This window comes from Lactuca serriola, chromosome 3 (assembly GCF_051521515.1).
Source record: "Lactuca serriola cultivar US96UC23 chromosome 3, Lser_US96UC23_V15, whole genome shotgun sequence".
In the NCBI taxonomy this organism is placed as follows: Eukaryota; Viridiplantae; Streptophyta; class Magnoliopsida; order Asterales; family Asteraceae; genus Lactuca; species Lactuca serriola.
This window is the reverse complement of record NC_136410.1, coordinates 42,190,498-42,262,586: the sequence shown is the minus strand read 5'-3', so window position 1 is coordinate 42,262,586 and position 72,089 is coordinate 42,190,498. Positions and strand designations below refer to the sequence as shown.

Genomic DNA, 72,089 nt, shown 5'->3' with positions numbered 1-72,089 from the left:
AGAAGCTTCCTAAGAAGTAGTAGGAGTACCTCTCGAAGAAAGAAAAAGAGAATTAGCTTTTGTTTCTGGTGTTTGTAATGCAAAACAAAACCTTTCTTTTATAAATTGTACAACTTTGGCAATGGATTGGAATTGAATATGTGGTTTTGCTTTGCTCACTTTTTGAGTTCTAAATTAGTGTTCAAGCAATGCTAACTGGAAAACTCCTTCAGATAATTATATTCTTTAAAAGTGTGTAAATGATAAGGATATGTTTGGTTTCACAATTTACAGTTTTCTATTAAAATTTTCAACTGATAATGCGTTCGGTTGATTGAATTTGAGTTTTCAAAAAAATCCAAGAAAATGAACTTTTTTTGTTTTCCACATTGTATATAAATTAGAAATTAGAAAAGTAATTTTTATAGTTTTCTAAATTTCTAAAACTGAAAATGAGCAAATGTTTTTTTTTTGACAAAACTGCACAAATGGTCCCTGTGGTTAGCTGAAAATTGCCACTTTGGTCCAAAAAGATTTGGACTAGCACCAGAGGTCCAAACTTTTCATTTTTTTGCGAGTTTGGTTCAGTTTTCTATAAATTTTTTCATAATGACTATTTTGCCTTTATCTTTTTTCTTTTTAGTTTTTTTATTATTTAAATACTTTTTTTATTAAAAGAAAAAAAGAAAAAAGAAAATTTTTATTTTCTATTTTATTTTTATAATTTTTTTATTACAAAATAAAAAAAATAAAAATGAAATCTCTCTCTCTCTCTCTCTCTCTTATTTCCAACCTGCTGCCTTACCTCTTCCCTCTTCCCCTCCGATAACCACTGTCGACATAAGCAAAAGGAAGCAGCCGCTAGGCTGCCGGGCAGCCTCCTGCCACCATAGAGCTGCTCTTGGTCACCACCATCGACCACCTCTGTTATGCTGCTTCTGCTACTACGTAAGTCCCCGTTGCTAATTTTTTGTGTGAATCGCAAAGGGCCAAACTGAGGAATCAAATGACCCATCATTTTTTTTCTTTCATCATCTTCACTAGAGAGGGTGTTCAGTGGCAATGATAGCGAAGAAGGGCATGTTGCAAGAAGGGCATGTTGCAGGTACGCTATCATTGTTGCTCCAATTGAGGGTTTTCGAGCCCTAATCACACCTAAATCAAAGTGTTTGGGGGCCAAGCTTCAATATCTGGTAAAATCACACCATAGAGAGAGGGTAATTTGAACCCTAGAATGTATAATTGGAGAAAATCAAAAGAACAAAAGCTGGAGATGGTGGCTGTAACTGGTGATGGCGGAGTGGGTGACGAAGGCAGGCGCTGCAACGACAACTTGCTGTCTGGTTTTTTCTTGTGTCCGACCGTTTACGACGAGAGGGAAGGCAACAGATCAATACAAGTTTCATTTAATAGAAGAAGAGGGAGAACGAGGGTGGTGACAGAGTTATGGTGGTTGCACAGTGGCCACACATTCAGTGGTTTTTAGTGGAGGGTGATGGCAGGTGAATTCTGGAACGGAGGCAACAGGTGGAAGGCAGCAACCACGTTGGGGTGTTTGATGGCAATGGGTCATGAAAGGGGGAAGGCGGAGTGGGCTGAGAACTACGGTGGCAGCCGATGGTGCTCGTTTCGGCGACTCCCGCTGCTTCTGTTTATTTCTTCCGGCGAGGTCGACACGTGAGAGATGAGGGGAGGAAGGACTAAGGGTCGAGGATGTTTGGGGCTATTGTATTAAGAGAGAGAGAGAGAGAGAGAGAGAGAGAGAGAGATGGACATATATATTCTTTTTTATTTTTTTTAATCAGAAAAAAATTAAATAAATAAATAAATAGAAAAAGAAAGTACCAAGGGTAAATTCGTCATTTTAAATATTTCTAAATTAAATTGGACTAAAATCGCAACAAAATGAAAACTTTGGACCTGTGGTGCTAGTTAAAACCTTTTTGGATCAAAGTGGCAATTTTGAGCAAAGCATAGGGACCATTTGTGCAGTTTAGTCTTTTTTTTTTTTTCTTTTTTAAATTTCATTAAAAACTCAACTATGTTTTCTAGAAAAATGAAGACAATCATCAACAACCAAACACACCCTTAGGTTAGAGATGGCAACGGGGGCGGGGAACACAGGGGACCCCAATCCCCATCCCCATCCCCGAATCCTCATTCCAATCATCATCCCCACCCCCATCCCCATCGGGGAATATAAATAAACCTTCATCCCCACCCCTAACGGGGACTGGGGATCCCGAACGGGGAAACGGAGATTTCTTTTTCTCTTTTAACATGCAAACTTTTACGTAAGAAAAAACTCTATATTTCAATTTTACTAGCATAAGCTTACAGATTTTATAAAATATATAAGTACCCATAAATTGCAGAAAAAATATAAATAAAATTTCTACCAAATTTAAATACATCCATGAAAAATCAAGTAGAAAAAAATTATCAGATTGATATTTAAGGTAAAATAGATCAACCAAAGAGAAAAAAATATATATACATGAGTTTAAATTAAATAAAAGAAAAAGCAAAAGTATAATTTCAACCAAGTAATTACTAATGAGTTAGGTTACTTAGATCAAATTTTATGTATTATAAACTATACTATAAATATATGTTATGTATTATTTTTATATATTAATATATGTCGGGGGCGGGTCCAGAGTCGGGGATTAAGGGTATCCCCATCCCCATCCCCGTCCCCACTTTTTTATTCGGGTATTCCCCATCCCCATCCCCGGTCAACCTGGGGATTCCCCAGTCAAAACGGGTGCGGGTTTCGGGTTCCCCATTGGGTATGGGGCTTTTTGCCATCCTTACCTTAGGTAGTGTTTAGTTGTGGAAAATTCTTTAGTTTTTTCAAAAAAATTATCTAAAAAAATTGAAAATTTTGAAAATGTGTTTTTTTGACGACTTTTCCAAAAATTTATTGAAAAATGAAAATTGTTTGTTTTCTAAAATTACAAAAAATTGATACTTATCGTCTTCCATATTTTTTCGTTTTCAAAAATATATAAACACACACATCCAACACCACCCACACCCCATCAATCCGCTTCTACTCCATCCATATTCACACCTTATACCACACACATAACCTATCGTACCCACCCTAACTTTTGTAAAATCCTCTTTTGGGACGTTTCTTAATTTAAGGTTTGTGGACAGTATTTTGATTATGTAAAGACTTTGGGTTTTGACAAAGTAAAGTTAGACCTTATTTAAGGTTAATAATAGTAGTTATAAATATAGTTGTCAAAATCGCGATCCTGATCGTAGGATCGTACGACCCTACGATCCTAGGTATGAAAAACGATACGGATAGTAAAAGTATCGTATTTGGGGTAGGATCGAGATCCGATCTGATCCTTGTTTTTTTTTTTTTTTTTTTTTTTTTTTTTTTTTTTTTTTGCAAATGAATTTTTTTTACCACTTTATGTCTTTTACCCTTTACCAATATACCATTTATCATTTTGTATTGTGGCTTATGACTAATATTTTGAAGTTTTTATATCTTTTGAATGAAAAATTGAATGTTTGAAATATTTTTCATGATTAAAAATTATAAATTAAAATTATATTTTATTTTGTGGGATCTTAGGATCTCGATTTTGTAAACCCAAAAACGATCCTAGGTAGGATCCCGATCTTGACAACCTTGGTTATAAGATCTAAGCCCTTGATTTGTGTGTTGGAACCAAAGGGTAAAAATGGAAAAGTTATATGTTGGGCTTCTTGCATGAATTGTGGTTTTTAGTTCGACACGTGTTAAGCCAAAAGTAACTAGATAGAATTGTAGAACTCTTAAATATATTTCCTTGCATATGAAGAAGACCGAAATTAGAGTTGAAATGAAAAAGTTATGTATGTTTGAAGTTGAAATGGAAGTTGGGTGTTTTGCTCTACGCAGGGCGTAGATGCTGAATTTTTGGATGTGATTTTAATGACCTACGCATAGCATAGGTTATGCTACACATGGTGTAATCACTGCAGATCAAAACCCTAATTCTTTGGTTTTGAGCCTTATTGAAACGACCCGAAAATACGACCCAAAAATTTTTGTTTTTAATATATTCCAAACTGTAATCAGAGCATCATATAATAAAACCAAGCGTGATGTATTCCAAACCATAATAAAATACTGTGCGGAAAACTGTATCATACTACATCAAATCAAAGCAACTAAATCAATCCCAGGCTAGAGCTAAGGCGGTGGTGTGTGCGATGCCATCATCCCGAGCTCTTCCCTTTGCTTGCGGAAGTACCTGAAACCAAAACTGAAACTGTAAGCACGAAGCTTAGTGAGCTCCCCCAAATTACCACATACCATACAATAATATATCAAGCACATACGGGGCCTTGCCCCCTCCATCGGACCGAAGTCCGAAGCTGACTGACTGGGACCTTATCCCCTACATCGGACCAAAGTCCGGAGCTGACATCGGACCGAAGTCCGAAGCTAACTGGGACCTTGTCCCCTACATCGAACCGAAGTCCGAAGCTGACATCGGACCGAAGTCCGAAGCTAACTCGGACCCTGTCCCCTACATCGAACCGAAGTCCGAAGCTGACATCGGACCGGAGCCCGAAGCTGACTGATCATAGCATAACATATCACTAACATGAACACACATAATCTTGTCTGAGCCACGAAGGCATCAAACGTGCTAACTACTGCATCGGATAACATCCAGATACTACTGCTAGCTAAACGGGCCGGCATTGTGGCCTTAGACCCGTCCTACTGAAAGGAAACTCACCTCGTGAACTGGCTGCTGAGTGAATAGCTCTGAGGGCTAACTGCTGCTGCTCCGGTATCTCCCCGGCTACAAGTCCATAAAAACACTCAATCAAATACTAAACACTGCATTGGGTAAAATGACTCTTTTACCCTTGGTCAAAGTCAACCCTCGGACCAAGTCAACTCTCGGACAAAGTCAACCCATAGTTGACCTGACTCGCCGAGTTGGGCCGCCAACTCGCCGAGTCCCTATTCTCACTCCTCGACCCTACCCGCTGCTACTCGTCGAGCATGGCATCGCCTCGACGAGCACTCATTCGATCCACAAACTCAGACAATCTTCATCCGACTCGCCGAGTCATATGAACAACTCGACGAGTTGTTCTTGATCCTAAGAAGATTGCCTTGGACTCGCCGAGTTGTATGAACAACTCGCCGAGTCCCTCCATCACTGAGTCTACCCTCAACTCGCTGAGTCCACTCTCTAACTCACTGGATTCACTCGACAATGATCAAAATGAAGGACTCGGGAACTCGCGACCCAACTCGCCGAGTCGTTCTTCCCGACTCGCCGAGTTGCCGCCATGCAACTGATTTTTACTCGATTTTGTTTGAATCCAACACATACAATTGATAGATCTGAGTCCAATAAGCTGATTTACCACGTAAAGTTTCCAACTTTACGTGCACAACCTCATGAATAAGGGAAATAAGGCTAAAAGATGCATAAAATGGGTAGATCTACGATTAATATGCAAAGTAACTCCAAAAAGACAGAAGATATAGGCTCTACAACACCCCAACATTCAGATCCAAAGGTATTTCGACTTATTAAGACATTCATGCAAACATAAGGCTTGGAACAAACATCAAATAGCTCTTAGGAGGGCTCTAATGGAAGATTAAAGCATATAACAAGAAGGGAACTCCGAAAATACCTCAATAAACTCAGATTTGCCCTTGGATCTTTGCACTACAACTCGATTCCTTGCTTCTTTCTTCTTCTCCTTCTTCCCACCTTCACAAAATGGCACCAAATCACTTATAAGCTCTCAAGGGAGGATTAGGGTTTTCTCACTGTGTTCTCAGGGTGAGGGAGGCGAGAATGGGGCTATAAGGTGGTTTAAATAGTGGGCAACCCGGGGATTTAGGGTTTCATCCAGACGGATGGACTCGCCGAGTCCAGGATATGGACTCGCCGAGTCCCTGGCTCACGCGTGCTCTCAGCCGCGACCCCACTCGGCGAGTCAGGCTATGAACTCGCCGAGTTCCTCTTGCAAAACTCACAACAATTACCAATAAATTAACATACCGGGAACGGGTCGTTACAATTCTCCCCCACTTGACTCAGACTTCGTCCTCGAAGTCTGCTACGGCTGGATCTGCAAATAACTCTGGGTAGTGCTCTCTCATCTCCTCCTCAGCCTCCCATGTCCACTCAGACCCCTTCCGGTGCTGCCACTGCACCTTTACTAACTGAATTTCCTTGTTCCTCAAGGTCTTGGTCTTCCGGTCCAGAATCGCGACCGGTCTCTCAATATAATTCAGGCTACTATCAACCTGAATATCCTCTAGGGGAACGACTGCTGATTCATCCACCAAACACTTCCTCAACTGAGACACATGGAAAGTGTTGTGGATCTGATTAAGCTCTTCAGGAAGATCTAACCGATAAGCAACCCGACCCACCCGGGCCAAAACCCTGAAAGGACCAATAAATCTGGGGCCCAACTTGCCCCTCTTCCGGAACCTGATGACACCCTTCCAAGGTGAGACTTTTAGAAGGACCATATCTCCCACTTGGAACTCCAAGTCCGAACGCCTCCTATCGGCGTAGCTCTTCTGTCGACTCTGAGCAGTTTGTAGTCTACTACGGACCTGCTGGATCAACTCAGTCGTCTTGAGCACCACCTCTGTGCTCCCAATGACTCGCTGACCGACCTCGCCCCAACAAATCGGGGTCCTACACTTCCTCCCATACAGCATCTCAAAGGGAGGTCAGTCAATGCTCGCATGGTAACTGTTGTTATACGAGAATTCCGCTAACGGAAGATACGTATCCCAACTGCCACCGAAATCTAGGACACATGCCCTGAGCATATCTTCTAGAGTCTGAATCGTCCTCTCGCTCTGCCCGTCTGTCTGAGGGTGGAAAGCGGTGCTGAAATGGAGACGAGTACCCATCTCGTCGTGGAACCGCTTCCAAAATCTGGATGTGAAACGGACATCTCGGTCAGACACCACTGATACCGGCACTCCATGACGTGCCACGATCTCACGCACATAGATATCGGCTAACTTCTCCGCCGATATACTCTCCTGGATCGGGATAAAATGGGCACTCTTCGTCAACCGATCCACTACTACCCATATCGAGTCCACTCCACGTGCGGTCCGGGGAAGCTTGGTGACAAAATCCATGGTAATGTCCTCCCATTTCCACACGGGAATGTCTAACGGCTGCATCCTGCCGTGAGGTCTCTGGTGCTCCGCCTTGACCTTCCGGCAGGTCAGGCATCTCTCGACGTACCAGGCGACGTCCCGCTTCATGCAGGGCCACCAATAATCGGGTCGAAGATCTCGATACATCTTTGTCGCTCCTGGGTGGATAGAAAATCGAGACTTATGAGCCTCGTCCATCAATACCTGCCGTACCCCACCCCAGTACGGTACCCATACCCTACCATGAAGCGTCAACAAACCCCGACCGTCGTACTCAAATGAAGCTACTCGGCCTACTATCCTTTCACACTTCTGCCTCTCCTCCTTGAGGCCCTCCATCTGAGCCTCCTTGATCCGCTCCAACAGTGGAGTGATCACTGTCATCCTCATACACAGATCCCTGATAGGGGCCGCCGACACCTTGCGGCTTAGGGCGTCGGCCACCACGTTGGCCTTCCCTGGATGATAAAGGATCTCACAGTCATAGTCCTTCAGCACGTCCAACCACCTCCTTTGCCTCATATTCAAACTCGGCTGATCCATAAGATACCTCAAACTCTTATGATCCGTGTATATAGTACAACGAACCCCATAAAGGTAATGCCTCCAAATCTTGAGGGCAAACACAACTGCCCCCAGCTCCAAATCATGGGTAGGATAATTAGCCTCGTGAGGCTTCAACTGTCTCGAGGCATAAGCTATCACATGGCCTCGCTGCATCAGAACTGCTCCCAAACCTGTGATCGAGGCATCACAATAGACTACAAAATCCTCTACTCCCTCTGGCAAGGTAAGGATCGGAGCCTCGCACAATCTCTGCCTGAGGGTCTCGAATGCTGTCTGCTGCTCCGGACCCCAACGAAATACCACTGATTTCTTGGTCAGTCGGGTGAGCGGCACTGCTATCTTGGAGAAATCCTGAATAAATCTCCGATAATACCCTGCCAATCCTAGGAAGCTCCGAATCTCAGATGGAGACTTCGGGACCTCCCACTGCATCACGGCCTCTATCTTGGCCGGATCTACCAGAATACCCTTCTGGTTGACGAGGTGACCAAGGAACTGCACCTCGCGCAACCAGAACTCACATTTGGAGAACTTTGCGAAAAGTCGCTCCCTCCTCAAAACCTCTAGCACCTCCCGCAGGTGCTCCTCGTGCTGCTCCTGCGTCTTGGAATACACCAAGATGTCATCTATGAACACTATCACTGACCGATCCAGCATCGGCCTACACACGCGGTTCATGAGATCCATGAACGCGGCTGGAGCATTGGTGAGCCCAAATGGCATCACCACAAACTCGTAATGACCATACCTGGTCCTGAAAGCAGTCTTCTGTACATCCTCATCTCTAACCCGCATCTGATGATATCCGGAGCGTAGATCGATCTTGGAGAACCAAGACGCTCCCTGAAGCTGATCAAACAAATCATCTATCCTCGGGAGTGGGTAACGGTTCTTCACCGTTACCTTATTCAACTCCCGGTAATCTATACACATACGATGCGACCCATCCTTCTTTCTCACAAACAGGATCGGCGCTCCCCAAGGCGAACTGCTCGGTCGAATGAAACCCTTGTCTAACAGCTCCTGCAGCTGTGTAGACAACTCCTGCATCTCAGGGGGAGCTAGTCGATACGGTGCCTTGGCTATCGGAGCCGCACCAGGAATGAGGTCGATCCTGAACTCAACCTGTCTCTCAGGAGGTATCCTCGACAAATCCTCGGGAAACACGTCCGGGTAGTCTCGAACAATAGGAACATCATCAACTGTCGACTTGCCCTTCTCCCGGGCATCCAAAACGTAAGCTACAAAACCAGCGCAACCCTGCTGAACATAGCGCCTCGCCCTTGCGGCGGAACAAAAGGTCGGTCCTCGCTGTGGCCTCTCGCCCTGAATCACCAACTCTCCCCCACTGGGAGTGCGAACCCTCACTAGCTGAAGCTCACAATCAATCACCGCCCCATTGGGGCTTAGCCAATCCATACCCACTATAACCTTATTCCCTCGCAGGGGAATAGGTACCAGATCCACTGAAAACTGCTCATCAAATAACTGAAGAGAACACCCTCTATGCACTCTGCCGACCCTCACGGTCCTATCATCCGCTATCTCAACCTCTAATGGACAATCCAGCTCCCCTGGGGCTCTACTGAATCTCTTGCTAAGAGCAAGTGATACGAATGACCGGGTAGCCCCCGAATCGAATAATACCATAGCAGAAATGCCGTTCACAGAGAACGACCCTGAATAAAACATACAATCATAAGCAATATACAATCAATAATAATAAGAGATAAAGGGAAGATACATACCCGTCACCACATCAGGAGTCGCTCGCGCCTCCTCTGCTGTCATCTGAAACGCCCTACTCTTCGCCACTGGCGCATCAGCTCGACCCTGCCGGCCGTCTGTAATCCTCAAGGTAGCAGGGGCAGGTGCAGCCACCTTCCCTGCTGCAGCTAAACTCGGACACTGGGACTTTTTATGTCCCCTCTGATTGCACTGAAAGCAAATCAGATCTGACGCTGCAACGGCAGTAGCAGGAGCCGTACAATCCCTACTCAAATGTCCAACCCGACCGCACTTGAAGCAGCCGGAACTCCCTGCCTTGCACGCTCCCTCGTGCATCTTCCCACACCTACCACATCGACCGTAGCTCGGCTGTCCCCTGGACCTATGATCTGAAACCCTGGGCTTTTTGCCCGAACCGCCCGAACCCGAAACCGCCTCCGGTTTCCTCTTCTTCTCCATCTCGAGATCAATCTCCCTCTCCCGAGCTCTAGCAATCATATCTTCCAGCGTTTTACAGCTGGACCGGCTCACAAACTGGCGGATATCGCTCCGCAACATCTCATGATAACGGGCCTTCTTCATTTCCTCATCAGCTACATACTGAGGAACGAGAAGAGCCCTCTCCCTGAACTTGGCGGTGATCTCCGCCACTGTCTCTGTAGTCTGGGTGAGGTCCTGAAACTCCCTAGCTAGCTGTTGCACCTCAATGACTGGTGCAAACTCCGCCCTGAACCTGGTAGAGAAATCAGCCCAGGTCATGGCGTCCAATGCCGCATCATCCCCAATGGCATGCCCGACCTCCTCCCACCAATCTCGTGCCCTGTCCTTCAGAAGACAGGACGCCAATCTGACCTTGTCCCCCTCGGGACATCTGCTAGTACGGAAAGCGTTGGCCACATCTGCCAACCATCTGGTGCTCGCTATGGGGTCCCGCGCCCCATGATAGTCTGGAGCTCCACATGCCCTAAACTCCCTGAAGGTAAGGGTGCGCGACCCCATCATGGCCGCCACCTCGGCACGGAAGGTGCCCAGTCTCTTATCCATCAGCTCTAGAATCCCCTCCTTGATCGAACCGAAGATCACAGGAGTCTGCTCTATAATGATGCGCGTAATCTCCGAAGAAAGAAACTCTCGGGTCTGCTCATCCATGCGCTCATCCCCCGAGCCTGAACCTGATCCCTCCCCGGCACCTCCGCTGCCGGCTGCTGGTCTCGAACGCAAAACCACCATTCTGAAACACATCACAACTACATCAGAAAACAGAAATATCTTGAGGGATCATTGCTACTACAACTAGCTTCCTGGTCTTGTCTCAGCCTTTCTTGATTCGAGTACGGATCCTCTGCTTCCAGTAGTACGGGCCCATACTACCTTCCACATCTATCCGTACTTTCTTCAAGAACTGCCCTGACTCCACCAAGTCACTTCTACTACTACAGATCTCTGCTACTCTCATCCTAGGCTTGCCCCAGGGAAACCTCAGACTTAACTCAACTAGTCCTCAGCTGCTGCAGGTCTCCTTATAATGCTAATTAACCATCACCTGAACACCATCACATGTGACGAAGATCAGATAATCCTTCAAGTAAGAGACCCGTCCCTATAACGGTTGGACTCAAACAAGAGCTGCGCAATAGGGTCAGTTCCAGCACTCTGGGATTATTCAACCCTGATCACATGTGGTGTAACGTGTTCACCTAATGGCCAACTTCCATCACTCAGAACTCCCACAAAGCACGAAGCAGGCAGCATTCGGATAAAGGAAACATACTCAGGCAAAACTATTCTCAAAATGAGAAACTGATCTAGCATACAATGCTAAGCTCATACTATCTGGCATAACCTAAACAGGCTATCCTACTGCTGTCTACTCAATACTAGCATGCAATACCCATAAAGCTGTAACACATAAAGCAGGCACATAAGGCATCCTCCTAGATCCTTAGTCCTATACTAGCATGCTATTCAACTGAAACTGAAACTGAACAAATAACTTGTATGGATAATTTGGGAGTACTTACTTGAGCTCGGCTGACCGCATGCACACACCTTTATCTTGTTGAAAATTCTTCCTTTCTAAGTATTTTCAAAGTTCTTTTTATAAAACGTTTTTCATTTCCCTTAGTTTGAGTTCAGATACACCCGGAAGTGTATCCAAATCCCTCAAACCAGGGCTCTGATACCAACTTGAAACGACCCGAAAATACGACCCAAAAATTTTTGTTTTTAATATATTCCAAACTGTAATCAGAGCATCATATAATAAAACCAAGCGTGATGTATTCCAAACCATAATAAAATACTGTGCGGAAAACTGTATCATACTACATCAAATCAAAGCAACTAAATCAATCCCAGGCTAGAGCTAAGGCGGTGGTGTGTGCGATGCCATCATCCCGAGCTCTTCCCTTTGCTTGCGGAAGTACCTGAAACCAAAACTGAAACTGTAAGCACGAAGCTTAGTGAGCTCCCCCAAATTACCACATACCATACAATAATATATCAAGCACATACGGGGCCTTGCCCCCTCCATCGGACCGAAGTCCGAAGCTGACTGACTGGGACCTTATCCCCTACATCGGACCAAAGTCCGGAGCTGACATCGGACCGAAGTCCGAAGCTAACTGGGACCTTGTCCCCTACATCGAACCGAAGTCCGAAGCTGACATCGGACCGAAGTCCGAAGCTAACTGGGACCCTGTCCCCTACATCGAACTGAAGTCCGAAGCTGACATCGGACCGGAGCCCGAAGCTGACTGATCATAGCATAACATATCACTAACATGAACACACATAATCTTGTCTGAGCCACGAAGGCATCAAACGTGCTAACTACTGCATCGGATAACATCCAGATACTACTGCTAGCTAAACGGGCAGGCATTGTGGCCTTAGACCCGTCCTACTGAAAGGAAACTCACCTCGTGAACTGGCTGCTGAGTGAATAGCTCTGAGGGCTAACTGCTGCTGCTCCGGTATCTCCCCGGCTACAAGTCCATAAACACACTCAATCAAATACTAAACACTGCATTGGGTAAAATGACTCTTTTACCCTTGGTCAAAGTCAACCCTCGGACCAAGTCAACTCTCGGACAAAGTCAACCCATAGTTGACCTGACTCGCCGAGTTGGGCCGCCAACTCGCCGAGTCCCTATTCTCACTCCTCGACCCTACCCGCTGCTACTCGTCGAGCATGGCATCGCCTCGACGAGCACTCATTCGATCCACAAACTCAGACAATCTTCATCCGACTCGCCGAGTCATATGAACAACTCGACGAGTTGTTCTTGATCCTAAGAAGATTGCCTTGGACTCGCCGAGTTGTATGAACAACTCGCCGAGTCCCTCCATCACTGAGTCTACCCTCAACTCGCTGAGTCCACTCTCTAACTCACTGGATTCACTCGACAATGATCAAAATGAAGGACTCGGGAACTCGCGACCCAACTCGCCGAGTCGTTCTTCCCGACTCGCCGAGTTGCCGCCATGCAACTGATTTTTACTCGATTTTGTTTGAATCCAACACATACAATTGATAGATCTGAGTCTAATAAGCTGATTTACCTCCAACTTTACGTGCACAACCTCATGAATAAGGGAAATAAGGCTAAAAGATGCATAAAATGGGTAGATCTACGATTAATATGCAAAGTAACTCCAAAAAGACAGAAGATATGGGCTCTACAACACCCCAACATTTAGATCCAAAGGTATTTCGACTTATTAAGACATTCATGCAAACATAAGGCTTGGAACAAACATCAAATAGCTCTTAGGAGGGCTCTAATGGAAGATTAAAGCATATAACAAGAAGGGAACTCCGAAAATACCTCAATAAACTCAGATTTGCCCTTGGATCTTTGCACTACAACTCAATTCCTTGCTTCTTTCTTCTTCTCCTTCTTCCCACCTTCACAAAATGGCACCAAATCACTTATAAGCTCTCAAGGGAGGATTAGGGTTTTCTCACTGTGTTCTCAGGGTGAGGGAGGCGAGAATGGGGCTATAAGGTGGTTTAAATAGTGGGCAACCCGGGGATTTAGGGTTTCATCCAGACGGATGGACTCGCCGAGTCCAGGATATGGACTCGCCGAGTCCCCGGCTCACGCGTGCTCTCAGCCGCGACCCCACTCGGCGAGTCAGGCTATGAACTCGCCGAGTTCCTCTTGCAAAACTCACAACAATTACCAATAAATTAACATACCGGGAACGGGTCGTTACACTTATTTAAGGGCTCTAACTTCTGGGAAACCCTCTCATGACCAGCCTTCGTCACCTAAGATCATTCCTTGAGAAACCCTGACATACTCTTACTTGTTTTAAGCATTGACGTCATTTATGTGCTTATTTCTCCATTAGAAGGTTGAATCTTGAAGATAACTCCTAGAATGTTGTGAGTCCATGGGATTGTTGGTAGTCCCCATGGTTGCTAATAACCCGTGAGATGTGTTGTTAATCCACAAGGCGTGTTGTTAGCCCACTAAAAGTGTTGATAGTCCTCAAGGTTGTTGATAACTCATAACTGATTATTATGTTGTGTTGTAGTAGATATTTTTGGAAACTCACTAAGTTTTGTGTTTACGATTGTGGATTAAATATTTGTAGGTACTTATCGGATTGCAAAAGCGACTGTACACACACATTATGATTTGAATTTCCACATTATCTTCTTTAACTCTGATTTCTGAATAATGATAGATGAACAAACGGTTGCACTGGATGTAATTTCGTTAAAATGGATGTTTTTATAATTTTCAAAATGAAAAATTTAGTCGGCATTTTTGAGATGTTACAACTTTGCACATCGACCACTAGTTACCTGTGACATCCCCAAATTTCTCGGCCAAAAAAGACCGATTTAATTTATGCTTTTTAAAATCAAATCAGAAAAATCTTTATAAAAGATGTTGCGGAATTGGTCCCCAAAACAAAATATGATAAAAGTTTGTCAAAACCTTTCTTTAAGAAATATATCATTTCCTTTTATATCAAAACCTCGGGATGTCATGTTCCGATACAGATCAAAAGCATAAACAAGACATTATAAGCCTTACGACAGTCATTTGTAACTACTGGCCTATAATCCAAAATTCACTCATCATCATCATCCGACTATGTTCGGGGTCCTCTACCTGTAATATAAACAGCTGAGTGGGTCAGGCTTGGAAGCCTGGTGAGCATATAAGGTTTTCAACCCACAATACATAAATTTATTATGTTTAAACATCAATCAATCAACCTAATTACCCCAAACCCCATTATTTTATTTATTTCTTAAGGGTTTACCCTAAGAATCAACTATCCCTCCTTCCTAAGGATTCATCCTAAGGAATAGACACAAAGTCACCCCGTGACCGGGGTTTATACAACGGACACTAATTCCATAGCTGCCAAAGTTTACTCAACATGTGCTAAGTCCATAGCTCTCATTTATCGACAATATTATTTACAGGTGTTCTCTCCTGCAATACATGTCAATGGGTTTTAGAGTACAACAAATGAACATATAGTTCATTACACCTACAGGTTGCGGGCCTGCTAGTGTTCCATAGACTGTCTAGAATAGTCCATGGTTGTCATCCATACTCTGCTGAATGACTACAACAACAACAACAACAACAACAACAACATCGAGGCCTCTCACCTTTCTAACACACATTAATTATTTCATCTACCCATGTTCTACCCAACATATTTTGTAGATAAAAAGCATATACAGTTTAAAACTTATATAAAACATCAATTCAACAGTTACTTCAATTAAACAATTAATATATTTACACATAACACGTATTTCAAGGTAAATATTTCATATCTATGTGTAAATTGAAAGTAACTACACACTCACATGATTTAATGAAAACCGGGCAGCAATTCGTTTCCTAAAACGATCGTTTCTAATAAAACCGGAAGTTTTATTGAGAAACCGGGCTCTGCGAAAGGTTGGGCTTCAAAACCGAAAAGATAAATTTTCCGGGCTTCACGGGCACTTCGTAGCGTATTCCGGGGCTTATAATCGATATCGGGGCTTCGGGGGATGATAATATGAAAGAAATATGGAGAAAGGGGCTAAAAATGACAAGTTTTCAAAATACCCCCGGGAGGTCTCGCACCCTTCTATTTATAGGGTGGAGCTTCTGATCGGACGGCTGAGAAGGAACTACACGTCGCAGATCCGAGGGCTCGCAGGCGAAGGCTCGCACGAGGGCTGCACGTGCGAAGGGCTGCTAGCTTCTTGTGATTGGTCCGAGGCGTGTGTCCGATGCGCAGGTGGTCAGCATGTGAGAGGGTCTCGGTGGCACTCGCTGATTGGACCGTGGAGTCGTCTTACACGTGCGAGGCTCGGAACACGCGGCAGGCATTGCGAGGCTCGAACTAGGCTGCACACGCGTCGCTCCTCGGATGTACCACGGCTTCGGATGACTCAGCAGCTCGGTGACCCAGCAGCTTGGTGACTCAGCATCCTGGTGACTCAGCAGGACATGTGGCACTTTTTCAGCGAGGATGACGTGGCAACTCGTGACTATGCGAATTTTCTCGATTTTCGCGCCAAAACTTCTAAAATCCATAACTTTCGCATACGAGCTCCATTTTTTACGTTCTTTATATTCACGCGTAGCTAAAATTACGCTCTACAACTTCCGTTTAGACTTCGTCGGCTAATTTTGACTTTAAATTTTATATTATTATTTTTAACAGACCGGGACAGGAAATCCGTTAAAAATTCATAACTTCTTCATCCGACGTCCGTTTTCGTCAGACTTTTTACCGTTGTGCTCCTAATGACGAGACCTTCAATTCTCGTTTAGGTTGTGTTGGCTAAAAATCGCTCGATCTAAAATTCGAGTTTTTTAGTTGTCTACTGCTAAGCTGAAACTTCGAAAAATCATAACTTCCTCATACGAAGTCAGATTTGGGCGTTCTTTTTATCGAGCTTCTCGGTTTAACGAATACTACGACTTTCGTTTAGATTACTAAGGCTAAAAAGTAGTTTATCAAAAACTCACTTTTTACGACATTCGGCACCGTGCCGGTTTTGTCGCGAAACTTCGACAGGTCATAACTTCTTCGTTATAACTCGGATTTCGCCATTCTTTATATCCCCGAAATCCTTGTTTCGACCACTACAAATTTATGTAAAGATATCGGGCTTATCTCATACTTTAATTTTGACGCTTATTTTTATTTTTAATTAATTAAACCCTAATAATTAAGCATAAAACACATAATTCACATAAAATTCACATAATTCCTTTTCATTTCTTCTAAATGAGTTACAAAGGTTAACCTAGACCATTATGTCAATATTAATGCATAGCCTAGAAACACGAGCGTTACATTACCCTACACCTTTCTTACCTAACAGAAGCACCTACCATACCTACCCAACCCTTACCCTTACCCACTTACTCTAGCATATCCCACCGACCTAACTAACCCCAACCATATCATCCACCACCACCCACTCACCCAGACCTCCACCCCAACACCATACAACTCAAAACCAATTTTTTTATTAAATAATTATAATTATGATTATGTTTTATTCAAGATTATTAGAAAAATTATTTTAGATATAAAAATTAAATTATGTATGTTAAATATAAATCTAATAAAAATAATAAAAAATATTTTTTATTTATCAAACATACTTAACAAGATAAATAAACAAACTTATTATAGTAGGATGAAATATAAATATACAATTATGAAGTTTTTATAGTCTTGATAGTTTGGATAATCTTAAAAGCTAATCAAGATTTAAAACGAAATTTGTATAGGAATGAACCATTGTAGCAAATAAAAAAAAGTGGATTAGAAAAGAAGAGTTGATATTAAATATGAAATATCGATATTATACTTTTATTTATAAATGAATTGTTTTACAAATTTTAGTATTTTTTTATTGAGATAATATTACGATTTTTAAAATAATAAGACAGAAAAGAAAAAAATTAAAAAAAACAAAATTAAAATAGCGGTGGGCGGATCGTTTATGCGGCCTAGGTCATATATTTCAACTAATTCTCAATTTCTTTTAAATGTTTTGTTGGTGCGCTCAGGGTTTTACTCATGGTTGTCAAAATCGCGATCCTGATCGTAGGATTTTACGATCTTACGATCATAGGTATGAAAAACGAATCGGATCGTATTTGGGGTAGGATCGTAAGATCGTAGGTAGGATCGTAGGATCGAGATCTGATCCGATCCGACCTTCCATTTATTTATTTATTTATTTATTTTTGCAAATGAAACTTTTTTTACCGATTTATGTCATTACTCTTTTTTAATTTACCCTTTATCATTTTGTGTTGTAACTTATGACGGATATTTTGAATTTTTTATATCGTTCAAACAAAAAATTGAATGTTTAAAATATTTTTTATGTTTTAAAATTATAAATTAAAACTATCTTTTATTTGTGAGATCTGAGAATCCCGATCCAATCTTACGATCCGATCTTACAAACCCAAAAACGATCCTATCCCATCTTCACGACCTTGGTTTTACTACCAAAGAAATAGTCTAATGCTACTCGGTACTCAACGCATCAAATTTTATGTTTTCTTCGTTGCATCCCCTGTCCCTCCCGCCTTCACGAACAACACCCATGTTGGAATAATCGTCGTCTTCACAGAGCCTTGCTCAAATCGCCGGAATCGTCGTCACCAGTAAGAATCTTAACGCCTAACTGAATTTGTGTGAGTTTTGCTTATGTTTAGGTCAATACTCCAAATCACAAGCCTAATTCCCTTTTCATAATTCCCTTTCAATATATGCCCTTTGTTTAGGTCAAGACTCCAAATCACAAGCCTAATTTCATAGTATTGCCAATATTGGTAGCTAGATTAAAGTAATTTGCTACAAATGCATTCAAAACGTGCTTGATTCTATGGTTCAAGCTCTGTTGGGCGACAATAATTGGAATTTATATATGTTCAACATATTATACATTCGAAATCATTAGACTTCACCGTGCATTTTGACTTTTCATTTTAGACTAAGAGTTTGTTACTAATGTTACATGCATTTTTTTAGTAGTGGTGGAGGAACTAAAGTGAGGCAACCCAAGAGACAGTGAATTGCCTTGTTAGTTCTGGACAACTTGAATTGATGTAAGCAAACAAACCTGACTATTTGTTAATACTAGGAACTATGTTTACCTGATGCTTATTAGCTTGGTAAAGATTAATCAAAAGCATTACCAAATAGTTTCAATATTTTCAGTTTAGATATACTGTCTTGCAACATGGGGTTTATGATCACACGCAAACATAAATAATAGTAATCATAGTTACCTGATGCTTATTAGCTTAGTAAAGATTTAGTAAAAGTTGAGCAAAAACATGAACTGTGATGGAAAGAGGGCAAATAGGAATATGGAGGAATTACAATTACCTGCTATGAATAGTTGTTTGCAAGAAGAAATGTGTGACAGGGGAAGGAGGACTATTTAACCGGTAAGGGCATTATTGTCCATACAGTGTTTTTGACAATAATAATAATGTAAAATTATAGAAAAAGATTATTAAATAGTAAAAATTATTAAAAAAATATTTGGGCAAATTTGATATTTTAAAACATTAATAAGGGTAAATATGATATTTAGAGTTTAGGTCGGGCAAATACGATGTTTAATAAGACGAGTTTTTTTTACCAAATGAGTGATTTATAAAAGCTTATTTACCATATAAGTATACTTCTAAAATTATTTACCATATAAGGTGATTTTGCTATTTAATAATAATAATAATAATAATTATTGTGCCCTAAGGGGTGTTTGGATAGGAAAAAAATAGGTTGTTTATTGCTTAATTCTATCGCAATAAGCAAATTTAAGTGTTTGGATATGAGTATTTAGAAATCAGCTTATTGCGATAGAAATAAGCTAAATAAAATGTTTATTGCTTATTATTTATTCTCACCGCAATAATCTAATCCAAACACTTTTTGTTTATTTTCACAGCAATAAACAAATAAACTTAAAACTATTTATCCAAATGCCCCTTAAAACTCGTTCTTGAACGACAAGTTACAACGTGAAAGAAATACGACACTATCGCCTTCCATCTCCGGTCGCACCTTCATCTCCGGCCACAGTTCCAGCCGGCGATTCTGCCTCCGTCCAGTTGGTGGCGACTACCCCTCCGTCCACTCCTCCAGCCAGCGATTTCACCTCAGGTTCTTTTTTAACTCCATCTCAACTTAAATTTTGAACTTTCATCTTCAATTTAGGCATTGTATGGGTTTCTTGAATACCTATTTTCGAACTTTCATCTTCATTCTACCAGCTTCTCACTTGCTTTCACCTATTTGTGGTAATTTTGAATTTTTTTTCACTGAATCTGCGGTGATTTCGAATTTTTCAGCTACTGTGGTGCTCGATTATATCACATCCATAAATTGAGTTAAAATTCAGCTTTTTGTTCTGTGTTTTATGTTTACGTAATACTTAAAAAAGTAAATTCCTAGATACACAAAATAAAGAATCAGTCAAGTTGTGGCTCTTGATCCCCACAGATACAATCATACAAAGAATTTGTTTCTGTTATTTGAAAATCATACTAATTGGTGCTTTATTTCTGTTTTTTGATGTTGTTTTTGGTAGATGGATTCTAATGTCATATAAGCGATGTTATTTTTTGTGTTGTTCTTGGTATCTTGAATTTGTTCAAGGGTTTTGAAATATTGTCACCTGCAAGTATATGGACATCAGCCTACATTATTTTGATCTTTGTTTTGGGTGATTTTGCTTTCAGGCCTTTTTGAAAAAGAAAAAAAAAAAGCAAAAGATGTTTGGCAAACTAGTTTTAGAAGCTACTTTTGATGTTTTTACATAAGGAAAAGGAACTTTTTGGAAAAGTCAAAAAATCCTACTTTTTGTAACTTTTCCAAAAAGTACTTTTGGGGTTTGAAAAGCTAAGCCAAACACCCCCTAAGAAGGGAGTCTGTGAAGACCACCAAGGCCTATGATAATAGGCTAAGCAATTGTCACCGATACATGATTCAAATACCCCTTTGTTATATTATTTTTTGGGTTTGTTATATTGGTTAGTCTTGTTACATGTGAAGACCACCAAGGCCTATGATAATAGGCTAAACACATAATTTTAATTAATTTATTTTTATAATTTTCACTTATTTCAATTTCAAATTCAAATAAAATTTCTATTTAATCGTTCGTACTTAGCATTTTGTTTTAATTAACCCGTATAATATACGGGTCTCACAACTAGTATATATTAAATTTTGAAACTACACCTAAGTACACCTAAATATTTTTAAAACTATATGTAAATATCTTTTTCAAGAACAATATTTTGGTCAAAAACTCAAACAAGGGTATATACCTACTGTCGCTGTTTGAATCAGAAAAGGTTTTCTGGTGTGCAAGTCTCTGTTGTTTGTTATGCTCGTTTATGGTGATGGTTGCTTGACTAAACTTTTTCAGGGCAGGTTGACTGGTTTCTTCATCCTGGTTGACGAAGACGAAGACTACTCAATTGAAGCCCATTTGTGCATATGCGAAAGCTCGTAAATACGAAAACTGCAATAAGTAAGCTTTATAGATGAACCAAATTTCGTCATGCCCTTTACATCACTTTACTCAGTTGCTTAAAACATGCATTTCCCAGAGAGATCTCCTAACCGGAAAATCCCTCCACACCCTCTATATTAAAACCGTCATCCCTACTTCCATCTTCCTTTCCAATCACTTCATCCTCCTCTACTCCAAATGCCGCCGCCTCTCCGCGGCCCGCAACGCCTTTGATGTTATCCCACATCCAAATGTCTTCTCCTTCAACACAATCGTCTCCGCTTACGCGAAAGAATCCCAACCCCTCATTGCCCACCAGCTGTTCGACCAAATTCCTCAACCAGATATTGTGTCTTACAACACCCTCATTTCAGCTTACGCAGATCGAGGAGACACCCAGCCAGCTCTTCACTTGTTTATGGATATGCGTGAGTTGGGTTTTGACATGGATGGCTTTACATTTTCCGCTGCCATCACTGCTGCTTGTAAAAACATTTCTTTGACACGTCAGCTTCATAAATTGGCAATTTCAGGTGGCTTTAATGCTTATACTTCGGTCAATAACAGCCTCATCACGTATTATAGCAAAAATGGGTATCTGGAAGAGGCCAAATCCATTTTTTATGATATGGGTAGCAACAAAGACGAGGTGACATGGAATTCAATGATCGTGGCACATAGCCAGCATCGAGAAGGATTAAAAGCACTTGCATTGTATCGGGAAATGGTTCATTTGGAGTTACCAATTGATTTGTTTAGTTTCGGTAGTGTCTTATCTGCATTTACCTGCCTGGAAGATTTACATGGTGGGCTTCAGTTCCATTGTCAATTAATCAAGAAAGGTTTCCACCAAAATACCCATGTAGGAAGCGGATTGATTGATCTCTATTCAAAATGTCACGGTGGCATGTCAGATTGTAACAAAGTATTTCAAGAAATTATGGAACCGGATATAGTCCTATGGAACACCATGGTTTCTGGGTATTCTCAGAACGACAATCTTTCAGAAGAAGCTCTCTCTTGTTTTATACAGATGCAAAGAGAAGGTTACCACCCAGATGATTGCACCTTTGTTTGTGTAATCAGGGCAAGCTCTAATCTCTCCTCACCATCTCAAGGCAAACAGCTTCATTCTCTTGCTCTTAAATCTGACATCCCATCAAACAAAATCTCTGTAAACAATGCACTGATCTCCATGTACTCCAAATGTGGAAACTTGCAAGATGCACGCCGACTGTTTGACAAAATGCCAGAGCATAATACGGTCACATTCAACTCACTAATCACAGGCTACTCAAATCATGGGTTTCAAATAGAGGCATTGGATCTTTTCCAACACATGCTTAACACAAACATATCCCCCACAAGTATAACCTTCATATCTATCTTATCAGCATGTGCACACACAGGAAAAGTTGAAGAAGGCAGAAAGTATTTTACTTTAATGACTGAAAAGTTTAATATCGAACCAGAAGAAGAACACTTTTCATGTATGATAGATCTTTTGGGTCGAGCAGGTAAACTTGATGAAGCTGAAAGACTGATTGAGTCAATGCCGGTCAAACCTAGTACAGTCTCATGGGGTGCTTTACTTGGAGCATGTAGAATTCATGGAAATCTTGAATTAGCAGTAAAGGCAGCTAAACAATGTCTTGTTCTAGATGCTTCTAATGCAACCCCTTATGTGGTTCTATCACACATGTATGCTAGGGCTAACAAATGGGAAGAAGTGGGAAGAGTCAGACAGTTAATGAGAGACAATGGGGTGAAAAAGAGTCCGGGGTGTAGCTGGATTGAGGTAAACAAGAAAGTACATGTTTTTGTTTCAGAAGATAGTTGTCACCCCATGTTGAAGGAGATTAATGAGTTTTGGGAAGAGTTGTTGAAGAAGATGAAGGAAGTTGGATATAGAGATTATGGAATTGTTGAAGAAGATGAATGTGGGAAGTTGTGTTTGGATTATTGATGAGTACAGAGGGAGAGAGTTTGTATGTGGTGAAGAGATGTGAGAAAGTTTCATTGTTTTTAAGGAAGGAAAATGTTTGATGTGGAGATTATTGTTGATTGATTTTTTACACATATGACAATTCAAGAAGATATTTAAACAGAAACCCTTTTGAGAAGAAACCATGAGGAGAGGGAATCACTACAAGTGGAAGGTCAAAAAAAGAATTGCATTTACATTTTACGTTACACAAAAAAGCATTGACGAGCTATCTATCAAAGCAAAAGTCATTTTAAGGTAGAAAAGCAATGCTTGTTACACAAGTGTGATGGCGATTTGCTCCCATGATATGATTACTTTTGTGTATGCCGGCTGAATGAGACTCTCGTATATCTTATGATGGCATTGACGAGCTATCTAACCGGCTGTAAGGTTTCACAGATTTTATTTTACCTTGTTTATTTAATCTAGTTTTTATTACTCAACAACATATTTTTGCATTTATAGATAATTTCTTTGTTATTAATGGTGAGTATCTGAATCTAAAGGGATTTTTAGTTCCATAGTGAGAGGTATCATCATCCTAATTGGCATCATGTTAGTAGAGTCAGGAAAGAAACAAATTATTTGAGTTTATGCATTCACCTGTTCGCAAAACGGGCATTTAGTGTTTTTAGAAAAATATTTCATTTTTTGAAATATATACCAAACTCTCTATTGATACGTCAAATGTTGATTTTGATTTCACATGCATGTTGTACATTGCATAATTACAAACGGATGAAAGATAGGGAATCACTTCATCACTAGATATGTTGATTAAAATCTTCAAGACGTTGAAGAAAATGTGAACGTGGTTCAAGAGGGTTTTCTTTTGAATATGATGGGTCGGGATGAAATGTTTCAAGTCAGATATTCAAGTCTTTAGAGACATTTGTAATCTTGATACCATTAAAGCGGTAAGATTTAAATTATTAAAAAATGTTTGTTTTTTATGTTGAATGATACATTGGGTTTTATAAAAATGTTGATTAGTATATTAATTTTGTCTCATTTTTTGTTCAAATATTGTATAGAAGTGTAGAAAATTTTTAAAAAAGTTTTTAAGCTCGATCAATGTTTGTATATGAATTTGTCTTTCCCTAATACCTCAGACTTAGAAACTGCTTAAACGATTGTTTTTTCTTCTTCTTCATGTTACAAGTAAATAAATAGTCCCAAGTGAAAACTGCAAAAAAATGTGTCAACATTGAGTATATGATTCTGCCATGATTAAGACCACCAGCGAAGTCCAACCAGTAAAAGGGTGTGCACCCTTCCCACTTCCCTTTTTCTGATCATACTGTTCCCATAAATAACCTGTCTCCTTATACTTGTTCATCACATTCCTGTTGCATGCACAATTTCAACCATACATACGTAAAAATGTAGAGGTAAATTGTAAAAATAAATAAAGTACTGGCTGGTAATAAACATTATACCGAATCAGATTGCCCCTCAACTCATTGTAAATTAACTCGGCTCTTTCTCTATATGGGCCTTCCTCTACAACAACAAATAATACACACAGTTAGTTTCAAGGTGTATCTATGTATGCATATAATATAAGAATTAAATAATATTGTATGCCTTTTGAATAATGATGTAGGGATGAAAGAATTAAGTAATTCATGTTCATCCAAACTGGGCCTCTCCAATATGGTGGGTCATGCTCCGTATTTCGCCTCATGTACATCGAGCTATATATATAAAAAAAAAAAAAAAAAAATTCAATGTTGGTTATATATAAATAATAAATAAATTCCACGACACCTTGTTTTAGAGAGGGATCGCAGGCCAAAGTCGGTCCACAAAGTGCTGTTGTTGTAAATAATGTCGAGTTGTTTTTCTAGAATCCATGAGTTCTGGATGTATGTAGATTACAAACAAACATGTAAATAATAATGAAATAGGAAGAAATGATATTATTATAATGAATAGTTAATTAATTAAACTTACAGATGGAATGATCTTCCAGATGAAGGGAAAAAGACTGACATATCCGATATGTGGAACCAGTCTCAATTCTGGTTTCTCTAAAACTTGTCTAACAAGCTCTAGACTTGGGGGTTTCCCATTTTTCTCCACTAGTTGTCTTCTTAATCGAACCTAAATATGTTTATTCATTCACTCAAAATGTCAAAAATATATAAATTATAATTTTGTATGAAGATTATATACTATGAAAGGACATAACATAACATAACATAACATAACTGTTGGATACAACTTAACCTTTTCTGTGTGATTTCCATAATCAAAATAAGCACCATAATCTTTGTCAAAGTGCATCTGGAAAACAAGAAACAACATTTAGAATCAATATATATATATATATATATATATATATATATATATATATATATATATATATATATATATATATATATATATATATATATATATATATATATATATAACATAAAATTTGACTTTAAAAAACAAATAAAAAACCTTATTGAGAAGATCAAAATCAGCAAGTAGGTTGGCTGTGTCCCCATATAGGTTGGTGGACTGTTGTTTGTTGATAAGTTGATTTGAGATGGAGTGCATGCAATCGGCTGCAAGAAGCATCCAACATCTGAGATCCAGGTGGCGCTCTTCTTCACTTGGATGTGAGGCACGTGGATAATCATCCAAACCAGAAGATAATGTCTAACAAAACATTTCAAAAATTAATTGACACTTGGTTTACTGATATAACTTTTGTAAATAAAATAAAAAAAAAATAGCAATTTAAATGAGGTTGAAGATATAAAAATAACCTTTGGGTTTAGTTCAAAGATGGTTTGACTCTCTTTTCTTCCATGCCAGTAATAGCTGCTTTTATGCTGGCCTGTCATTTAATATATATATATATATATATATATATATATATATATATATATATATATATATATATATATATATATATATATATATTTTAAGGCTCAAATAAAGTTGAAGTTTCAACATCTCAAATTAATTTTAATTACTCTTCCATCTTTTTACCACCAACACTGTTTCTAAGCAAATAAAGTTGAAGCATCCAACATCTTTTTTACCTGATTGTGTTGTATTAAACCATTGAAACCATGCTTCTAAACGACCAAAAGACCGTTCAAAAAAAGCAGAAATCTCCTTGCTTTCTGTTGCAGAGAACTTGTTTTTCATCATGCCACAAACCAGATCTGAAAACCAAGCTTCATTTTATCAGGAGTCATATCCTTGAGATATTTCAATCAAAAGATTTTTTTATTTTTTTTTATTATAAACAAAAAATAAACTTACCTTGTAAGACTAAAAACAATGTTGGTGGATTTCCATTACTCGGGCGTTGAACAACAAATTCTTCAGGTACCTTACTGTAAATATATAACAAGTTATTTTCACAAAAATATACTCTACTACAATAAAAAATCAAGATCAATGGTGTACCTTAAAGCTTCAGCTCCTAAAATTTGCTCACGTGGAATCCAACCATCAATGTTCATAAGATCTAACCAGTGTCCAATAATATCCAAGGAAATATGCATATCCCATCGCCTACACAAAAATAAAAAAAAATGAAAACCCAAATTTTGGAAAGGAACAATTCAGAAAGAAAAAAAAAAAATGTATAATTTATATACCAGATTAATAGTTGATGAAAACCCTCATCCCATAAGAATCCTCTAGGAAAAAATGGGCGACTTGGAACAGCAGTGTACAGCTCAGCAGGCCAATATAATACAGAATCACCACCAGATTTATGCTGTTTTACACATATTCATGATAGTTTATAAATAAATATTTTAAGCATAAATATTATTAAGGAAGAATAACAAACAGAGAAATTTACCTTAGAGGGTTGTGGAAACAATATTTTTGATTGGCCATAGAAGTATCCAATCCCTCCTAATAGATTTCCAATAGCAGCCTTACCAACTTCCATAGATTCAAAATCAAGCTGCAAATAAACATTTAGATCAAGGGTATTTATGTAATTTAAACAGCAACAACAACAACAATGAAAAAAAGACAGTAAGGAACAACAGCTTCTGTGAAGGGTACCTTATCTGATGGATTAAAGATTTTATTGAACTTATCATCAAATTCATTTTCCTTCTTCTGAAGATGACTAGTAAGTGATGTACCTACATATAAGAAAGAAATATAAACAATATAATACTATTATATAAGATACTATTACTGATATTGGTAACTATTACTTATATTGACAAATTATTAGTGTAATATCAAGTACCAGTGAGGCTGTTAACACGTTCTTGGATTTCAGCATCATCAATATCAGTTCCAGTTACAAAAGCAATGTCTGCTTTGAAAGGAGTTTTAGCAGAGATCTGCTAAGACAAAAGGATAAGGTTCATGGAAATTGAACCAGAAAGTTAAATTGTGCTTGATGAATGATGATGACAGTCTCATAGTATATAATAACATATATTTGGATGATGAAAACTGCACCTGATAAACTAAAATGTTAGCAGAATCTTCAGATGTGTCTGGAAGCTCCAAATGGCCATAGTTTCTTGCCTATTAAAGCACAAGGAGAACCCAATCCCATCACCAACACAATAGTTAAATAAATCAGTTACAGGAAACAAAAAACTTAAGGTCAAATATTAGTATATTACTTGTAGTGCAAGAATTCCTTGGACCATATCAGAGAGATTGTGAATGTGAGGTGTCTTGAGACCAACATGGTGGATTTCAAAATCATCCTGAAAACTAGTTGGTCATCACATCAGTTCAAAAGGATTAGCAGTAAAAATAAAAAAATTATATATATATATATTTTTCATGATATTACCGTTGATTTTAAGTGTAGCTCCCAATCACTGACATCTGATCGTGATCCAAATGCCAACAGAGACTTCTCATGAATTTCTGTAACACTTCTACCTAAGCTCAGCGCATTTTCACCCTCATCAGCCAGATAAAAGAAAAGATGTGCAGCATCTGGCATTTCTTCACTTAATCTGAAAACAGCAACAAGGAACAACAATACAGGGTAAATTGCTTGCAGTGGTGGAAATTGGAATTCAGTAGATGAAATAGTTTAGGAAAAATTGATCTATTTCAGTAGTACCAACAAAAAATCATTTCAGGAAACAGGTAGGGTTTATACTTTTCAGATTGCACTCCAACTCGAAAAGCCCAGTCTCCTCCATAGCCACTTCCATCTACCTTGGATTTCAAGAAACTTGTGGTCAATGTCATCCCATGATCAATTAGAACCTGATGTCCATAGTCTCTTCCATTATGTTTATTCCAACCATATGTTTGAAGATCATCTGCATCTTGGCAGACATGTCGCATAAAATATCGTCCATCCTTTATACCAAGCCACATCAATCCAGCAACCAAAGATTCTGGAGTCCTGGAAAGGACAACTTATATCATATATCTTAAATGTTCAAACTACATGAACATCAGAAGCTTGCTATTACGGATTCAGCAACCAAATGTAAAAGAGAAAAATTAGCCACAAGAAGGAATCCCGAAACTATAAGCTTACCTTGCTCTGACACCGAAATAAACTTGAGGACGATATGTTCCCCAATATAAGCTCTCCTTATGATCTCCTTGAAACTGCAGACAATCAATCAAATTCAGTCATCTGTAAGAAGTCGATGCATAATAAGCAGCGAATACCCTAATCTCACCATCTCAAGGTCCATGATTTTTGGCGCAGGAAACGGTGTGATAACCCTTGGCAATTGATCGTCTGCATCGGAGAACTGAACGAAATGGTAGAGAAAAAACAGGGCGACCAATGACGATACGATAGTAAACCCTAGAAGAACAAAATTAACATCTAAAATGCGAAGTTGATCTTTGCCTCTTTCCCTCCGCAAACCCTTCCGGTTACGAAGTTCGCGATGATCTTCTCCGGATACACTGCTGGTAGTCGGTTTGATTCTGTTTCTCGCGGTTTTCCGGACATCTCCTCCGCCCATTTTTCCGGCGACGTTAAGTTCATCCAAGCGCAGGCGGAGCTGCGAAGGGAGAGTAGAAACTAGAAAAGAAGACTTATGAATCCCTGGAAGTCAAAACAGATCAGTGTACTTTTATTCAAATCATATTTTATGCTAGTAAAATATATATATATATATATATATATATATATATATATATATATATATATATATATATATATATATATATATATATATATATATATATATATATATATATATATATATATATATATATATATATATATATAAAAGGGAATATCTCAAATATATCACATTAAAGTGTGTTACAAAAAAGTAAAAACTATTTGAAAATAGTTCTTATTATTTTCAACTTTTTTTATGATTTTTTTTTTATTTTATAAATTTCACATATTTAAATGTAATAATAAATACATATTAATTTCAATAATGAATTTTCCTTCTAATTTTAAAGTTATTAAACTAAACCTTCATTATTGTTTTTTATTTATTTATCTAAATTATTTGTTTAAATTTAAAAAAGAAAAAACATTTTAATTTAAAACATAAAAAAATTTTATTACATTTTTTTTATAAATTCAAAATTCAAATGTTTAGAATTTCATATTTATTTTTTTTTTAAATAAACTCGACTCTCACATTTAGGTGTTGTTTGTTTTTTCGAAGTGAAACTGTCTGAAGTCTGCAGACCACCTCTGCAGCCCTCTGCAACGGAAGAGGTGGACCAAAGTGCTGCAGACTGTAATGAGAAACATGATTGTTTTTTTAACGTCTGCAGACTGCTGTAGATATTAAAAAATTTAAAATAAAGTAATTTAATAAACCGAAAATAGTTTTTTAATACCAAACTTTTTTAGAATTAGATCAAAGGAACAAAATTCGATTCTCTAATGTTGTCAAACAATGCATACACTTCAGAATTTGGACCATTAAATTTTGATAACGAGTAAATAAATATATAGAGTACACAGTCTTCTTGCCCTTCGGTATCACCTAGTTTCCAACATGTGGAGCAGCTTCTATGAGGGTAAAATTGTACATTTACATCTAAAAAAACTGATGTTATTCCATGATTCCAAACTGAGATGCTTGAAATAAATTATAACTAAAGTATACAACAATCCACCATTTTGGATTTTGAACCTCAAAAGTTTTTCAAAATCTTCTCATTAGCTACACCATTGTCAACAAGAATAGAAGTAACTTCCTACAAAAAACATTCGTATCAAACAACATTACTAATTTACTATTATCAATAACAATTTCCCTGTCAACTTATAAAAGGGCTAATTTGCTCTTTAGGCCAATCATCTTTTAAACAAATAACTTTTTGGGTTGAAATCCAATATGCAAGAATTACTTACTCGGTTGAAATCCACTTCAATAGTGTAATGACAACCCAAAAGATAAGTAACCCAAATAACAAATTGAATGCTACTGATTGCAATTTACAAACAAAATTATAAAAAAAAAAAAAAACAAAAGCTGCCGGTACATACACTAATTCACCAGCACAACTATCAGCAGGCTGGGCAACACTGGGATGATTGTAACCCCAGAAGATTCCCAGGCTTTGAATCTATCCTATACTGGTTGAAGAAAATGGAAGATTAGAATCAGTTTGAGGTTAGAAGGGTAAGAAATTTAAGGATTATAGTGAGAACCTGACGATAGCAGCAAAGAACGAGCACCGGGAAGCAGCAGTGGCGACCGGCGAGCGGCTGGAGTCGGCGATCGACGAGAAGAGAACTGAGAACGAAGAAGGAGAACGGCTGGAGCGATCTTCTGTGTTTCTTTTTTTCGTTTAGTGCGTTTTTTTTTGTTAGATCAGGTTAGAAGAGGTGAGAAAGGCAAGCCCAATGGGAAGAGGACGGGAAGAGGTTTTTGAGCCCGAAGTTGCTACGAACTTAAAAGTGTTGTGCGTATGTGCGGCGCAGCACTAAGAAGTTTGAAGAGCTATTTTAAAAAAAAAACAAACGCAACCTTAGTATTGTATAAATAACTATTTAATTAATGTCATGTCATTGTTTTTTTTTTAAACAACAAATCTAACACTCCTAAACTAGTACTTAAATCTGCATATATTCACGACAATACTTGAACTCTTAACCTCAAATAGATGTAAATTAGAAGAAAATAAAAGAAATTGGTGTTCCCGAATTTCATTAATTTTCAAAACAACATCATTGAATTACCTTTTTACTAGCAATAGCTTGTAGAAAAGAAAAAAAAGGTAATAATTGTGAAATAAAAAAGAATATCGGAGAATAATTTTACAACTTATGGAATTGCTAGTCATTTTATAAGGCCAAAAACAGTTGATCTTTAATATTTTTGTAATTACTTTAAAGTTGTGTAAAAGTTAGCTTCTTAGCTTCTGATTTACAAACTAATTAACAAGTAGTTTATTAAAAAGGTAAGTTGATTTTTATATGGAGTATATATATATTTTCTGTATATAATAATTTATGCTTTAAAATATTGTACTGTATAATTAAATAAAACCTAAATTGTTGTGTATGAAGAAAAAAAATGTATAATTATATAAAACCTAAATTGTTGTGTGTGAAGAAAAAAATATTATGTAATAATCACTTTCTATTAAAAGAAATACCTTATAAACTATTTGTAAGCTATTTTATAGGTTTCACTAAACACTAAAGTGCAATGAGGTCAAAAAAATAAATAAATAACTAGTTTATGCATGTCAAACACAGTTTAAAAATTATATTGATCTGTTCGGGTGGTAAAATATAACTAAAAACCATATTTTTATATTTTATTACAAAACAACCATCAAATTCGCAAATCACATGTTGTGATGATACATTTACGAAGATTTAGCTTGCTATGGTCTCATGAGCGCCATTTATTTTGCACGAACTTACTTTTTGTCCAATCTGTATCATAAATTAGTCCGCTATGCTCTAACGAAAGCATGATCAACATTTACTTATTTAAGTATTTACGTTAAACACGAAACCAATTTTCTGATACATACGATTACATAACAAATATGTTATTAGAAACAACCGCTGGAGACGTGACACTCAATATATCGTCTAGTATATTCATGTAAAACTTTCACCTATATAGAGACTTGCGAAGATAGTTTTCATTCATGAGTTCGTTCTTTTTTCAACATTATACATTATCAAATTCTAAACTTGTTTGTGTTGTATTGTTTTTTATTTAACGATCTTGATTCTTGAAAAAACAAACAACTTTTAAAAAAAAACAAAAATCCTTAACAATTGAAAGATTTTAATTGTTTCTTCTTGATGCATAAAAAATCCCCAAAGGCATTCGATGGCCATTGAACAAAAGAATTTGACATGGGAAGCTCGCTAAAAAACTAACACCGTCTTCAGACTTCACAGACGATGTTAATAGAACAATCAATAAGGATGTATTTTCCTTCCTAGTTATCAACAAACAAAAGAAACCCTAAAATATCTTCCAAACTCGCAAACAAAAATGGCTCGACAGACTTGGTGTCAGGCTCAAAGAATATGACACAAACAAACCACTATTCTAGCTAAAAATGAACCAGTTTAATTACTTTGCCATGATTATTCATTATGATCACACAAATCTAGTTACCTCCCTACAACTTCTCAACCTCACTACCATACCAAACCCAACCCTAAACACACCAATTTCCCAACAAACACCACCAAAAAATGTTCACCAACTTTGTCCTTTTCACGCTACTAGCCTTACCTCCAACAACCACCATACCCCTAACCCCACCGCAAAATACCTCCGGCATCAGCGGCAAATGGACTCTCCTACACGACAACCTCGGCATATCCCCCATGCACATGCAACTCCTACACAACGACAAAATTGTCATGTTTGATAGAACCGACTTCGGTCCTTCAAACATAACTCTCCCATTCAACCGATGTCGATACGATCCGTTCGATCCCATGCTCCAAAAGGACTGCACAGCTCACTCAATCCTATACGATATACAGACCAACACGTTTCGACCTTTATCTATTCAAACCGATACATGGTGCTCGTCTGGTGCAGTTCTAGCAGACGGGACCCTGGTTCAGACCGGAGGGTACAATGATGGGGACCACACGGTTCGAACCATGGTCCCATGTGATGACGAGGCATGTGATTGGATCGAGTACCATGGGTACCTCACTGAACGAAGGTGGTACTCGACCGATCAAATATTACCCGATGGACGGGTTATCATAATAGGCGGGCGACAACAAAATAATTACGAGTTTTACCCTTCGACTTTGCCGGATTACTTTATTCCCCCCCTCAATGTATCTTCTTTTTGGTTGGATTTCTTTAAAACTGATGAGGTTATAAGCGAAAATAACTTGTACCCGTTTGTCCATTTATTACCTGATGGAAACCTATTCATTTTTGCAAACATACGGTCTGTGGTGTTTGACTATAACCGAAACCGTGTAGTCAAACACCTTCCGCCAATTCCCGGGGACGACCCGCGAAACTACCCAAGCTCCGGGTCGTCTATTTTGCTTCCGTTAGATGAAAACACGCAAATCGAGCCCGAGGTCATGGTATGCGGTGGGGCCCCACGTGACGCGTTCTTGAACATAAAACGGGCCCGCGAATTCATCCGAGCAGTTCCGACTTGCGGACGGATAAAAGTCACGAATGAGAATCCTGCTTGGGAGATCGAAACGATGCCGATTGCGAGAACCATGGGTGATATGGTCATTTTGCCTAACGGAGAAGTGATTATCATAAATGGAGCCGGGTCGGGGACAGCCGGATGGGGCAACGCACGTGATCCGGTGACCCGGCCCGTTATTTACCACCCGAACGGGCCTCCGAATAGGAGATTTTCTGTGATGCAATCGGCATCGAGACCAAGACTTTATAACTCGGTTGCTATTTTGGTGACGGACGGGCGGGTTTTAGTAGCGGGTAGCAACCCGAATCCGTTTTATAACTTTACAAATGTTGAGTTTCCTTCTGAGTTAAGTTTGGAAGCGTTTTTACCACCTTATTTAGCAAAAGAATACGATCCACTGAGGCCAGAAATTGTGAGCATTGATGTTGAGGTTATGGAGTATAGGAAGCCATTGATATTGATGTTTACAGTATTGAAGTTTTTGAAGCTATCGAGAGTTACAGTGAGGATTATAGCACCATCATTCACGACACATTCATTGGGAATGAATCAGAGAATGGTGGTGTTGAAGGATGATAAGAATGTGTCGATGGTAGGAGAGTCGTTTATGAAGACTTATAGTATTGGGGTGTTTGGGCCATCAACGGCTGAGATTGCACCACCAGGGTATTATCTCTTGTATTTGGTTCATGCAGGCATACCTAGTCTTGGCGTGTGGGTAAAGGTTCAGTAGCATGTGAAATTATTACTTATTAAAATTTAAATAAAATGAATTTCATTTATGAAGGGTGTTTTGGTCATTTTGTTCAAATGATACCCATTATGGTGTCTCTAAAAGCCCAATGTAGTAATTTTGTTGAAAAATCATTAGAAAGAAAATAAAATAAAAAGAAAGCGCACAAAGATATCACAACCTGTTAGTATGCTGCAAATGCACAATATAAGTGCCAACTCTAGCAGTTACCACATTGTTGCATTTACTTGGTTTCTTATCACATAAAAAATTATACTGAAGATATTTAAGGAGATGAAACTCATCAGTGACATCAGATGTCATATGTGTAGATAGTATATGTTACATCCTATAAACAACATACTTTGATTTCTGGGATCAAACACATATTTTCAGATGTAAAAACAGTATGAATTGTTTAAGTATGAGAAAACATAGAAAACTACATCAAACATTATAACAAATACTACATGCAAATAAATGTTGATTGTCATTTGGCAAGAAACACCATGTCAGCTTTGCATTTGGAAAGTACTAAAATCAAGAACCAAGAGTATAGTATTCTTTCATATACAGTTACTTCTCTAATTAGAATACAAAATTGAAGAAATTTAACTGATAAATAGTCCATCATCCCGCTGCATCTTTTGATTCATTGCACTCGATCATGGATGCTAACACCTAATTACCTAAGCAAACGATTAAGTTATACTAACTAACTGAAATGGTGGCAGAAACCCTAATACCTAAAAACCCGATCCCTAAGCTGGGATTTTTAGTATGGTAGCATTTATGTGAGTTTAATTCCTCCTCAGAAATTGTGCAATCCATATCTGTTTCCAGGGGAAGAAGTAAAGAATTAGTGAATCGACGACAGCAGTGTAAACATTTAGATAATTACACAAAATTAACTAATGATACATAAATCAATTAAAACCCTAACCAGAAGACAGCGGACGGAGAATGTTACGACGATAATCGAAAATCAGATTCAGATGCAATGTATGCAGTTATATACATAGTTAGCTTGAGAAACAAATAGATATTAACGCTATTAGCATTCAAGTTATACCTTCGTGAATGGAATATGAAGAACACGATCGTCCACTCGCTTTTAGTTCAATAAAGATAAACTAGGTCTAGAAACGACATTTTGGATTTTATTTTTTATTAAGCGGTAATTTTAACACCTTGCAAGATTTTTAAGTGTCATTTCATATTTTACTATTTAACCCTTAGCATTTGGTAGCCAGTGTAACACTCCTAGCATTTTTTTTTTCTTTTTCTTATTTAATCAAATTATTTTATTTTAATCCACAAACAATTTTTATGCTGAAAAATTTTAAATCTGAATTTTATTTAAAAAATCAAAAAACCACCGAGCAACCATTTAATCTAATTGATCAAATATATGAAAATATTTTCACTTATTTTAACACACAAATATTTTTTATGCATATATTTTAATCAAATTTTATTTTTTTAAATCACCAACAATTAATATAATATTACATCAATTACGTGAAAATAAGTATAAAATTTAAGTGTAGGGTCCTTTTGGTAATTTCGAAAACTTAGTTTGTGAGAGGAATTAAAGTAGGGGGTGTGATGTGTAAGTATGTGACCTTTGGAGGTCTATTTCTGTCAAATTCAGATTTTCTGTCTTCTTCCTCCCAGCAACTAGTTGCAGCTACAGTCTTCCATTTTCCATTTTCAAGCTTAGAAATTGCGATTTTTTTTTTCCGAAAGCAAGTGAATAGCTCAAATTTGTGGAGAGGAGATTGAGGGAGGCAACAGCAGCGAACCAAAGGTGAATCTTGAAAAAAAAAAGTAGAAAAAGGAAATAACCAATCAGATTTAAGTTCTCCGTTCTCTCTCATCTCGCTATCTTCTTAACGAGTTCTTCATGGCGCGTTCTTTAGCGAACTGTTGGGGATGGTGTGACATCTCTTAGCGAACCTTTTGGCGAGAGGGGTGGCGAGGCCACTCCCTCCAGCCTTATTATCTTTTATTTTATTTTTTTGGGAGTCGAAGTATTCTAACCTTTTTTTTTTGTATTTATTAATCATTATAAAATCATTTTTTCAAAATAAACATTGTTCTTTTTATGAGTCATTCCACATACCATTTCAGACTTTGTATCCAGCCCGACTCATTAAATACATTCCAGAATGCCCATTTCAAACTACTCCGAGATATTCTCAGGCTCAATTTACAAAACCTGGTTCTAGATTTTATTCCAAATAAGTAACTACAAACCCATTCCTACACATTCTGACCCTTCTACATATTTCAAACTTAAAAACCAAAGAAGATATGAAATACGATCTTTGATGATTTGGTCGTTTTATGGGTAAATCATTCACCCCGACACTTTTAGTAGTTTGATTTTAAGATTATTGTTGTAAGTAAGTTAGTCTGGAACACGAGGAACAGTTCAAGAATGGACAAAACGCGTTATGGACCTACTCTAGATGCTTAAATTAGATTTAAGACCAACCCAAAAGTAGTTTACTTATTTGTGTTATGGTATTATACATCGGAATTTAGTATTCCCAAAAAGAAAAAAAAACATTATGGAACATCTCCGATTTGTCCGGAATGTAAGGAACTACTCCGCAACACGAAGAACAAGTCGGGAATGTGAAGAACAACTCCGAAATATTCATCACAATTCGTTCTGGATCACCGTTTAAACTTATGAGTTACCTTGAAATTAATTGTTTTTTTTTTATTTGCAGCATGACAAGATTTTTGAAGCATCAATTACACTATCTTGCAAACCCGCAATTGTTGCGGATATTCTTGTGGCACTCAAAAACAAATCACCATGCAAGATTATGCTCCAAAAGACCTATTTTGGTAGATGCTTAAATATTCATGTGGGGGTAGAAGGGGATCATTTACTTCTACATTATGTGTTTTGCCATGAAGTTGTGACAGAGCATTGGTAAGAAAGAATTGTGTCTTCTCATCGACTTCCAGTTTGGTGAATATTTTGTTTCCTCCATTTTTGTCGCCGCATTTTGATCCCGTGTATTTCCGATGGTTAAGAAGAATGACTCTGTGAAATTAAAACAGGTGGTCAATGTGTTTGAAAATTCCTTTAATGACTTATCGGACGAGGAAGTGGTCCGTGTATGTCTTCTATATTTGTTAAAGAATGGTTTCAATGGGTGGTTGCTTGTAACAGAGGAGTATTTCGCTTTGTTATCCAACCTTAATGAATTCAACATGTATCATGTCGTTAATTTATAATTATCATTATTAATATTTTTACAAAATCAATTATGAATTTCTTATGTCACGAATATCCATACGGGAGGATAATTTGGGATCGATAAGGTTGAGAAGCTTATACATCTAGTACTACACAACCTCAAAAAATGGTACATGTTTAACAACTAAACGTTTTCTATTATCTAATATTGTAATACATGATTCTTTCATATATGGATCCTTCAGACATTTCTCGTGAGCAGTTTGTTTGGTACCTGACAACAGAATGTGATCCCTCAGATTGTTGGATGGTCAAAATTGAAGAAGATGCAGCTTGGTCAATGCAAGAAGTTTCTAATCATTGACGATGTATGATTACTTATATTATTTATAATCTTCACCTATATGTATAATTTATGCTTATTTACAATTTTACAATTTTTTTGGCGGGACTATAGACTTATAGAAAAGTCGAAGCCGACAACAAATGAGAGTCGTGTTGAATGGTGAACTTTTAAACCCGCGTGGCCTGAGCGTCCAACTTCAATAACCACATACGTTCACAGGGCACCTTCGCTAACACCATCACCTCATCACTTGCCTACCTATAAGCCTCGAAAAAAGAAGGCGCAGTCAGATGTTGCCAAAATTTCATATGTATTCGACCCACCACTACCACCACCCATTGTACCATTAACTAATACAGACCGAATTATTATTGAGTTGCAAAACGAGGTTCGTGAATGTTGCGAGAAGTTGAGGGCACATAAGATGTGTTTTGTAGAACTTGAAGCTATAGTAGCGATGCTTTTAAAACTTAATAATAAGGTTGTCGGAGATGATGTTGGTACCTCAAAGGGGGTGGATATACATTGTTAGTTATTTCACTCCCGTACATTTTTATTTAACTTTATAATAGGCACTTATCATAGATGATGTTGCTAATACATAAAATAATGACTTATGGAAACATAGGTATGGGTATCGGTTAGATACACATGTACAACTGCTGAATGATAGACCTACAAAGATATCCACATATAATGGCTCATCAGATATAAAAATGATTCCCCATGAAGAATACAAATGCCTAAACCACCTCTTAGGCGTTCTCATCGAGAAAAACATGTATACTTATGGCTTAAGTCCCCATGGATACAAATAAAGAACAAAGGTATTTCACGACAACAACCAACACCGTTGGACAATTTTATATATCCTAACATTCACAACCTATATAAACAACGAGATGCTTTGTTGTTGTTTTCGTACGAACTCCGTTTTTGAAGTTCTTTGTATCCATGCATAGCTATCGACGAGATCTACAACTTTCATTTAGACTTCGTCGGCTAAATTCTCACTTTATTTTTAAAGTTATATTTTTATTGGTTTAATCTGTTAAAGCCCGAATAAAAATCTTAACTTTCTCATATGACCTCCGTTCTTGACTGTCTTTATATCAACGGATCATATCGATGAGATCTTCAACTCCCGTTTAGATTGTTTTTCCTAACATCCGACCGATCTAGGTTTCGGTTTATGAGTTGCACACTACTACGCTTGAACTTCGAAAAATCATAACTTCTTCTCACGAAATCATATTTAGGCGTTCTTTATATGCAAGAGTTCACTTTTTTTATTACTACGACTTTTGTCTAGATTATTTATCCTAAATAATCTTTTATTTTCAATTTTCTTTTTATCCTTATGTAACGCTTGAATTTGGTATGTTTCCTTTTAACACTTCTTAATTAAGATATTGCATTTTGGTCCTTGGAGTTAGTAAGTGGGGCGTATCATTGGGTACGCTTAGCGTACTAGATGAGAAGCTAGTACGTGTGGTGTACCACATGGTACGCTTAGCGTACTGAGGAGGAAGTTTGATCGCGGAGTTGAGCCTCGTACGTTGTGCATACTGTTGGATTAGGTGTCTAAGCCCATAACTATAATTGTTATGTACTTGAATTGATAGTAGCAATGTCCTTTTGGGTTGCCTTCAAACCTGGCAATTGAATAGGATAATTGTTAGAGGGAGAAGAATGATCTATTAATTTATTGCTTGGTTAATAAATTAATAATCAAGATAAATGATTTATTAATGTATTATGGATATAATATATTAATTAGAAATCATATTGTTTAATTAATATTTAATCAAAAATTAATTTGGAATTAATTTTGGGATTAAAGGAATTAATTGAAACTACAGGGACTAAAGGTGACAATGATCAAAAGTTGTGCATTGAGCATTCTAGAACCTCCCTTAGAGGTGGGGGAACGAAATCTAGAGTGTCCTAGGGTTTTCTTGGGCTCTAAGGGTGCCTTGGAAGCCTTAGGGAGGAAGTTAAGGGATTAGGGTTATCTAAGATACACCTGCCTTATCCTAAACCTTCCTTATCACCTATATAAACCCCTATAGGGTTGGATTTAGTGGATGGCACTCCAAGAAAGGCTAAGGGCCGAAATTATACTCTACTTCTCTCTCTCCATAGTAATCATTGGTTGCTAGGTTTGTTTGTGAGCCATTAGAGGCGCAACACTTGTGGCGCTTGCTACCAATGTTCAAGATCTTCAAGGATTTGATTGTTATTACAATATAACAATCAAGGTATGTATCCTAACCCTAATTATATGTTAATTTAAAAAATTAGATGTGCCTCCTAGGGTTTCTAGTTTTTGTGTTCAATGCTTGTATGTCTAATAGTGAAGACATAGATCCTCAAATCTAGGGTTGCATGTACACATAGGATTGTTTGTTTGTATAAAACCCATCACGTACGAGGGTTACGTTGGGCATACGAGGGTTTAATGAAACCCTAATTTTAGGGTGTCGCACCCTATATAAGCTCCTTAAGTCCCTAGGGATGGCCTCTTTATCAACCTCCATTGTCCTAAAACCCTAATAGCATCTTTGAGTGTTCTTGAGCCTTGGTCTTGATTTTTGGTGGTTTGTGCTCCTTGAAGTGTTAGAAGACTCATTCATTGGAGGGAAGTCTAGAGATCCAGATTTAGCTCCATATTTTGGTGACTTTTAAGGTATAAAGTTCATACCTTGTCTACTCTTTGCTTAGATCTCTTCATGTTATGGTTTTTTGCCCCTTTGTCCATTTTTGGTTGGTATTGATGGGTTAAGGCCGTTTTAGAAGCTAAATCTTGTAGATCTGAATGTTTGGAGAGTTCCTCAAGCTTAAAGGTGCAAACTTTATGGTGTTTATGGTCTCATGCATGTATTAAGTCATTTATTAAGCCCTTTTGAGCTATAGAGTCTCATTAAGCCATGTATGCATGTAAAGTTGGCAACTTTATGTGATAAACCATCTTAAGGAAGTTAGATCTGAGTTTAGGTTGAGGTCTTAATCGGTTAAGAGATGGAAATGAAAAGTTGGCCAAACAGGGGAGCACGTTTGGCGTACAAGCTTGTATGCGCTGCATACAAGCCCTAAAGCGAGTATGCTTAGCGTACAAGCCGAGTACGCCCTGTGTACTCAATAGTGGGCTGCGAAAGTTTGCTTTTTGGTGTTGGGCTTCATTTTGGGCTTTAGGAGTCTAGGGATTTATTTTGGGCCATTAAAGTATTTTTTTGGAGCTAAGAATACTTTGGACCTTGGTTTAAGGCCCATGAAGGGCATTGGGCCCAATTTGGAAAATTTGGCCCTAGTGGGCCTTGGGTGATTATTTTAGAATATTAGGCCTTTGGACAATTGATTTGGACTTGGGCCTTGGGCCGAACAAATTGAAGGGTAAAAAGGCCTTTTACCCTAGTTTAGACTCTTTGTGTGACTTGGGATTCAATTATTGATTGGATGATTATTTTGTGATTGATAGCACAGGGATTTTAGCGAGCCAACAGTTAGAGATCCTTTTTGTGAGATTTGGCAGTGCGAGATGAGTTTCCTCACCATTTTTAGCGGGTCGAAGGAACCAATGCCAACCCATGATTTTGTTATGTTAGGATGCTAGATGTATGTGTGACATCCCCAAAATATCGGCCAGAAAAGACCGGTTTCATTTATGCTTTTTAAAATAATTTCAGAATAAATCCTTTTGATTTAAAAGAGTTGCGGAAATTGTTCCCAAAACAAAATATGATAAAATAATATTTATCGAAGAATTTCATCAAGAGATGCATTTTCATTATATAATCAAAACTCGGGATGTCATGTTCCGATACAGACCATAAAGCATAAACGATAACATTACAAGTCGTTCAACAAATATATACATATACAGACTTGTAAACAAAACAACTCGATGATTCATCCATCTTATGCCCTTGCGCCACTTCCTGTAATACAAATAAAACTGAGTGGGTCAGGCTTGGGAGCCTGGTGAGCATATAGGGTTTCAACCCACAATAAATAATTATATTTAATTTCACCAACCAACAACAACCCGATTACCCATTCCCGTTATGCTCACTTTACGTCCCTAAAACAACATCTATCTCAAGTGACCTAATCTAGGATTCTAATCGGGACGGACAGTACTGCTAAGGTGTTTCCTCAACAATAGATGTCCTAAAGGCAACCATGAGGGGGATAGAGTACACCGGTGAACACATCATTTACAACGCCTACAAGTTATGAACCTGCTAGCGTTTCACTGGACTGTTTAGAAAGAGTCTGTGGTCGTTATCCATACTCCGTTGAATAACTAGATCAACAACAACAACATCGAGGCCTCTCATCTGTTTATCATACATCAACTATCTACCCATGTTCTACCCAACATATTAGTAGATAAAATTATATATTTTTATACATAGTTTAAAACCTGTATAGCATTTTCATTCAATACATATTCCACATAACAGATGAGGCACACCCGCATAACACATATTTCGTAGAAAATAAATCAGATCTACGAGATAGAAGAGAGTGAATATAAATTCACACACATAACAACAAAATTATACACATAACACGTATTTCATATAGAATACTTCATAATTATGCGTTAGAAGAAAGTAACTACACACTCACTTGATCAGAAGATGATCGGACAGCACTACGACTTGCAGAAGTAGTATTCTTCGGTAGATCTGGAAGATCTTCACAAAAATCGAACTTCTCGCGGGCAGAGCTTCGGCTCGGGAATCGCACTTCTCGGGATCTCGGGAGCGTGAAACTTCCTTCTTAACTTGGATATGAGATCCGGGGTGTCGGTATGGCTTCGGGGGTTTACACGCAGAGCTTCGACACAAAAAGGAGGAGAAATGAGCAAATAAGCCCGGAACCCTCGCAGTACGCTGGGCGTACGCGTCCGAATTCGTCACTGCATGCGTCATCCGAAGAAATCGAGTGCGAGGCGTGTCATGCTTCGTTGTACACTGGGCGTACTTCGGATCAGATAGGTGACTCCTTCGGATATACATCCGAATTAAAGATTAAATTTAAATATTGATTATTTAATAAACTTCGGAAATTCATATCTTCTACATATGAACTTTGTTTTCGACTTTCTTTATATCCACGCGTATGTGAGACTACGCTCTACAACTTTCGTTTAGACTCCGTCGGCTAATTTTGAATTTATTTTTATTATTTATTTTTAGTAGGCCGGGATAGGAAAACTTCGTTATAAATTCATAACTTCTTCGTCCGACGTCCGTTCTCGCCTATCTTTTCATCGTTTCACTCCTAACAACGAGATCTTCGATTCTCGTTTAGATTGTTTCGGCTAAAAACCGCTCGATCTCAAATTGAGTATTTGGGCTGCATACCGCTAAGTCGAAACTTCAGAAAATCATAACTTCCTCATACGAAGTTAGATTTGGGCGTTCTATATATATTCGGAAACCTCGTTTCTGCCATTACAACTTCATGTAAAGATATCGAGTTTATTTTACACTTAAATTTTGACGATTATTTTTATTCTTAATTAATCAAATCACATAATTAAGCAATTAGGCACAAAACACATAATACTCAAATAATACACTCCTATTATTTCAAAACGGGTTACAAAGGTTAACCTAGACTATTATATCAACATTAATGACAAGCCCAGAAACACAGGCGTTACAATTCTCTCCACCTTAGAATGATTCCGTCCCCGGAATCACACATCAACAAACAAATGCGGATAGCGACCCATCATGTCACTCTCCGTCTCCCAGGTGAGATTCGGCCCATTCGTGTGTTTCCATCGGACAAGAACTAACTCGACCATCTTGCGTCGCAACTTCTTAGTCTTTCGGTCAACGATTGCCTCTGGTTCTTCAATCAACCTTTTGTTCTCATCGATTCTCAACTCCGAAAGTGGAATCATGTCGGGAACTTCTCCCGTGAACTTCCTCAAATAACACACATGAAAAGTGTTATGAATTCCATTCAGTTCTTCTGGTAGTTCGATCTTGTAAGCTTGGTTCCCAATCCTTTGAAGAACTTTAAATGATCCAATAAACCTTGGACTTAATTTTCCCCTTTTACCAAATCTTATAAGTTCCTTCCACGGCGAGACTTTAAGCAAAACCGAATCTCCAACTTCAAAAGTCACCGGTCTTCGCTTGTTGTCAGCATAGCTGTTTTGACGATCCTGAGCTGCTAACATTCTTTCCCTAATTATTTTCAACTTTTTAGCAGTTTGATGGACTATCTCCGGTCCCATAAACTGCTTTTCCCCAACCTCAAGCCAACAAGATGGCGTACGACACTTCTGCCCGTACAAAGCTTGATAAGGTGCCATCTTAATGCTCGAGTGAAAACTATTATTATAGGAAAATTCTACCAAAGGTAAATGTTCGTCCCAATTACCTAGGAATTCCAGGGTACATGCTCTCAGCATATCTTCAAGTGTTTGTATCGTTCGTTCGCTCTGACCATCAGTCTGCGGATGGTAAGCTGTACTTAAACACAACTTGGTACCCAATTCCTCTTGTAGACTTTTCCAAAACCTCGAGGTGAAACAGCTATCACGATCCGATACAATCGTTAACGGAACACCGTGAAGCCTCACAATTTCCTTCACGTAAGAATTCGCAAGCTTATCCATAAACCATTTCTCCTTAGCTGCTATGAAATGCGCACTCTTAGTGAATCAATCAACGACCACCCAAATCATGTCGTGACCACTTTTTGTTCTGGGCAGTTTAGTGACAAAATCCATAGCAATGTCTTCCCACTTACCCATAGGCACATGCAATGGTTCTAAACTCCCGTACGGTTTCTGATGTTGTGTCTTGACTCTCGCACAAATCACACACTCGGCCACATACTTTGCAACATCGAGCTTCATCGTCGGCCACCAGTAGTAGGGTTTCAGGTCCCTATACATTTTAGTGCTACCGGGATGAATCAAGTACATGGTCTTGTGAGCTTCTTCCATCAGAAGATCTCTGACTCCTCCTGCATTAGGTATCCAAATCCGATCTTGGAACACCTCCAGTCCATGACTGTTTATACCGAACACCAACGTTTTGCCCAAACGTTCCTCCTTTCGGTCATTCTTCTCAGAAGCTTCCTCTTGAGCTTTCTTTATACTTTCCACAATTGTCGAGACAACTTCAATTCTCAACGCTCTTGGTCTTTTCCTTTCAAGATTGACTTTCTGACTGAGAGCATCAGCAACAACATTAGCTTTACCAGGGTGGTCAAGTATCTCACAGTCGTAGTCCTTAAGTAACTCTAGCCAGCGTCGTTGCCTCATATTCAATTCTTTCTGATTAAAGAGATATTGGAGACTCTTATGATCAGTGAAAAGTTTGCATTCCGTGCCATAGAGGTAATGCCTCCATATTTTCAGAGCGAAACTACCGCTGCCAACTCCAAATCATGAGTCGGGTAGTTCTTTTCATGCTCTTTCAATTGTCGAGACACATATGCGATCACCTTTTCTCGTTGGGTCAAAACACAACCCAATCCAACCCTAGACGCATCGCTATATACAACGAAGTCTTCAACTCCATCGGGTAGAGAAAGTGTCGGTGCCTCACATAGTTTCTTCTTCAGCTTCTCGAATGCTTCTTTATGCTTATCACTCCAAGCATAAGTAGCTCCTTTGTGGGTCAAAGCTGTCAATGGACTAGCGATCGAAGAAAAGCCTTGGATAAACCTTCGATAATATCCGGCTAATCCTAAAAAGCTTCGGATCTCCGTGGGACTTTTTGGTTACTCCCACTTCATCACAGCTTCAATCTTTGATGGATCAACTATTATACCTTCTTGGTTGACCACGTGACCCAAGAATTGGACTTCTCGAATCCAAAAATCACATTTGGAGAGCTTTGCATACAACTTCTCCTTCTTCAAGACTTCCAACACTTCTCGCAAGTGTATGCCATGCTCCTCTTGGCTTTTCGAGTAAATCAGAATGTCATCTATGAACACTATCACATATTTATCAAGGAATGGATTACAAACCCTATTCATCAAATCCATGAACGCTGCTGGAGCATTGGTTAGTCTAAATGACATAACCAAAAACTCGTAGTGTCCATATCATGTTCTGAATGCAGTCTTCTCTATATCTTGCTCTCTTACTTTCAGCTGATGATATCTTGACCTTAGATCGATCTTCGAGAAATAGCTCGAACCTTGCAATTGATCAAATAGTTCATCAATCCTTGGCAATGGATATCTATTCTTTATTGTTGTCTTGTCCAGCTCTCTGTAATCAATGCACATTCTCATACTTCCATCTTTCTTCTTTACGAATAACACCGGAGCTCCCCAGGGCGATGAACTAGGTCTAATGAAACCTTTGTCCAATAACTCCTAAAGTTGCATCATCGGCTCCGTCATCTCTGTCGGTGCTAATCGATAAGCGTCGTCCCTGGCAACAAGTCTATTCTAAACTCCACTTGTCTATCAGGCGGTAATCCGGGAAGATCTTCTGGAAATACTTCCGGATAATCACATACGACAGGAATGCTCTGCATCGCCTTTTTCTCCTTCTTAACATCTATCACAAATGCTAGATACGACGTACATCCTTTGGCCAAACACTTTCTGGCTTTCATCAATGAAATGATTCCAGAATTTACTCTGCGTTTATCTCCATACACCATAAACGACTCTTTCCCTGGCGGGTTTACTTTGACTATTTTCTTCTTGCATAAAATTTTGGCGTCATTGGCGCTAAGCGAATCCATTCCCAAAACGATGTCGAAGCCGCTAAGTTCTATAGGCAATAATTCCTTGTGGAACTTATTCCCATTCAAGTCAATTAAGATGTTTTTCATACAATGACTAACAGGTACAAACTTGCCACTAGCAACTTCGACTAATAAAGCATTATCTAGTCTATCAACAGGCAAAGCTAGCTTTCTACCAAATTCATGCGATATAAAGGAGTAGTTGGCTCCAGAATCAAATAAAATTTGGGCAGGCAATTTGTTTACGAGAAAGGTACCTGAAGCGACATCAGCTTCATCTTTAGCAGCTTCCAGTGTCATCTAGAATGCTCTCACCTTCGGCTTTGGCGGAATGTTGGGTCTAGCTGCCTCCTTCTTCTTCGGGCAGTCCCTCGACATGTGTCCCTCCTCACCACAACCATAACAAACTTTCTTAGTGAGGGTACATTCATTGACATAGTGCCTTGGCTTTCCACACTTGTAGCACGTGGCCACTACCTCACATTTTCCATGATGCTTCTTCTTACATTTGTCGCACCATTTCGCTTCGCCTCCACCTCCCCTCGAACCAGACTTCGAGAACTTGTTTTTCCTGTTGGACCCTGAAGTTCCATCGAACTTCCTCTTTTCACCAACATTTATCCTTTCCAGACCCTTTTCCTTCTGTTGGGCCTCCACATTCTTAGCTGCACGAACAGTTGTTTTCAGAGTAGTTGCCATCTTGACTGTCGGACCAAAGTCAGCAGGCAGTCCATTAGCAAACCTCTCAATCTTGGAGAGTTCCGTTGGCACTAGGTACGGAAATAACTTCATTTTCTCAGTGAATGCAGTAGCATAGTCATCTATACTCATCCTCCCCTTCTTCAAGTTTTGGAACTCATTGTTCAGATCAATCAGATCTATCTCTGAACAATACTGTACCCTTAACTGTTCCAAAAACTCCTCCCATGACATTTTCAGGGCTTCTCCTCGTGGCATAGTATCTGCCAACAACTTCCACCAACTCAAGACTCCAGTCTTCAGTTGTCTAACTGCAAAGACAGTCTTCTGTTTATTGCTACAGTCGCCACTTTCAAATACCATCTCCATTTCGGAGATCCAATCCATAATCTCAACAGGCTTCGGGCTTCCAGAAAGACTTGGCGGCTTGGCGCCCAAGAAGTTCCTATACATACGCTCATCCATGTTGTTTCTCCTTTCCGGATCGTTCCTTCGTTCTCCTTGAGTCCCAACTTGACTCACCATGCGACTATTGTTCCCTTCTCCGATTGCTCGGGAATCAATTCGGGTTCCTTAATAGGTTTGATAGGTTCATCCCTATTACCATGCAACATCTGTCGCATTTCATCCCTTTGCTCGGCTAACATAGCACGAATCATGGCTTGCACTCCAGCCATGGTTATTGGTTCTGGTGCTGCTGCTACAATAGGTATTTGCTCAATCACTGGCGGTTGATTCTTGTTTTCATCCGCGTTTCCAACGCCACTCCTTATTCTCACCATTTTTGATCTACACACCGAATAAGGTGAAATTAGATCCTCATTCACGATAGATATTCAGATCATCCTTATTACTCCGAAACGTTTACATGTTAGTTCTAATACCGTAGACATACGCTTAGAATCCTACACACATAAGGTTTCCAGATCCGGTCGGCAACAGACCATAGATCCGAACAAATAATATCATATATGGCAACATATAACATTTAGCACATAAAAGCATTTTAGGCAATTTTCCTAAAATATACTAGTGCTCGTGTCTATAATATATCAGGCACACATCTCACAATCTCCACTTAGCATTCTAAGTTTAAGTCTAGAAATCCTACAAATTCCTAGTTCGCTTAAACTAATGCTCTGATACCAACTGTGACATCCCCAAATCTCGGCCAGAAAAGATCGGTTTCATTTATGCTTTTGTTAATAATATTATAGTAAATCCTTTTGATTTAAAAGAGTTGCGGAATTTGTTCCCAAAACAAACTATGATAAAATAATATTTATCGAAGCATTTCATCAAGAGATGCATTTTCATTATATAATCAAAACTCGGGATGTCATGTTCCGATACAGACCATAAAGCATAAACGATAACATTAGAAGTCGTTCAACAAATATATACATATACAGACTTGTAAACAAAACAACTCGATGATTCATCCATCTTATGCCCTTGCGCCACTTCCTGTAATACAAATAAAACTGAGTGGGTCAGGCTTGGGAGCCTAGTGAGCATATAGGGTTTCAACCCACAATAAATAATTATATTTAATTTCACCAACCAACAACAACCCGATTACCCATTCCCGTTATCCTCACTTTACGTCCCTAAAACAACATCTATCTCAAGGGACCCAATCTAGGATTTTCATCGGGACAGACATTACTGCTAAGGGGTTTCCTCAACAATAGATGTCCTAAAGGCAACCATGAGGGGGATAGAGTACACCGGTGAACACATGGTTCACAACACCTACAGGTTATGAACCTGCTAGCGTTCCACTGGACTGTCTAGAAAGAGTCTGTGGTCGTTATCCATACTCCGTTGAATAACTAGATCAACAACAACAACATCGAGGCCTCTCATCTGTTTATCACACATCAACTATCTGATGGGTTTTAGCCATAAGAAGTTTCCTATGTGCGCATGCAAAACCCTAATGCTTGGATCTAGGCTTTCTAATCAAACATGATTTGAATCCAAGACTTCTAATGACTCTTTAGGTGTAATAACAATATTGAAACATATCTAGAATCATACCTTTGAATTCCTTGTTGATCTTGTTGTCTTGGAGCTTCTAGAGTCACAATTGTCACTCCTCTAATGGCTTACAAACACCAAATAGCAAGGAGGATGATTTAGGAGAGAGGAGGGGGGAAGAAATCGGCTAGGGTTCTCTTACTTTAGATGAAGTACCGATTTCCTTATGCCATAGGGTCTATTTATACTTGTAGACTCCTTAAAGGGTTACAACCTAAACCCTAATTGGATAATCTTCTCTTAAGGCTATCCAAATCCATTCCTTAGATAACTCTTTGGACGATTTGAAGCAATCCTTAGCTTCTAGAATCCGTCCAATCCATATCTATATGGATTTACAGTCTAAAGTTTAACTATCAAACAGTTGACACTTTATACCCTCTTATTTAATTAATCTCTTTAAGTCACCAAATTAATTCCAATTAATTTATGACTTATATTAATCAAATAACAATATATTATTTTTTATATTATTCTCATAATATACTAATAACATTTACTCTCTCTTAATAAATCATCTTATCAAGTTGCTATGGTGAAGGCAACCCAAAAGGACCATGCACAACCGGGTCAAATACTTGCCTAATATAGTTGCAGCCTTAGACACTATTCCAACAGTCTCCCACTTGGATAAGTCTAGTAATTATATGCACAAGTACAATTCGGTTTGCAATCGTACCTCTTAAAGACACTGTCAAACTCTGATCTAATCAATCTTATCCTTTAGATAAGGGATCGTACAGTCCTCTGTTAGATATCATGCTGACAATCCTATGGAATGGTTAGTCAAGCATTTAGGTTTCTCGATCTATGATTTATTCGACATAGAACTTAATCGAACACATCAATTCAGTTATGAACGGGCCCGACACATAAGTCAAATCAAATCATCGAGCGGCCGAGATATCACTTTTACCTTCTTAGATAAAAGTCACAGATAAACTTCGACTTATATGCATTTACTTATTCAATAATCAACTATACACAACAATGTGTTTTATAACATTGAGTTACCAATGCGTTTTCGCATTATCAATGTCCAATCAATTAGCAAATAACAAACCATATATCTAGGTTTTAAGACTATATGATATTATCGTCTCGCGATCACCCTTTTATATCATATTCCATAAGGTGATTCCAGCAAGCGCGGGTTTGTTCCAATGCTCAAAACCAGTTCATAAGCACTCATGAATGTCGCAACAACCCTTTGCTATGTCTAATACCATTTAGACAATCTACACACCGATTCATGACAATCTTCATTCATATCTACTCACAACATATGAACGATTGTGGACAATTTGAACAATTCGATTATTCCTAATAAACTCAATTATTCTGGAAGTCAAAACATGCAAAGTGAAACAATAGCTAAACAATTAACATAAGATAGTAACATTACTCATAAATAAAACTCCTTTATTTAATCATCAAATGTTAATTACATTTATCTATTACACGTTTCTAATACTATCTAATCTATGCTAATATCATCCTTCAGCCCAATACTCCTAGCATGCTGCAAGTGCTTAACCCTACTCAGTCCCTTCGTAAGCGGATCTGCTGGGTTATCTTCTGATGATATCCTCTTCACTACGAGTTGTCCTTCTTCTACACGATGTCTAATGAAGTGATATTTTCTGTCGATATGTCGTGATCTACCATGATCCATCGGTTCCTTGGTCAAGGCAACCGCTCCTTCGTTATCACAGAAAATCTCCATGGGCTCCTTTATGGAAGGTACAATTCCAAGATCACCGATGAAGTTCTTTAGCCATATTGCCTCCTTCGACACTTCGCTCGCTGCAATGTACTCTGATTCGCACGTTGAATCAACTACGGTTTCCTGCTTGGAACTTTTCCATGTCACTGCTCCTCCATTTAGGGTAAAGACCCAGCCCGACTGCGAACGGTAGTTGTCCCTGTCGGTCTGAAAGTTGGCGTCACTATACCCTCGCACCTTCAAGTCATCACTCCCTCCGAGGACTAAGAACCATTCCTTTGTCCTCCGAAGGTACTTAAGGATATTCTTTACCGCAATCCAATGTGCTCTGCTAGGATTCCATTGATATCTGCTAACCATGCTCAAAGCGAAGGCTACATCAGGGCGAGTACCAGTCATAGCGTACATGATTGAGCCAACTGCGGAAGCATATGGTACTCGGCTCATTTATGCTATTTCAGCTTCGGTACTCGGACTTTGAGTCTTACTCAACTTGGCATTACTTTGTATCGGTAATTCTCCCTTCTTCAAGTTTTCCATACTAAAACGTTTTAGTACCTTCTCCAAGTAAGTGTTTTGACTAAGTCCAATTAGTCTCTTACTTCTTTCTCTTACTATCCTTATTCCTAAAATGTAAGAAGCCTCTCCGAGGTCCTTCATAGCGAAGCACTTCCCGAGCCAGGACTTAACCTCCTGCAGAGTCGGGATGTCGTTTCCTATGATTAATATGTCATCGACATATAAAACGAGGAAGCTTACTATACTCCCACTGGCTTTGACATATACACAAGACTCATCTTCGCTTCGTATAAATCCAAACTCTTTGACTTTCTCATCGAAGCAAAGGTTCCATCTGCGAGACGCTTGCTTCAGTCCATAAATGGACTTCTCAAGCTTACACACTCTATTCGGATGCTTCAGATCCACAAACCCCTCTAGCTGAGCCATGTAAACATCCTCAGCAACTTTCCGTTAAGGAAAGCGGTCTTGACATCCATTTGCCAAATCTCATAATCATGAAATGCGGCAATCACTAGCATCACTCTAATAGATTTTATCTTTGCAACTGGTGAGAAGGTCTCATCATAGTCAACTCTGGGAGTTTGAGTAAAGCCCTTCGCAACCAATCACACTTTATATGTGTGTACGTTTCCATCCACGTCGGTCTTCTTCTTGAAGATCCATTTGCACCCAACGGTCTTACGTCTGGGCACATAATCAACCAAATTCCAAACTTGGTTATCATACATGGATTGGATCTCGCTATCCATTGCCTCTTTCCATTTCGCAGACTCCGGGCCTGCCATGGCTTCCTTATAGCTATTAGGTTCATTAAGATTTATTAGTGTACCATCACTAATATACGTGTCCCCTTCGGTAGTAATATGAAAACCATAAAACTGGGGTAGAACTCTAACTCTATCGGAACGTCTAAGAGGTAAGGACTCGTCAATCGGTTCAACCGGAGTTTCCTCCTCGAGTTGAGTGTCAGCGGTAGAGGTTCCTTCATCTATCGACTCTTGAATCTCTTCAAGCTCGATTTGCCTCCCACTGTCTCCTTGGCTTATGAGTTCTCGCTCTCGTAAAACTCATCTCCTCGCAACAAAGACAACATTGTCCTTCGGTCCATAGAAGAGATATCCAAAGGATTTCTGCGGGTAGCCGATGAAAATACATCGCTCACTACGAGGTTCGAGCTTGTCGTGAGTATCTCGTCTTACGAAAGCCTCGCAACCCCAAACCTTGATATGTGCCAACGAGGGAGCTTTCCCTGTCCACATCTCGTGAGGTGTTTTGGCAACCTTTTTAGTATGGAATCGGTTAAGGATATGGGCGGCAGTCTCTAAGGCATACCCCCAAAAAGAGATAGGTAGTGAAGCACGACTCATCATAGAGCGAACCATGTCCAAAAAGGTTCGATTACGCCTTTCTGCCACACCATTCAATTGTGGTGTCCTAGGTGGCGTCAATTGTGAAACTATTCCAGACTCCTTGAGATAATCGTGGAACTCAAGACTTAGGTACTCTCCTCCTCGATCGGATTGAAGCATCTTGATTTTCCTACCCAATTGATTCTCCACTTCATTCTTGAACTCTTTGAACTTTTCAAAGGTTTCTGACTTTTGCTTGATTAAATAGATATACCCATATCTACTATAATCATCGGTAAAAGTCACGTAGAAGCGGTTCCCATCCTTCGTGGTTGATCTAAATGGTCCACATACATCGGTATGTATTAGGTCCAATAGGCCCTCACCCCTTTCACACGTACTTGTGGAGGGTGATTTAGTCATCTTTCCAAGTAAACAAGACTCGCATGTGTCATCTTACCTAAGGTCGAATGACTCCAGCACTCCATCCTTTTGGAGTTGGGCTATGCGTTTCTTGTTGACATGTCCAAGACGACAATACCACAAGGATGCTTTATCCATACTAGTGGAAGAATCTATGTTCAAAACATCATTTCCTAAGTTATCAACAATCATAACAGTTTCATAAATTCCATTACATGGTATAGCTTCAAAGTAAAAGACACCATTTAGATAAGCCAAAATAGAACCATTCTCATTATTAAAAGAAAATCTAAAACCTTGTCTATATAAACCATGAAATGAAATGATGTTTCTAGCCATTTCTGGCGAATAGAAACAATTGTTCAAATCTAAACATAAATTATTCCTAAGCACTAAAGAATACACTCCAATCTTGGTCACAGGCGACGATCTTCTGTTCCCCATGATTAGATTGATTCTTCCTTGCTCCACATCCCTACTTCTTTTTAGTCCCTATACATTAGAACAAATGTGGTAACCACAACCGGTATCAAGAACCCAAGAAATAGCATGATTAGAATCGTTAGATTTAATTGTATATATACCTGCGAAAGATGGCTTGATCTTTCCTTCCTTGATGGCTTGCAGGTATTCCGGGCAGCTTCTCTTCCAATGTCCTATCTTGTGGCAGTGGTGGCACTCTGCCTCCTTCGGGTTAGGGCAGGGCTTAGCGGGATCAACTTTGGTCCCACTAGAAGAGGCACCATCTCGGGCTTTAACCTTGCGATAGTTCTTAGACGAAGCCTTCCTTTTCTTTCCCTTTCCTTAACCAATAGCCAAGACAGGAGCAGCGGGTGGATTGGGAGTTGGTGCAACAGACTTGTCTTTGAAGTTGCTCTCAGCGACCCTCAAGAGACCTTGGATTTTGCTTAGGGTGACCTCCTCTTTGTTCATGTGGTAGGTCATCCTAAATTGATTGTACATCGGAGGCAAAGAGTGAAGCACCATGTTGATCGCCAAGTCTTCCCCAAAGTCAACATTTAACTTGCGAAGACAGTCGACATACCTTTGCATCTTTTGCAGGTGCACGGTAAGAGATTCTCCATGACCCATCTTAGCGAAAATCATGTTAGTGAAAATCTCATACCTCTCTTGTCTCGCGTTTTGGTGGTATCTCTCCAATAAGTCTTGATGCATCTCGTACGGGTACATGTCCTCGTAGGACTTTTGGAATTCGGAGTTCATGGTGGCTATCATGATGCAATGTACTTTCGTTGCATCTGGCTCATGAGTTTCAAAAGCGGTAATTTCAGCCGGAGTAGCAATTTCAGGGTTGATTTTCTCGAGCTTCTCATCGAGGACATACTCCTTATCCTCATAGCGAGCAATGGTGCGAATGTATCTTATCCATTCGCTAAAGTTCGTTCCATCGAAGGTAACCTTTTGGCAAAGGCTCATCAACGTGAAAGAACTAGCAGCAGCGTTGTTTGCGTTCGACATCTACAAATAGAAAGGACAAAGATAGATTAGAATATGAATCCCTAATTATCACCCAATAAGAAAAATTAGGTCTAGGATCCAACAACAACATTTACATATTAGAAAAAGGGATGCCGTAATCTAACATGCAAATAAATTGAAGGTAAGTGAATGACGATTCACTAATTCTCCATAAAACCTAACTATTAGTCCTAAATGTATTGAGAATTCCTAGGTTCGGATGAGATTCATTGAAAACTATTCAATGGCATGTTTAAATCTCGATATGCCCCTCTAGTTTGTGACTGGGATACCGAGGATCACAAAGCGGGTGTGAATTACCATGCAAATTCACATGGTGCCTTCATTGTAACGATCACCTATTCGATGTGCCGGTAAACCACACACGCTCCATCGAACTATGATAAACAATGAATCACCCTTTGCCACCTTTTCTTAGAACCAATTAGTGTGCCGGTAAACCACACACGCTCCACTAACTTCTTAGCAAGGGTGCAAAGTGTAATTTCATGGGATTGCATCAATTCACTTTTCCTAAAGTAACTAACATTGGGAAATTTTAAAAATATGTGTAGTTACTTTGTATTTCCTATTATACTTTTAATGAGAGGATGAGGTTGCCCTATCATACCCGTTCGGCTAACGACCCTCCACCGATCAAGCAAGCGGTGGGTGTGAGTGTACACCCATTAAGCGTCATTTTATAGGCCGCAACCTTATACCCACCTTATAGATCGGCTTCGTGAATGAGGCCTACTAACGGTAAGACTAGCATTTTAGTTATACATATATATATATATATATATATATATATATATATATATATATATATATATTAATCTTGTAATATTATATTAGTATAGGGTTGTATTTTAAACCTTTTAAAATCTAGCGTTTGAAATTTAAATTGTCCAAATTAAAACTTTTAATCACAAAATATAAATTTCAAAAACTTGAGGACAAGTTTTAAACATTTAAAACATGGAGGATCAAATAACAAATAATTTTAATTAACAATTAATTTCCTAATTATCTATAGTTGATTTATTCAAGATTTCTTTCAAGATAATTACCAAAATAATCAAAATAATTAATTAATTATCATATAAGGAAATTAAATATTTTATTAGTTGATAAATATCTTTAATTAGATCAAGATAATAGTCATATATATCAAAAAATCGGATTAGGGTTGATCTAATATGATTAAGGTAAGTTTCCATAAGATAAACATGAAGAAATCCCGAATCTGGCCATTCCTGACGCTTGGACTCGCCGAGTGCACCAAGGGACTCGCCGAGTCAGGCCAACTTGCCGACTCCACTATGGAACTCGCCGAGTCCATGACTCAGAAACACAAAAATAGAATTTTGCACTTTAGTTTCAGACAATTAAGCAACAATTTAATGAAAACCAAGCTAGGCTCTGATACCACTGATGGGTTTTAGCCATAAGAACTTTCCTATGTGCGCATGCAAAACCCTAATGCTTGGATCTAGGCTTTCTAATCAAACATGCTTTGAATCCAAGACTTCTAATGACTATTTAGGTGTAATAATAATATTGAAACAGATCTAGAATCATACCTTTGAATTCCTTGTTGATCTTGTTGTCTTGGAGCTTCTAGAGTCACAATTGTCACTCCTCTAATGGCTTACAAACACCAAATAGCAAGGAGGATGATTTGGGAGAGAGGAGAGGGGAGGAAATCGGCCAGGGTTCTCTTACTTTAGATGAAGTACCGATTTCCTTATGCCATAGGGTCTATTTATACTTGTAGACTCCTTAAAGGGTTACAACCTAAACCCTAATTGGATAATCTTCTCTTAAGGCTATCCAAATCCATTCCTTAGATAAATCTTTGGACGATTTGAAGCAATCCTTAGCTTCTAGAATCCGTCCAATGCATATCTATATGGATTTACAGTCTAAAGTTTAACTATCAAACAATTGACAGTTTATACCCTCTTATTTAATTAATCTCTTTAAGTCACCAAATTAATTCAAATTAATTTATGACTTATATTAATCAAATAACAATATATTATTCTTTATATTATTCTCATAATATACTAATAACATTTACTCTCTCTTAATAAATCATCCTATCAAGTTGCTATGGTGAAGGCAACCGAAAAGGACCATGCACAACCGGGTCAAATACTTGCCTAATATAGTTGCAACCTTAGACACTATTCCAACACTATCTACCCATGTTCTACCCAAAATATTAGTAGATAAAATTATATATTTTTATACATAGTTTAAAACTTGTATAACATTTTCATTCAATACATATTCCACATAACAGATGAGGCACACCTGCATAATACGTATTTCGTAGAAAATAAATCAGATCTATGAGATAGAAGAGAGTGAATATACATTCACACACATAACAACAAAATTATACACATAACACGTATTTCGTATAGAATACTTCATAATTGGTGGGTATTGGAGGCGGATCGCAGGCGGTGGACCATGGAAAACTTCGAGGACGAAGTTTAATTTAAGTGGGGGAGAGTTGTAACACCCAAAGTTTTGAAGGACAAGAAAGGAAAGAAAACTCTAAGTTTAGGGGTCAACTCGGCGAGTCCGAGCGGGATCCGAGTCGAGGAGTAAGTGACCGTCTTGGCGAGTCGGCCAAGTGGACTTGGCGAGTCTGGTCTATGCGTGGAAAACCCTAAATTCAGGACTTGGAGCCTATATAAACGTCTTAATCTTCTTCCTAGGGCTCCTTACTGCCTCTTAAGCCCTGGATATCAAACCCTAGCCGCCATATCCTCTATTTGAACCATTTATTGCCTTCAAGAGTGCATTTAGCTTGGAGGAAGAAGTAGAATCTTAAGAGTGCAAGAAGGGGGCTGTAGATCCGGGATTGGGAAGACATTTCTGAGCTTTTGGAGGTATAAACTAGTTCCTGGACCCTTTTTGCATCTAGATTTATGTGTGGTTGTTGGGGCTCTTTAGCCATAATGATATTATGTTGAGTTAGGAGCCGGATCTGGAGTTGCTACTTCAGATCCAAGTGTGTTATGAGTTGGGGAAGCATAAAGTATCAGCCCTTGAGTCGATTTTGAAGCCCCTTGGCCTTAAACCCTAGTTTATGGTGCTTTTTGCCTAGATCTCCCTCTCTACACGTAAAGTTTGCAACTTTACGTGGGGGATAGGCTTGGGAAGGGTAGATCTACAGTTTGGAGTCCATGCATGACTCGAAAGTCCTCTGCATGTATGTAGATCTGAATGTACTCGGCGAGTCCTTCGAGTGGACTCGGCGAGTAGCTTGAAAATGAGGAGGAACTCGAAAAGTGGGATAAACAGCTCGTCGAGTCGGATGAAGATAGGCATGAACTCGGCGAGTTGGATGAAGATTGTCGTGTGCTCGGCGAGTCTGTTCTTAGACTCGGCGAGTCAGGTCGCGTAGTCCCAAACCCTTCGAGTTAAGAATCGAGTCAGCGAGTCGAGCAAGGACTAAGTGAGTTGGTCAAGACAGGATTCGGGAATCTGTAGACTCGGCGAGTCAGGGGCTGACTCGGCGAGTCAAGTCGCAATTGGAAGGACTTTGAGCATAAGAACTCGGCGAGTCAGTAAGTGGACTCGGTGAGTAGGGTTGACCTGGAAGGTTGACTTTGACCAAGACTTTGACTTTGACAAGAGTTGACTTAGTTGTCCTTTGAAGGTCAGTTAGACTAAGTGTTATGTTGATATTGGTAGCTCGGGGAGCTAGTGGAGCAGTAGTCCGGAGTCAGTGGTCAGGTAGCGGTCAAAGGAATTAGCAGCAGTAGTTCAACAGTATCAGGTGAGTTTCCCTTTGTATGAATGGGTCTACAGCCACAATGCTGGCCCATGTAGTTATGAGTAGAAGACCCAGGGGTTAGCCCTAGGCCCAGTATGGTAGTATGATATTCGGGACGAGGTCCAATGATAGAGGGAGGGTGCCCAAGGAATGGTTTATGTGATAGTTTATACTTGTTGTCTGTGTGATACTTGTATGTGCCTGGTAGGGAGGTGAGTGTGGGCGAGGTCCCATATCTCACCAATAGCAGAGTGTGGATGGTGTTCCACATCTCAGTAGCAGCAGAGCAGGGGCGAGGCCCAAGTCAGGAAAGGAGTGAGTGTGGGCTGGGCCCGTATCTCACTACCAGTAGGAGCATGGACGGGGTTCCGTGACTCATCAGTAGCAGGTCAGGGGCGGGGCCCAGAGATAGGCGAGGCTTTAGGATAAGATCCGTTAGTATGTGTTTAGCTTATGTGAGATGTTTATGTGCTATTATATGTTAGTGGGCGAGGCCCTGTGATAGGCGAGGCCTACGTGAAACAGATCTGTATCCGAGCGGGGCTCGAAGCCAGGCGGGGCCTGGAGCGGCGGGGCCGTTGTAGCGGCGAGGCCCGAGGTAGGGGGCGAGGCCCAGGATAGCGGGCGTGGCCCAGTATGTGCAGTATGTGGTTATGCATGGTATGTGGTAGGGTGGGGAACTCACTAAGCTTCGTGCTTACGGTTTTCAGTTTTGGTTTCAGGTACTTCCGGTAGCGGATGATGGAGCTCGGGATGATCGCATGGCACACACCATAGCTTAGACAGCATGGGAATGTTTACTCTGATAACGAATATGTATTTTGGAAACTAATACTTTGTTTATGTTTGAAAACGATGAATTTGCTTAACGTAATGTTTTATTAAATGAAATTTTTAGTCTTGAATTTTGGGACATTACATGTTATGTACTCTTATACTTACCGGGGGGGGGGGGGGGGGCGATGATCATTTTGTATGTTATGTATCTTTGTGATTATTGCATGTGTTATGTGTTATATGTTTATATTTTCATATGTATATTGGGCAGGGCCCGATGACTGGCAGATCTGTATACCGAGTGGGAATCGATGTTGGGCGGGTTCCGATGAAGGGAGGGGCCCATTATATGTTTATTTATATATGTATGGTATGTGGTATTCGAGGAACTCAATAAACTTTGTGCTTACGGTTTACAGTTTTTATTTCAGGTACTTCCAGTTCCAAAGGGAAGTGCTCGTGATGATTGTAGAGCACACACCGCCTCGTTCCGCATTTTTTGATTTACTCTGATGATATGTTGATTGATACATTTATTTTATCTGAATTTTTATGATGATGTATTTGAGATATTGGTTTTATTAAATTAAAAATGAAAATTTTTTGGGTCTTATGTTTAGACGTGACACCTTATTTATTACGTTTCGATGTAAGTTTTTACACAAATATCATATACACCTAATATCTATAAGATTCACACACACATACACACACACATATATATATATATATACACACACACACACACACACATATATATATATATATATATATATGTGTGTGTGTGTGTGTATGTGTGTGTGTGTGAATAATTTACTTGTATTTATTCATAGAAGATTTCAATCGTCGAACAACATACATACAGATTCATAACTATATCTAGCGATAAACGCGGGCGTTACAACTTATGCTTTTAACATAAATAAAACCTTCTGTATCATAATAAACTCACGTCCAAGTACACCGAACGACTATTTTGGTGTACAGAACGTCACAGTGAGAACACGCAGCGGAATGGGAAATGGTAACGGGAACCGACAGCCTGAGCCTTGTGTAATTGAACGTGCTCTAGAAGTTGTGCTAGTTGTTGAACTGATCACGATGGAAGGAGTTCAATTTGTGATTCGGGAAATGCTAGCCGAACAAATGGAGGAAACTAGACAAATACTCCAAGGGAATAGGAGATAACTCACTACACGGATTGTTAAACTAGTGTTAAATGTGATGGGTTATGACCATATCTACATTCCTATGTGATCATGCAACCCTAATTGCTTTGGATCTAAATTTTTCACTAACTGAACATGCAAATTGAATACTAAAGCAATAACCCTAGAAACTAGCATACAAATCGAAATCCATGTATAAATTAGGGTTAGAAGATTACCTTACTTGTTATGTAGTAATAACAAAAACAACCTCGAAGATCCTTGACTCTTGAAAGCTTAGTGCCGCAAATGTTGCACCTCTAATGGCTCACAAACACTCTATGCAAGAGGATGGGATTATAGTCTTATAAAATCGGCTAGGGTTAGGAACCATATGCTTAGGCTGAAATTCCGAGGGTTTTGGGGGTTTTATATATGGATAGGCAACTTAATCTTAAAGTTGGACTTGAATAAGGAAACCCTAGTTCCCATCCAAAACCCTAAGCAACCCATGGACCTCCTTAAGGAAGCCCTTGGACGAAATCACCCTATAAATTTCTTCCACTCCTTTCCAAGGAGTTCTTAATCCCAGTTTCACCACTATCAATGATTTGCATAAAGTTTCTCCATTATTAATCAGTTCCTTTAATCCCAAAATTAATCCCATACCAATTTTTGATTAAATACTAATTAATAATATGATTTCCAAATAATATATTAATCTTGTAATATATTAATAAAATCATTTTGAGTACCAATTTATTATTTCAAATAATAAATTCTACTTTCTCTCCACTAGTCACCCTATCAAGTTGCATGACTGAAGGCAACCCAAAAGGACCATGCTACTATCAAATCAAGTACATACCAATTATAGTTATGGGCTTAGACACCAAATCATACAAATAAAGGATAATCCAAAGAAGGAAGCTACAGTAGGACTGTAGACCAAGCTGAACCACGAAGGGTTAGGAAGAACAACCTTGACGAAGGGATTGAAAAATATGGATACAAGTACAAGGACTTTATGGTTGCCAAACCACCAAATTTTTCCGGAAGCCTAACACCAGTGGAAAGTATGGTTTGGATCTCTGAGATGGAGATGGTGTTTAAGAGCTGCGACCGGAACAACAGCCAGAAGACCGTCCTCGCGGTCAGACAACCAAATATTGGAGTGTTAAGTTGGTGGAAGTTGTTGGCTGATACTATGCCAAAGGGAGAGTCCATTAAGAGTCATGGAAAGACTTCCTGGAACAGTTGAAAATGCAATATTACTCATAAATAGATCTCCCATAGATGAATAATGAGTTTTAGAATCTAAAGAAGGGAAAAATTAGCATTAGCGAGTATGCTACCACTTTTACTAAGAAGATGAAGTTATTTCTTTACTTAGTTCCTACTGAACTCTCCAAGATAGAGAGTTTTGTTAATGAAATACCATTGGTTTTTTGTCCAACAGTAAAGCTCGCAAGTACTTTGAAAGCAACCCTCATGGCAACTAAGAATGTGGAAACCTAGATAAGAGAAAAGGGTCTCGAGAGAACTCATACGGTGGAGAAAATGAAGTTTGAAGGATCTTCAATGTCCAATAAGAAGAGTAGATTTTCAAAGTACAACCCTAACAACAAGAAGTTTGGGGGTAACAAAGAACCAAAGTGATGTGAGAAATCCATGAAGAAGCACTTTGGCAGATGTAACGGAGAAGTGACCTGCTACAAGTGTGGAAGGGTTGGTCATTATTTTGATAGATATATGTTCAAGGAGAGGGTATGTTACGGATGTGGGAGAAGGGGCATATTTGAAAGGACTGGTCAAAGAAGAAGGAAGTTATGAAGCCAAATGTGTCGCCAAAGCCAAAGGCTAGAGCATTCCAGATGACCCTGGATCCAAATGTGTGCGTGATCGTTAAAATTGGCTAGGGATGGAACGTTGGTTCTTGTAAGCTTAGGTTGTCGATAGTTTGAATTGTAAGGATGAAAGACGGGTTGAAAAACCATCAATTTTTGTGATTTTGGCAGTGTGTAGCTAAATCCAATTGGGGGAGAACCGTTTGGATTTCCGAGGATGAAATCAGGCGTGGAACCAAGGAGGGTCCCACATCCCAGTCAGAAGGGAAGCCAAATCAAGTGGCAGTCTGGAGAGAATTTGCGCAAGGTTGATCGAAAGTTATGGGAATGTTGTAAGGCTACAACATAGCTGTAGCATACAAAAGGATGATAGGTTGTCAGGAAAGTGTTGTAAGTATACGATGGGATCATAACGTTCACCCGAATGAGGTAGGCCACTATGGGAGTGGTCGATGGACTGAGGAAAAATCAATGCATTTCTTGTTTGAGGCATTCATTATTGTCAGAAGATTACTCGTAGTTGGTATGAGGATCGTTGGAACCGAGGCGAGGTTATGTTGATGCAACACTGGATTAGGCGAGACCCTTGGGCGAGGCATGTATGATTATAATAGTGCAAGTGAGACCCGATAGATATTGGTTGGAGCAAGTTATTGGATTATGCTTAGAGTGGGATGACTCTATGGTCAGTAATTGGTTTTCATGTGATGTTTAGGCTAGGGTATCGTTTATTAGTTACACTCTTAGTAGGAGCCTGGTGGTTGGGCTAGGTGTGAGATTGTTAGTCTCAGGTGGATTGGGGATTTTATATCTTAGTTTAGGGGAAGGTCGCTGTAGAAACAGAATATTTCGGATAAAATACAAGTGTAAATCTTTGGATTTTGGGATATGAGTCAGGCACCGGGTTGACAAATGGAGGAGACTTGCATTAGGAATCATCTTTGTATATAAAAGATATTTTCATCAAAAAGTTATGTTAAGGAATCTGACTGCTAGGGTATCAGTTAGATGGTTCAAGATCAAAGGATGTTTCTCAGTTTAGATTACAGTAAGAGTCCCTCGTGATTGTGTTTCAGAATGGTTCTACCTGCGTAGAGGTTAGGAAAGTTTTGGGGGTTTCAGAATTATAGCAGTGAGGTTTCGGTTCGTCAGTTAAGGGTTTAATGAATTGTTCACCATTAAGAGTATGATCAAACCTTCCTGATAATTCGGGGAAATCAGAAGGTTTTGGTCTGAACGTTTGGTTTCTAGGATGGTGGTAAGGAGTGATTTTGAGGAAGAAATATATTTTAAGTGGGGTAGATTTGTAACACCCTGTTTTGAATCATTTCTCAATTTGGGGCCGTGACCCGAATACCAGTTATCATAAGGCTTTGGGACTTGAGGAAAGAGATATTTAGTCCCCTTTGGTGTGGATAATGTAGAATGGGTGATCTGGGAGTTCGGTTGTGTTTTGAAGCCCAAGGGTATAACTGTAAAATATCAGTTTAGGCCTCTTATAAATTTTGGCTTTAAGTTCGGAAAGTTCTAAGGTGAGTTGATATAAGTGTAGAGCTCCTCATTACATTTCCGTGGATATAAAGAACATTGATATCGAACTTATAACAAATAAGTTAATTGCCTTCAGAAGTTTGGTGATATTGGGGTTATGCCTAGTACGTTGGGTGTACATAGGAGTACACCCAACATACTAGGCAAATGGATCGCAGATGCCCCCTTGAGTATGTCGAGCGTACCAGGAGTACATAGGGTGTACTCCAGTCAGGGGCAACCCCTAATTTAGGGTCTTGGACCCTATTTGATTGCCTTGACTCAACTTCAAACCTTCATACCTATAGCCGCCATCTCATTAAACCTAGATACGAAACCCTAGCCCCTATTTGAGTGGTTCTTAAGTTCTTGGTGTGATTTCATGTATTTTGGTGCTCAATGAATAAGAATGAGCCTTTTGAAGGAATGTTGGATTGCTTGAAGCTTGTGGATCCAGAATTTGTGTATCTTGATCTATCTTTTGGAGGTATAAAGCTTCATACTTTGTGGTTCTTTATTATAGATCCAGTTATGGGAATTGTTAAGCATGTTTTTCCCAAGATTATGGTCCTTGTAAGTAGAAGCTACTCCAGGACCTTTGGGCCTAATATATTGTCTTTGTTACGGTTATTAAGTCATAAAAATGTCATCTTGTGGGTTTAGATGGAGCATGCTATAGTTGGTAATCATATTATAAATATAGATGGATAAAAATAAAGGATTGGGTCCCATTAAGTCATGCAAATGAGTAAAGTTGCCAACTTTACGTGTTAAGACACCCCTTAAGGCTCATATATGTGTTTGGACGTTCTTGACTTAACCATTAAGAGCTTATTATGGTTTTTGGCCCTTGGAGGAGTACGTTGGGTGTACGTAGGAGTACACTCAGCATAACACGCGGTTCCTGCATCGTCGACTTGTCTATTGAGCTTCGGTGGTGAGTACACGGGCGTAATCTTCTGGTATGCGGGACATACCCACGAGGAGTCCCCGTTTCTTCAGCTTCGACGAGTTGTAGGATGCGTATAAGTGGCCCTTACGTAGGGCATACAAGCTGGTACGTAGGGCGTACGCTTCTTGGGCCCTTTTAGGTTTTAGGCCATATTTAGACTGCTAGGGTTTTAAGCCTTGTTGGGCCACTAGTTCTTATGACTTTGGGTCATTGTTGGGCTTTTGGAGCCATTGGGTTGGGCCTCAGTTATTGGGCCAAGTGAGGAAAGGGTAAAATGGTCTTTTACCTGGGAGTTGGACAATTGGACTAGGATTCCAGTTATAGGTTGTGAACCGATTATTAATCGTGTATTATTTGATGGTGTTAGTGCGGAGATTTCCTGGATCAACCGTTTGAGCCTTTATCGGAGTTATTCAGCAGTTTGAGGTAAGCTTTCCTCATTGTACTTATGGGTCGAAGGCACCAAGGTTGGCCCATTGGATTAGATATCCTATTTTGTTGTATGCTATTATGCGGGTTTATGTGGTACTGGTTTTGTGATTCGACTGGAAGATTTGTAGGACTACCTGTGTTTGTTGTTATTGGATGATAATGTTATGTATCGATATGTTATTGTTTACTGGGTTGTGGCGGACCAGATGATACTGAAGGCTAAGATACCCAGGGTGGTCTGGATAGACTGAAGGCCTTCAAGGCGGTCCAGAAAGGCCGAAGGCCCAGAGAGCGATCCAGATAGGCTGAAGGCTTAGTGAGGCGGTCCAGTCATGGTGAAGGCTCTGTATGGATGTTGTTGTTTGTTATGTGATATGGTGGTACTTTGGAAGAGCTCACTAATCATTGGCTTACAGTTTTAGTTTTGTTTTAGGTACTTCTGGGACCGTGGGAAGGAAAAGGTGTGATCGTGTACATCCTTCGGTTTTATGTTATTTGGATTTTTGGGATACTTTGATTTTTAAGAAACACTTTTGAAACAATGGTTTTGTAAACATTATGGATCTAATTGTTGTTTTTGAAAACTTATAATTTGTTGTGATTTTTGAGACGTTACAAGTTGCGCCGCTAAGCCTTTTTGTATGGTAAAGTCAATTCTTTTGAAAACTACATCCATAGATCTAAGGGATATAACATTGTTATGCATGATCCGTTGTACTCTATTAAGAAGCTCCACTGCATTCGACGCAAGGAAACCAAAAGTATCAAACGCAGATGGTATGAACACATTGATTTTCCATGCACAATTTCTCATGTTTTGTGACCTTGCATGTAGCAGCTTTTAAAGCAGACCGTGCCGCCTTGAAACCCTCAACCCTCAATCCCACGAGAGGGGATACCCTTGTAAGGTTAACATTGTGTTTAATCCATTTAAAAACAAAAACGTCAGCTAGTTTTAAGGGTTACCTTCCTTCTATCCGAGTTAGTCAAGATATTCACATATGCCTCTTTCTTGGCGGAAACCCCAACACACTTAAATATGTCAAACAGAACACCCCTAACCATATTATGCCTATATTTGAACCCCATGAGTTATTTACAATGAATTGCATGCTCTCCAAAAGAGTCCAAACATGTCCGGCGACACACCCGACATATCTCGTCAGTTGGGAATATTGGGATCATGAGTTGATATTTAAGGATAATACGATACTCCACAAGAGACATATGTTGACCAAGTCATTATATAGGGATAGCTAGAATAAAATATTGAGCATGCGGTGCTAGTAAACACTAAAAAACTATTTTCTTCTGAACCATCATGTCGAAAGGCACTTCCATATCTTGGTCAATTTTACTAAAAATGGCACTCGACGGTGTATTATGGGATTTAGTGGGGGTGGTATCCTTATTAGGAAATCATGGAGCATTCATAAATTTAAGAGAACTTTTTTTCACTTGGTACTTCCCTACTTGGTAATCGATGGTAATGATTAGGGTCCCAACACAACACCTGCTAATTCATAGCAATGTTATTGTAGTTACATGGAGGAATTTGCACAACCCACCCTAATTACTGCAAAACCAATCCTCATATGGATATCCAAACTTAAAATCCCACCTTGTAACAATTGTCAAATTGATCAGAACCTTGGAAAAATGGTGAAGGTTGAATGAAAACACAATTACATAAATTAGATCCCAAATCTTGTATATTCATCCAAAAAAAAAAAATGAAAGGTATCTCAAATCTTGTATCTATCTATATATATATATATATATATATATATATATATATATATATATATGCCATTATCTATTGATTCTTTTTCACTCCATGAGTCCGTATCAGATTTTGAATGCAACATATGACCTCTCATCGAAGATGAAAAACTTTAAGTTTGGAAAGAACAAGATAAAAAGCTTCAAGCATGTGAAATTGGAGATTCTGTTATTTAGCTTTTGGTTGAAATCATGGTTCTTGCTTTGGTCAAATTTGGGTTCTTGGGCTTTTAGTTTAGGTATTTTGATAGGTATTTGGGTCTTGATTTTGATTTGACTTTGTGTTTGTATATTGGAGTCACTGATTTGATATTGGGATTAACTATTGCCTAGGTTAATCGGCTTTTTCACTATTTGTTCTATACTCAAACACATATCATGTCTTTATATCATCACCTCATCATCTTCTCACTATTGATTAACGTCTATAGATGACCATGTTTTAGGGTTGTATTGGACTGGTAAGAAATTTGTATTTTGGTAGGTAGCTTAAATTGCAAGAAAGTTGGCTAGAAGAACAAAAATGGCCAATTATTTTTGCAAGCTTTTTATAACCATTAAGATGAACCACACCACCAAACAAGTTGCATAGAAGAACACGACTCTTTCTCTTTAACAACATTCTCATAGAATCTCTCTCTTTCTCTCTCTAGAACTAGAACTAGAAAAAGAGGGTTAATCATTCGATTGACCCTAGAAAAAGAGGGTTAATCTTTCGATTAACCATCTTTCTCTCTCTCTAAAACTAGAAAAAGAGGGTTAATCATTCGCTTCTAAAATCCAATTTTCTTGACTTTGGGTGCAAAAGAATCATATTTTAACTCTCATCATTGTTGTATGCGAATAATTTTAGAAATGTCGATATCGATATCTTTTCTAACTTCCAACATGCAACATGGGATAGCACGACAACGCAAAAACCATTAAAAGTACGTTGCTAATTTCTTTATTGCGGTGGCATGGGGCCTGGTTCTCGCGGTTTTCTATTTTCTACATGTATTAAAGTAGGTTGCTTGTAAGTCATGATATTGTTAATTACAAGAACCAAGTCGCACAACTTGTAAAGGGAAACGGATGTTGTTATATGAGAATTCACTCGGTCAGAGTAAATAGAGCTTTGTTAAACAACCTAAACTTTCATTACTTACTTAGGTAATAAAAACAAATCATGTGTCTAATTCATTTTAGTAGAGAATTATCGAAGTTTATTTTATCAAAACTTTCAGTCTTATTTACTTAATAAAGAACATGAGGGTCTAAAATATGCATGTCTTTTTGTTGTAATGGTGTAAGACCTTTTGGTGCTTCACTCCTTGTTGCTGGTTTTGATAACAAGGTTCTTAACTATAACTAATTGACTTGCTCTTTTTTATGATTCATGACTTCATTATCGTTAATCTAGTTAAGTAAATCAAACCTTATCAAGGGCTAATATATAGATGCATTTTTCTTGTAGTGATGTAAAACCTTTTGGTGTTTCACTCCTTATTGTTAGTTTTGATGACAAGGTCCTTAATTATGTCAGGTATGAACTAATTGACTTTCTCATTTTCATAATTCATAACTTTAATTTTGTTCAAAAGCTATATTATACATTACCGTTAATTTAATTAAATAAATCAACCCTTCTCCAGGGCTAATATATACATGACTTTTTCTTGTAGTGGTGTAAGACCTTTTGGTGTTTCACACTTTGTTGTTGGTTTTGATGATAATAGGTCCTTAACAATGTCATGTATCAACTAATTAAGTTGCTCTTTTTCATGATACATGACTTTAATTGTTTAAAAAACTATATTCATTATCGTTAATTTAACTAAGCAATCCACTTTGATTTAGTTCTAAATATTTAAAAATCATTTTTAACAAATATTTATCTTATTTGTTTACATACTTCTTAACATATTTCAAAGTATATGCTTTCAATTCTTTTTATTTAGCCTGATAATACTTTCATCCATTTATACAACCAACTTTCCTATTTTATAAAACTAATAAAAGACATGTATTTTAAAAGAACTTGATACTTTAAACATGTATGACCTAATCATATTGCTTTATATTTCCACATTATGTTATTATGATACAATTATGATCTACTGTCAAAGTCACAATTAGTTAACAAACAATTGCATGTATACTTATATTATTTATTTCAAAATAACTATCAATTTGAACATATTTGAACATCAGAATTTTCAATTCCACTAAATCTTATACATAGGATAGTATTCCTTAGTGAGTTCTATCATTTTTTTCCTACAATGCAGTGGACTCTACAAAGTTCGATAGAATGTTACAAAATGTAATTTATAGTAAATATTTAAGAGTTAAAAACTTTCCTTTTTCCCATTGAAGAGTCCAATGACCATTGAACTCCAAATCTATTGAATGCCAATGTGACATCTCACAATGGTAGAGTTTCATCCATTAATTGACACATAGACTTGTCACCTCATTCAACTCTCCCGTTGAACTCACCATTGTGGATGCTCTTAGTTCTAGTTTTCGAATTTGAAAACGAAAAATGTATTAATACTATTGAAACTTATGAATATCCAGTTATAAATTAAATTACATTGCATTTTGGATTTGGAATGTTAATTCTAATTTTTTTTATAAGTATCGATCTGATTGTTATCACCTATCATTATCAATTTTAACACTTGTATGTTCAACCCCTTTCACTATCATCTCCAGTGATAGTGATTTGTTTTGGGTTTCTATTTCGGATAGATTGGTATCTTTGTTCAATATTGTTATATATCTCTTCCTTGTAGTATGAATACCAACCCATGTAATCCGTGGAGAGAACCTACATGACTTTTTCGTGTTTAAAGCCCACACCTAGAGGTGAACAGACCAGACTGGTTTTGTAGAAATTGCTGGAACTTGGACCTGTTGAGGCTTACCATGTCTAGGTCTGGTTTCCGGTTCTTGGATGTAGGGATGAACATTTAGACCAAACCGGATCGACTAGAGATCGAACCGATTTTACAGAAATTGGTGGACCTTGAATCAGACATGTTGAGGTTTACCAGCTCCGGTTCCTAGTCCACTTCGATCCGGAGATCCAAATGCTCAACCCTAACATTATCACCAAAGCTGATATCAAACTGGTTTGAACATGGAAAAACATTAAAAAAATAATTTAAAATTATAAGATACTTAATCCTTAGGTTACAATTTAGGTGAAAAAAATTTCGATTAGTAAGATATTGTGTTGACCAATGCTCTTCCATTTGAGCTAAAAACCGTAGAATTAGAAAATTTCAACATCATTAATAGGTTATCAGATTAAAAACTAGATGATACACACACAATTTAATTGATATTAATAAGTGATAACTATGAAATCGATACATGTGTAAAATTTAGAACTAGCATACCAAATCCAACATTTAATGTAATTAAATTAAGAAGAATGAGCTTTAGTAGCATTAATGTTGTGATTTTAGTGTTACGAGAAAATTTTGTGTAATTGGAACTTACATGTGAGCTAAGGGGCTTCATAATTTGTACTCTAATATATGTTTGAGTATGTGCAGAGAGCACACATGTATAAGATCAAATTAGAAACCGGTTAGATGACAAGTCGGGGTCCGGGGACAACGCCCCTTTGGTGGGGTCCAAGGGGCAGAGCCCTTGGCTAGGGTTTTCCCCCTTGGACCGTTGATTTCCTCATGAATTTCGGATTCTCTCGACTTGTTTCCAAAGCAACCCATGACGGCCAACCCTAAAGTGAAACCTTACTTCTCGTTTTCTATATAAACGACTTTCCTTTTGTGGAGAAGGATCACCCTTTTAGCTCTCGTTTTTTTTTTTTTTGCATACAAACTCAGTATCTTGTAGCATTTTGGTTTACATTTTCTATGCCTAGATTCCTAAGTGTCCCCTTGGGATTATCCTGAGTTTCTTGTAATACAGACATATGGTAGAATATCAGTTCGGAAAGTGTTTACACGATCCAAGAGGTATCCATATCTCCACCATAAACCCTATCCAATTTCTAACAATTAATATGTTTGTCGATTGTAGATTTGTAAACTAGAACTAACGACTAAACTGAGAGATTTATAAAGATTAAGTTGAGGAAAACTTATGTTGTGTCCGTGACCAAACACACCGAATTGACTTGACTAGCTAGAACAAGAAAATCACAATGTAATGGATTTACTTGTGCTCATCTATAATTTTTCGTTTTACCACTGTTTTCCTTTTAGTTTATAACGATTATTAAATAAATTATTAGTGTTATTTATCAATTATAAACAAAAAGGTAAAATGTTATTATTATTGGTTTTTTTACTTAATGAGTTTAAGTTTTGATATTTGGGCAATAAATGATCAAATTGTAGTTAGCATTACTTGAATAATCCAAGTTAAAAGGATACGATTTTCTATTGTTGTTATGAACCCCACTAATGAATATTAAACCATGTATACGGGTTTAGTGGGGAATTGGAAGTATATACTTTGGATATGTTAAAAACCTTTAACTAAAGAAAAAGAATTGAAAGTACATGCTTTGGATATGTTAAAAACATGTGAGTAAAGAAGATAAATGTTTGTTAAAAGATGATTTTTACATGCTTTGGACTAAATCAAAGTAGACTGCCTAATTAAATTAACCATAACGAATATAGTTTGTTTTTTAAATTAAAGTCTTGTATCATGAAAAAAGGGCAACTCGGTGAATTCATACATGACATACTTAAGGAACTTTGTCATCAAAACCAAAAACACAAAGTGAAACAACAAAAGGTATTACACCACTACAAGAAAACATGTATATATTAGCCCTTGAGAAGGGTTGATTTTACTTAATTAAATTAACAATAATGAATATAGTTTTTGAAACAATTGAAGTCATGAATGATGAAAATGAGCAAGTCACTTAGTTCATACCTGACAAAGTTAAGGACCGTTCTCATCAAAATAAGCAACAAGGAGTGAAACACCAAAGGTCTTCTTATATCACTACAATAAAAA

The 72,089-nt window shown here is 38.5% G+C and overlaps 2 protein-coding genes, 1 long non-coding RNA gene and 1 pseudogene across 7 annotated transcripts; 2 read left to right on the top strand and 2 right to left on the bottom strand.

The window, feature by feature from the left end:
• The first annotated feature begins 17,978 nt into the window (after window positions 1–17,978).
• LOC145092052 (Pentatricopeptide repeat (PPR) superfamily protein) lies at window positions 17,979–23,639 on the top strand. 5 transcript variants are annotated; one of them, XM_079029939.1, is made up of 4 exons: window positions 17,979–18,126; window positions 18,494–18,570; window positions 19,422–19,636; window positions 20,912–23,639. In XM_079029939.1, exon 4 carries the CDS (start codon window positions 21,025–21,027, stop codon window positions 22,957–22,959), a length of 1,935 nt encoding a protein of 644 aa, XP_078886065.1. In that variant the 5' UTR covers window positions 17,979–18,126; window positions 18,494–18,570; window positions 19,422–19,636; window positions 20,912–21,024; the 3' UTR covers window positions 22,960–23,639. The 5 variants fall into 5 exon arrangements, with proteins under 5 accessions (XP_078886065.1, XP_078886064.1, XP_078886067.1 ...); XM_079029938.1 differs by having other exon boundaries at window positions 20,907–23,639; XM_079029940.1 differs by having other exon boundaries at window positions 17,987–18,126; window positions 18,497–18,570; window positions 20,907–23,639.
• A 387-nt stretch (window positions 23,640–24,026) lies between these two features.
• GCS1 (glucosidase 1) lies at window positions 24,027–30,738 on the bottom strand. The gene is made up of 23 exons (XM_079029936.1): window positions 30,581–30,738; window positions 30,416–30,505; window positions 28,623–28,999; window positions 28,475–28,548; window positions 28,085–28,336; window positions 27,767–27,935; window positions 27,591–27,677; window positions 27,421–27,489; window positions 27,203–27,299; window positions 27,010–27,092; window positions 26,798–26,905; window positions 26,589–26,710; window positions 26,395–26,502; window positions 26,248–26,321; window positions 26,022–26,147; window positions 25,743–25,813; window positions 25,432–25,632; window positions 25,213–25,269; window positions 24,937–25,086; window positions 24,751–24,842; window positions 24,568–24,677; window positions 24,420–24,483; window positions 24,027–24,326 (listed from the first exon to the last, which is right to left on the bottom strand). The coding sequence occupies exons 3-23, from the start codon at window positions 28,914–28,916 to the stop codon at window positions 24,182–24,184; spliced, it is 2,553 nt and encodes an 850-aa protein (XP_078886062.1). The 5' UTR covers window positions 28,917–28,999; window positions 30,416–30,505; window positions 30,581–30,738; the 3' UTR covers window positions 24,027–24,181.
• Window positions 30,739–32,599: 1,861 nt separating this feature from the next.
• On the top strand, window positions 32,600–34,276 carry LOC145095177 (aldehyde oxidase GLOX pseudogene; annotated as a pseudogene).
• Window positions 34,277–34,743: 467 nt separating this feature from the next.
• Window positions 34,744–35,462, bottom strand: LOC145094377 (uncharacterized). Its single transcript, XR_013703317.1, has 2 exons — window positions 35,349–35,462; window positions 34,744–35,109 (listed from the first exon to the last, which is right to left on the bottom strand). It is a non-coding gene; the product is annotated as an uncharacterized LOC145094377 (long non-coding RNA).
• Between the last annotated feature and the right edge of the window lie 36,627 nt (window positions 35,463–72,089).

Coding starts and splice junctions, on each gene's coding strand:
- GCS1 (XM_079029936.1), bottom strand. CDS start 28,916: ATGGGCGGAGGAGATGTCCGGAAAACCGCGAGAAACAGAATCAAACCG. Junction 26,503..26,588: donor TTTCATCAACTATTAATCTG/GTATATAAATTA, acceptor ATTTTTGTGTAG/GCGATGGGATATGCATATTT. Junction 26,148..26,247: donor ATTGTTTTTAGTCTTACAAG/GTAAGTTTATTT, acceptor CTTGGTTTTCAG/ATCTGGTTTGTGGCATGATG.
- LOC145092052 (XM_079029939.1), top strand. CDS start 21,025: ATGAACCAAATTTCGTCATGCCCTTTACATCACTTTACTCAGTTGCTT.